The following is a 66861-nucleotide window of genomic DNA, read 5'->3' as shown; positions in this document are numbered from 1 at the left end:
GGAAGCTTAGCTCCTCATTACTCAAAAGAGGAAGGTAGACGGTAACCCCAGGTAACGGATCAAAGAAAGCATCTGCAATTTATTATAGCTTAAAACCGTAAAAATAAGTAAGCAGCCACAGTGAGGTGTGCATTAGGGAAGTCTCTGTACTTGGAGGGATAAAGACCCGAGTTCAAATCCAGGCCCAGACACTTTTTAGCTAGGTGACAAGGGACAAATTAATTAACCTCTTAGCCTCGGTTTTCCGTCTATTAAATGAAGGCAACAATAGCAAGGCCGTTGTGAGGATCAAAAGAAATAACATTTGTGAGGCAGCTAGGTGACTCAGTGGGTGGAGAGCTAGGAGGCCTAGAGATAAGAGGATCTAGGTTGAATTGTGACATCAGATACTTCCTAGCTAAGTGACCCTGGACAAGTCACCTAACTCCAATTGTCTAGCCTGCTTCTGCCTTGGAATTGATATTTAGTATTATTCTAAGACAGAAGGTAAGAATTTAAAAAAATAATAATATTTCTAACATGTTTTGTAAGCCGTAAAGCATTATGTAAATACTAGCTGTTATCAAAACTTTTTGGTACTGGCTAAAACATTGGAAACATTTTAGGTAAGGAAGAATCATAAACAATCATACTCAACAACTCAGTGTTTGAAAAAATAGTTGAAAAAGAACTTCCTATTTTACATCAATTTTTGGGAAAGCTAGATTTTAACAACTTCTACTTGTACCCCAATAAGTTCAAACATTGTATAATATCTACCACAATAGGCTTAAAATGAATATACAACATGAATGTTGAAGGTCACACTATAAAAAAATAAAAGAGAATGAGATCAGGTACTTTTCAGTTATGACTAGCAGGACAGTTTTAAACTAAAGGATAGAGGTTATCAAAATTGATACAAGGGAGAATTTTGGTTGCATAAAATTGCCCAAAGAGGATAATCACAGGGAAGAAACAATTGGGAAAAGAATTTTGCATAAAATGTCTTTGGTAAATCTCTAAAATGTATGGGGAATTAGCACAGATTTATAATACTACCAATTCCATGGTGACTTTTCCACTTAAATCTCCTTCACGCACAAGTGAAGTGTATTGATGTGTACTCTCATAGATGAGAGTGCACAAAGACAATCGTCATTCTTGGCTTCCGAGAGACTACTACTACTTCTCCTTTCACTTGAAGTATATTTTTCTGGGTTGTTATTTTGTTTGTTTTTTTGGTGGTGGGTGGGAAACTTTGGGACAATGAGGCTGAGGTGCCGAATAAGAGAGAGAGAACACAGTAAAGTTAACACAGAGTTTGGGGGGAACTAGAGTTCGTTCTGTAAAGTCAAATTTGCATAATGCAAATTTATGTAAAACAAGAACTATACTTCATTCGAGATGTATCACCCTTCTAGGGCTATTCTCTTGATTTGCACTTGCACTCAAAAGTTGGGATTCCTAGAGTTCCTGTTGATTATTTTTTCAGGGTCCTTGAAGGTAGCCCTCAGAGGATGTACTTTTAATACTGTTGCTCCTGAGCTCCCACCAGTGTGCTTCTTACTAACAATAAAACTTAATTAGTTTTTAGTTAGTATATTTCTAAGATGGTAGAGCAAAAATAGGAGTTACAAAAGCATTCTCCTCCAAAGTCTGAGGCGTACTCTCCCACATAGCCACACAAGGTCCACGGGGAGAGTGGGCACATCTCAAAGGAAAAAAGTAGGGAGGCACACATGGAGAGAAAACATGTCAAAGGAGAGATCACAACTCCTGGATACTGGAAGCCCTTTTCTCTCTTCTTAGAGTTTTCGTGAAGTTCCACTTAGGTGCTGCTCTCTGCTAAACTCCGAGGGCCAGACATTTTTGTAGAGTCCATCTATAGCCCTTTTCTCCACTCTGACAGATTATACTCCCTAGAGCTGCTAGTGGCTCAAAAGATATGGTAAATAGGGGAGGGGGAGAGAGAGAAATTCTGTCCACCTTCACCCAAGGTTTTATGTAATTGAAATTGCCTGCACACTTGGAAGAAACAGGGGCAGAGAAGTGAGGACAGCACAAAAGCCAGTCGGTACATGTGGCTGGACATGGACACAGACAGGAGATAAACACATAGTGTCCAGAAGACAGACACAATGCTTAAGGACTTATTCATTTCCATTGATTTAATTGAGGTACTTGGGCATTCTGAGATTACATTAATTGGGTAGGGATGGAACCTTTACAAGGAAATAAGGCAGATCCCAAAAATGGAATTCAAAGAAGCTCTTCTGATTTCCCCCTCCCAGCACTGCTTCCCTTAACCCCTTTCCACAAACTTCCCTGGGGTACTCAGATTCCATTTAGGTGCTGGGCAATTAAAGGGGGTCCAAGGTCCTTAGAGGGCATCTTCTGCATGTTTGTGTATGAGTTCAGAAAATCATAATATATTTTGAGAGTTGGAGGAGAATTCAGAGGTCACTTATTCCAACTTCTAGCCTCAGAGATGAATCATCTCTATAACATCCCTGACAGGTGACAATTCATTTACCTCTGCTTGAACACTTCCAGTCATCAGGGACCTCATTACCTCAGCCCATTCTATTCTTGTATAGCTATGATTGTTAAGAAGTTCTTCAAGTTATCTAAATAAAATGTGCTTCCTTATGACATTCAACAATTGGTCCTTGTTTCTGGAATGAGCATAATTCTCCTTCTACATTAAGGAATGAATTAATCAAACAGAATGAGCATAATTCTTCTTCTACATTAAAGAATGAATTAATCAGCAAGCATTTAATAAGCACCTGCTATACTTTAGATACTGAGGGACTGCAAGTGACTAAGAATACAAAGACAAAAGGGAAATAATTTCTACCCTAGAGAAACTGATATTCTCTTTTTTTTTTAGGGCAATGGGGGCTAAGTGACTTACCCAGGGTCACACAGCTGGGAAGCGTCTGGGGTCAGATTTGAACCTAGGACCTCCCATCTCTAGGTCTGGCTCTCAATCCACTGAGCTACCCAGCTGCCTCCAGAAACTTATACTCTAATGGGATACAACATATATAAGTACTGTTCTAAACATATTCAAAACAGATTCAAGGTAACCTTCTGGAGGAGAAGCTACCAATAAGTAGGGAGACCAGGAAGGGATGTATGGGAAAGGTATGACTAGAGCTGAATCTCTAAAGAAACAAGGGATTTCAAGATTCAGATTTGAGGAGGAAGTACATCTCAGGCATGGGGGCCAGCCTGCCAAAAGCACAGAGACAGGAAGGAAACAAACATTTATTAAATGCCATCTATGTGCCAAGCACTGTGCTAAGTGATTTATAAATATTGATCCTCACAACAATTCTGACAGACTGATTTTATTATTATTCCCATTTTACAGTTGAGGAGGCTGAAGCCTAGAGCTCAAGTGACTTGCCCAGCTAGGTAAATGTCTGAGATTGGATTTGGAATTCCGTCCTCCTGACTCCAGACCCAGCACTCTATCCATTGGGCCACCCAGCTGCCTCTAGGTGAGGAGTATGCGTCAAGACCAGGAGCAAAAAGGCCAGATTGGTTGAACTGTAGAGTGGAGAGACAAAAGTCATGTGCAATAAGACTGGAAAGGTAGAATGGAACCAGGTTGTGAAAAGCTGTCAGTGAGCTCTCTTATTTGGAAGACCAGCTCTTAGCACGGTGTCCTGCATATAACGGAACAAGTGCTCCATAAATGCTTTTTGCCCCTATAACAAACAGAGGAGTTTGTACTTGGTCCCAAAGGGAAGCGGGAACCAATGGAATTTATTGACTAGCCAGGTGACAAGGTGGGACCCACGCTTGAGGGAAAATCACTTTGGCAGTTGTGTGTAGATTGGACTGGAAAGGAAAGAGACTTGACAGGGACGGGAGACCAATGAAAAGGTGGTTGAAATAGCCCGGCTGAGAGGTGTTGAGGGCTGGCTGAAGACAGTGACCCCATGAGGGGAAAAAAGGATGTCATAGAGATGACAAGATCTGTCAGCTGACTCCATAGAAGGGGTAAAGGAAAGGGAGGAGTTGAGAACGATACCAAGCTGCTCAGCCTACGTGACAGTGACAGAAAGGATGGTGGTGCCCTTGACAGAAGTAGAGAATGATTGTCTTTTGGGCATGGACAAGGGAAGTGGGTATAAGGGATCAATGTGTGAAAAAAATCAGAGTCAGTGACGGTACAGGGATCAAGGGGAAGAGTTAGCATTAGGTATCAATTGAGGGGTCAAAGTCTGGGTTCAGTATTGGGGTCACATGGAAAGTAAGTGTTAGGGATTAGTGTTTAAGATTTATGTGAGTCAGGAGTAGGTAAGTGGCTCAATGGTTAGAGTGCCAGATCTGGAATCAGAAGTCCTGGGTTTAAATCTGGCCTCAGATACTTCCTAGATGTGTGACCCCGGGCAGGTCACTTAGCCCCAATTGTCCTTCTGCCTTGGAACTGTGTATCCATGTGCATCAATATACATATTTATTATTAAATGAATTTATTATTAAATAATTAAAATTAAATGTAACTAATCCATTTTAAAAATTTAAAAAGATTTTTGGGAGTCCGCACAGGGGATCAATGTTAATGCTAGAGGTCAGTGCTTGGTACAGAGGGTGTCAAGGTGAGGGAATAGAGGATTCAGTATTGGGGGTTAGAGAAAAAATATGGTCCAAAGGATAGGGAATCAGGGTTTGGGTCAGGAATTAGTGAGTAGATGGAGAAATATATCAGGGAATCAATGGAGGGAATGAAATAAAAATAATTTATTAAGCACTGTATTAAAACACTAAGTCACTAAGTGCCATGCTAAGCACTTTGCTGATAACAATTAAAAAAAAAAAGCGAAACAGTCCCTATTCTCACTAGCCCATGTGCTATTGGAGGAGATAACCCTTAAAAAAAGATTTCAGCTTTAAGTCAGATGGAAAGGTTCCATGATCCATAGGATACAGGAGAAAAGAGGTGGCAATGCATCTTCTTTAATATTATTGCGATTTAAAAAATAATATTCACTGATCATATACCAGGGACTTAGGTGTCAAGAGCTTTCTTGTCTGGGACTTCAGTAGCAATAGCCACTTAGGAGTCAGGGCTTCAGCATCCAGAAAATCCGTTAACAGGTTCAGACCTGCAGGGGTTGTTTCCCAGAATGATGGCTTCAGGAGCTAGCAGCAGGCCTAGTGTCGGGGTCTGAGGCTATAGAGCTTACATGCCCATCAGTGACAGGATGTTGACATGGACCCTTTCTCCACAGTGATTGCTCCCCTTACTGATAGCTATAGGACCCCGCTGGACGTAGGGCCAATGGTCAAGGCTATAGGTTTCAGGGAACTTGGCTGTCTTCATCAGGTATGAGAGGAGGTGATGATTAAAATGGTGGCAGTGATTTGACTTCCTTAGCATCTACTTCCTCCCATTTCTCCCTCAGGTTTTTCTTCTGATCCTACTAAGTTGGCTTATCTGCTAAAAACTGGAGGCAGTTGGTGAAAGGCAGTGGAGTCCTTCCCCATAGGACTTGATTCTCTGCCTGATGTCTGAGGGTGCTGGCCTGGAAGCAGGACCATTGGTACAGCAGATGCATATATATTCCCAGGACTCTTAGAAATAGCTGTCAAAGGCAATTGGTTATCAGTTGGTGGGGGTGAGAATAGTGGGACCCTTTTCCACAGTGACTGTTCCCCTTAGTGCTTAGCACTAAGCTATAGAGCTAAGGGACCTTGGATGTCCTGTAGACTAACCACCTCATTTTACAGAGAAGGAAACTCATCTGGGGAGTCAAAGTGTCTTGCCTGAGCTCATGAAGCTAGTGAGCGACAGGGATAGGATTATAATTCAGGCCCTTTGGTTCCAAGGTCAGCACATTTTCACTGTACTTGGCTACCTCTCAGGGGTGCCTTTCAGCATGGGTGGGAATGACAATTCCTGACCTTGGAGAGTGTCTGTGATAGACAAAGTCATCTGCCAATCCAAGGAGAGAGATTTTCTAAGCCAAGAGAGGAGACAAATGTAAACCTTTTATATTTGAGAGGCTCAGGAAGTCTTTGTGAGAGAAGTGCCAGAATATCAGACGTTGGCATGAGGGAAAGGGAGGTTTGGTTGGGTAAATGTTTTGAAGATGGTGAAATGAGCAGCAAGATGGCAGAGTGGGCACAACATTGGCTTTGGAGTCAGAAAGATCTAAGTTCAAATGCTACTTCAGAGATTTCTTAGCTGTGTGACCTTGAACATGTCATTTGATCTCTGTCTCCGTTTTCTCAACTGTAAAATGGGTATAACAATAACACCCAGCTCACAGCATTGTTATGAGGATCAAATGGTAGTATTTGCAGTGTTTGGCACACAGCAGGTGCTATATAAATGCTACTGTTGTTACTGTTTTTAAACACTCCTGATAAGTAGTCATCAGATACCCTGGAAACTTCCCCTCCACACCAACTTTTATGTGGTGAAGTCTGTGAGAGGAGCAGGGAGGACAGGAAAGAAGAGGAGGGAAGCAGAGAGGAGAAAGGGAAACTGAGTGGGAGCAGAGCTAGAGCTAAGAGTTCTGCATCTGGTGAGGTTGAGGAAGGCTGACCTAAAAGGAAGGAAGTACTGCTGTACTATGAAGTTTCTAAACTGCTTATATGAGGGAGGAATTGCCCCCAGGATTAAATTGATCCTGCTGCCATTGCAAGTGCTGCGGGGCAGAGGAGAAGGAGCAAGTCCCCCCTCCCCATTCCAAATTTCCTACCCTGGAGAAAACCAGGTTACAGCTCTTAGTAGAAGGACCTGCTGTACTCTGACAATGGAACTTCGTTGCCTCTTCTTACTGTGGATCCTTGGAGAGGCCACTAAAGGTAGAAGACAGAGGAGTCCCTGAAGAGGGAGCATAAGCTTAGCTGGGAGATGTCTGACCTCCTTGGATGGTGTAAGGGGTCCATCTTCTCCCATGCTGAAACTAAGGAAGGATAGACTCACAATGTAGATCATTAGAACAGAAGGGATGGGTGAGGGCATGCCTTTAGAGAGCATTTAGTGTAATACCTGAATTTTTACAGATGAAGAAACTGAAGCTCACCGAAATTGCCTGACTCCTGCATAAATTTGACACAGAGCTAAGTGATGTGCACAACACCAAAGAGAAGTAAGGGTCATAGAGGTTGGGAGAAAAAAGATCCAATCATAGAGCCAAACCCCCTCACTTTATAGCTAAGGAAATAGGCCGGGGTGGGGATTTTTCCAAAGTCACACAGGTGGAAGCCAGGATTGACACAATTCTTCTGACTCCAAGGCTTGTACTTGTGCCATTCCATACTAAGGTGTCTCCTGATGGTGGTGGTGGTAGAGGTGCTTGTTTCTCCCCCCATGCTTTCAACATTTCCACTGGATGCTTGCTTTCTTCCCAGAATCCAGTAGTCCTAGTTTCCAACTCCAGTTATTATGGGAGCAGACTGAGAATGGATGGTTTCAATGAGAGGTTCTGGAAGACCAATATCATCTGGTGGCAACACCTTTTTTTCCTGGTTTCTACACAAGAAGTCTAAATGTCTCCTACCCCTTAGTTCCTATGTCAGGATGTTTGTTAAGGAGAATGTTCTTGGTGTTTCTAAGATGGAGAGAAAATAAAGGGAGCTGGAATGGCAAAAACAAAAAACAAAAAACACCACACCTCTTTTTTTGGAATTTACCAATCTCTGGAAATTGTTTCATTGGATTTAGTGGGAACAAAGCCAAAGTCCCAATTGAAGGGAGGGAGGAGAGAGGCGATGGAACTCTTGGAAGGTGATTTAGAACTGATACTCCACCTATAAAGCCATGAATAAAATATCCTAGAATTATCTATGACATCATAAAACATCTTCTATGATGATAATACTGTAGTGGAGGGAAAATGTTGTGGCTGTATCTGTGTTTAGCAGGGGAATGGGCTGCAGGAGCAGGTAGGAAGTCTGGGAAATTGAGAGCTGGCTTCAGACTGTGACTGAAGGTGCTATCTGAGGAATTCAGGGGATTAGGGAAAGAGATAAAGGCCCTTATTTTTAGCCCAGAAGGTATTAATGGCTCTCCTTAAGTGTTTGGACAATAATGTGAGCTACTGTGAGAAAAAGTCACCTCTAATTCCACTGGAGACCCTGCCCCTTCATTCCAGATGAATTGTCCCAAAGAAATGTGCCTTAATCTGAGGATGATCTAATGATCTATAGAACCTTTGAGGTGATCCTTGCAGTAACTTGGAGACCCTTTTGTGTATCCAAGACTTTACAATTCCAATATAAGCCCCTTTTTAATCAGAAACAAAGAGGCTAGGTTTGTTAGACATGCCCCATTCTAGAAATATTGGCCAACCCTCAGCATTCAGTGACTTGGTCAGTTCTTTTAGTGTTTACTGGATTAACACTTGCTGGGGAAAAGTCTTAACTTCCAAGATTGGGATGCATTTTTAGCTTTTTTTTTTTCCCTGGATTCCAGCCATTTATCACCAGGATTCCACCACGGACATGGTCCCAAAAGAGCTTTCGTTTCTTGAAGATCCCAACTTCTTTGATTACCCAGATTCAGCCCAGGACAAAATCCTGGCTATCTCCCGCTTAATTGGAGAGAAACCTGTTTACTTCACTTCCAATTCAGGTGGGGTATTTGAGAAGCCCTGATTTTCTGAACCTCAGGAGAGAAATTCAGGACTGAGAACAAGAAGTTATTCTCTCAAAACTATTATGTGAGAAACCTAGCTACAAGGAGTCATTCCACTTCTCCAAAGCTCCTTCCTCATATTACTACTTGCCTCCAAGGACTGTTGTGGGGGAAAGAACCCTGGGGATATAAAGTGCTATATAAACATGAGCTGGGAATCCCCATCCTTGGTCCCCAGTTTTCCTAAATGTCAGAGGATTAAAGGAAAAATGTAACATGGTTCCTAAAGCTGACATTTGTATCACACTTTAAGGTTTGCCAAGCACTTTATATACTAATCTCATTTGATTACCTCAATAACCCTTTGAAAATAGATACTATATCCCCATTCTACATGAGGAAATTGATTTGCCTGGCTCTGTGAGGCAGGATGTCAACCTGGGTCTTTTTGGCTCCAAGTCTAGTGATAAAATATCTAAATCTTCCTCTTCTCTCCCAAATAGGCTTCAAATCCAGGTTTTTGCACCACATATTGTTTGGTTCTTTCATCCTCCTCCTTATCACCATCCTCTACCAGTTCTGCACCCACATGTAAGGCCTTGCCACCCCTTCCAGGGCCCTCAAACCCCCCCCCCCCACACCATCAACCTCCTGCTGCTGTCTACTTTTAAGGGATTTCTGTTTATGGCTGGGGGAGGGAGCAAGGGAGGGAGGGAGGGAGGGAGAGTCACTCTTAACTTATTCATTTTTCTGCTCTGCAGGAGTTGCCAAAAAGAGTCCTAAGAAGCTGGACCAGCTCACAGCTCCTTGACAAATTCGTCCTCTCTACAGACTACGAAATTAAAAGGACTTATTCGCTACAATGACCATTCTACGAAAATCATGTTCTCTTTCTTGCCAGTTCCTTCTCTCTTCAATAACTTAAGTATCCTCCCTCCCCTCTCCCCCAAATAATTGAGCTGAGGCCCTAGTGGCATTCACGCTGATCTCATCTTTATTAGCGGTCTTTATATAGCGCCTCCCAGGGTTCCCCCTGCTCCTGGATCTGGAGGAAGCCTCAAGAGGTCTGTAGCACCAGGGACAGGTGGGAGAGGGCAAGAAGGCCAAGTTCAAATAACCTGAAGGAATGAGCACAAGAGCCCCTCCTCCAACTTCCCCCAAGTGGGGCACTCAGTGCTGCAGAGGCTAAGCCAGGCGCTAGTGTGTGGCATGTAAATGTCTGCCACCCCATCAGAAACTAATACAAACCTGGGGAAATAAAGAAAATCCCTAAGGGTCTGGAAAGATGCTGGGCTGCCTGTGTTGGAGAGGAGCTAGCTCTAAGGGGTAGCCAACCAATCCCCTGGTGAGTCATAAAGAGGTTAAGGGGTACCTCTCCCACCCAGAGGGATGCATGAGGTTAGGAGCCGCCTTCCCCTACACTATAGCGTTTGGGGAAGGGAAATGGGCATGTCCTTGGCAAAAAGGAGAGGGTCTTCCCTTACTTTTACTCCTTGATCCTCTATGATTGCTGTTAGTCTCACCCCTGATCCATCTTACCCTAAATTGATGTAGGATAGGGTACCCTCTTCTTTCATTTCCCTCTCTAGGCCCCCTGCAGATTACAGTTGGAAAAAAGCATATCCCTGGGGTTATATTAGCAGGAGGGTGCCTCCTAATTTCCATTTTCCTAGTCCCTACACAAAGGAGAGCATTAGCTGTTCTAAAACCACTTTCTCTCAGCCCCAGGGACCATGGGGACAAGAGATGTAGCTGTTCCCTACAAGCCTGGTCCCTGTTCCATCCTTTTATCATATTGCAGGGAGAAGTTTGTCCCCTAATTTCTCCATTCCCATCCTCCAGGCCTAGGACCACTGGAGAGATCCCTGGTCCCCATCCCTACCCGTCAGTCCCAGAGCCCAATTCCTGGAGGGAATGGGGGCCCCCACCCACCCTATCCCCTCAGTCCCGGGGCCCATCATGCAGCCCTGGGGGCTGCCGTGGGGCTGGAGGGGCAGGGCCCCGAGGCCTGAAGAGGCGGCATGCTCCCCGGCAGATGAGGAAGAACCAGTAGAGCTGTGGAGCGAGCAGCAGGGCGGCCCCCAGGTTGACATGGATGGGGATGTTGAGGGGCACTGAGAGCAGGGACAGGCCTGCATGCTGCCCGTAGGCCCAGTACAGGTAGGGGAAGAGCAGCACTCGACAGCACAGGAAGCTCAGCAGCATCAGGGTCCCATTGACTTTGTGCAGCAAGGTGTGCTGCTGCTTGTACTAGTGGGGAAAAGAGAAAAGGATGAGGGAGGCCTTGGCCAAGGCGACAGCAAGAACCATCCTGAGTCGGTCCCCACACCTCTCCACCTTCTCTCTATCCACTGCTGGGTCACGGGGTGCATGGAAGCAAGGTAAGAGAGGCAGAAGGAAGCTCAGATAGAAGGTCCCAAAGACCATAGTCAGGAGAACAGCTCTTTTCCCTGCCTCCATGAGGATCCTTCATTAGCCCACATGGACTCCCAGCCCAAGGTGATTCTAGTACCTTGGACACTTCCTTGAATATGTCCTTCAAGGAAAAGCTCTCCTACTTCCCCTCACCATCCTCCCTCTCTTCTGCCTTCTACGATTTCCTCACCTGGATGAGGATCTTGCCCAGGCAAACAAAGGGTGTGCTGACTTCAGCCATCAACATGCAGCCCAGAAAAAAGTCCCCCTTGCCTTGGCGCCATACCTGAGAAGAAAGAAAAGAGGTGAAGGATTGGAACCCCAGTGGTCTCATTTGATGCTTCTTTCTTCCCTTTGTTTCTCTCTAGCCCTTCAGCATAACCCCACCCTTGGTGGCCCCAGCCACCCCAGTGTGCAAAAGAAATGCTGGCTACAATAATATAAGAACATAAGCTCCTTAAGGCCAAAGACTTTTGTTTTTGACTCTGAATACTCAGCATCTAGCACAGTGCCCAGCACGCTGGGAGTGTGAGGAGGTCTTAATCAATGTAGGAAATTTCTACCAGTACAGAGAATTGTCTGGTGATAGTGAGAGGTGGTTATTTGGACAGATCATATAGCCAACATATTTCAGAGACGGGGCCCTTTAAAAAAAAACAAAAAACAACTCTTATCTTCCATCTTAGAGTCAGTACTGTGTAGGCAGAAGAATGGTAAGGGCTAGGGGATGGGAATTGAATGACTTGCCTATGGTCACACAGCTAGGAGTATCTGGGGTCAGACTTGAACCCAGGATCTCCTATCTCTAGGCTTGGCTCTCAATGCACCGAGACACCTAGCTGCACCCTTTTTAATCGAGGTCCCCCTGAGTTCAATGCCAGCTTTCCGTCCAATATTCCTGTCACCTAGCACACATTGGTAGTTTCTTAATAAATACTTGTTGGATAAATGCATGGATGAATAATAACTCTCTCTGGTCCCATTCCATTCTTACCACTCTCAACTCGGGCCTTGGTTCCCCCCACTTCTCCATCTCTCTGACTTTCAGTATACCACACAAAATCTATCATGGTGTTGAGATCAGACCCTCCTCCTTCAACCCTTCTTCCAACTCCCCCAGAACTCACCACTGATAGTGGAAAGCAGACCAGCACCATGACTGCATGGTGCAGCACCATGAGGAATTCCTTATGCAGGTAGCCGCGGGCCACAGCCCAAGTGTTTCCTGGGGGACCAGCCCCCCCCTCATCTCTTCCATGACCTTTGACCTGGTGCTTGTGCCAGTGACACAGGAACATGGCATAGATGTCGTAGATGAAGTAGGGCACAGCAAACTGAGTATAGGCTGAAGATAACCAGTGTCTGTAGGGCAGAGAGACGGAAAATGAGTTATGAGAGCAAACATAGCAACAGAATGAGAGGGCAAGAAAGATCAAGATAAAAGGGCCACTAGAAACCATGAGATAAAGATAGAATACTAAAATGAGGGTCAGCAAGGCCTCCAGGATGAGAGGGCCAAATATGAAGTGAGCAAGATAAGAGACGTTAGGGAGAGTCAGAACCAAAAGTGTCAAAGAAAATAGTGTGGTGTCACATAGGTCTGAATTAGGAGTCAGAAGACCTGAGTTCTGTCATAGTCTAGCAGTATGACATTAGGCAGGTGACTTCCCTTCTCTTGGCCTCAATTCCTTTGCAAGAAAGAAATCAAACTAAGTGGCCTCGAAGGTTCCTCCTGGCATTTGTCTGATGTTCTTTGATTTTTATGACATCATAGGAGGAGTAGATTTGATAATGCTGAGTGTGTGTCAGTAGAGGGCAACTGTAGTAATTCTAAAGTCCTACCTGAACCCTGAGGAGTGAATGCCAAGAGCACAACAAAAATTCTATATATTCTGGCACTGAACAACTATACAAATCATTGGAAAAAAATGTGTAATGTTGCAACTCTTATTTTTAATCAATGCCTTGTACCATAACAGAACTGCAGCCCTGTGTCAGCAGGGATGGGACAGAGCAATGGAATCCAGGGTAAGATGCAGACAGTGGTTGAGAGATCAAGACACCTTCTGGTAGTATTTACATGAGATCAGGTCCAAGACAATATGTGGGAAATAACAGAAGAGAACTGAATATGGAGTGAGAGAAACAGCCACAAAGACCAAGAGAACCAGACCATGGAAGGAAGCATGGGGACCGAGTGCTAGTCCAATGAGGGAAGCCAGAATGCTGACTTTGAAGAAACAAGTTTGGGGTGGGAGGGAGGAGGAGGGAGACAATCTGTGAACCAAGAATTAAAAACTTGGGGAGCCAAAGGCCCTTCAGGGTCAGCCTGACAGAAGGGAAAAGAAATGGAAAGAACCCGAGTAGAAACAAAGAGTGAAGAAGATAGAGGAGTAAGGGACAGAAAGATAAAGGCACAATAGTAGGTGGAAAGTGATGAAACTGGCTCGTGGAAAGAAGGGAAAGAAGATGAGAGTCTGAGGTAGCACTAGAATACCAAAGTTTAGAGGAAGGTGGGATTTTAGGAGGAGATCCAAAAAGTGGCAAGAAAAGTTACCAGACTAGAATGAGTTAATCTTACTTCCCTAAAGCTCTCAGTAATTAGGTACCTAGAAGCAGGAACAGCTGTTACCCCTGGATTAGTTTGTTCCCTCCCACTCACCTGAGGATTAAAGGGTGAGGGAAGAGAAGGAATAAAACCGAGGGAATGAAGGAACTGTAAGAGTGATCTAGCTATAAAAGAGTGTTGGGGAGAATTGTACATATATCCAAATCATCCTGAAAACAAGGGAACAAGACAATTGTAAAAGGGGATGAGAAAGGAGAAGGAGATGGGGCAGAGATGGAGCAAAGCCAAGTCATAAATAAAAGAACTCTGAGAAATGGAGTTGGGGACAAGATAGGAGTCTAACAGATCATTATCAGTTGGAAAATGTGCTTTGGGGGCTGTAGGGTCCTTGGGGGAAAGTGAGACAAAGAACCCAAGACTTTTGAGGAACTGACTTGAATCATAGCACAACTCTAGGGGAGGCTACCTCAGCCTCCAGGTTACTGTGCACTAACTCATCAGCACCCTGGACAGTGCTGCACGCCGCTCTCTTTTCAAGCCCTCCTCCCGCCCCACCCCCTTCCCTTGCCCAGGGCTTTTGGCAGACACCCCGCACTGCAGCGGCTGCCAGTGCCAAACTGCGGCCTCTTTCCACTCTCTCCCCACAACCACCTTGACCCTTGAGGTCTAGTATATTGCCATGTTTGCTCTTTTCCCTCCCAAAGGGTTCTGGCTGGGGCTGGACCCCCTAAATTATGGGATGGGCTCTAGATCTGAGCTGGGGCAGGGGGGTTGACTGCTTAGTTCCAAGGCAGGGGAATGTGGTGTGAGGGAAGGGGGGAAAGTGGAAAGCTCAGGGTCATTCAGGTCCTGGAAGGCTCATGAAATCTGGGGAGCACTCTGAGATCTGAGAACCTCTTCGAATAAGCTCTTGGCTCCCCAATTCCTTCTCTTCTCCTATGCCTGACCTTTAAGAACAGGACAAGGCTAAATTTATCCCTGGGTGTTGAGTTGCAGCAGTTGCAGTTAACTTGCTCAGGCCCAGATTGAGGATTGGAGGAAAATGGGACTATCTTCCATGGATTTGGGAGAATCCCACTTTACTCCACTAGTACATGGGGAAAGGTCATCTCATGGCACTTACTGGTCATCAATGATATGTTTGCAGGAAGTGGAGACGATGTAACCAGCTGTGGAGGCCATGATAGCTTGGACTGAGGATACTAGCCTAGGGAAAAGAAGGAGAGGTTTGGGATGAAAGAAAAGGTTAGGATGTTACCATTCCTCCTTTTTATCCATGTACTTGGGGCTCCTTCTCAAAGTATCTTTTAGACATTATCCCCCAAGTTTTCCTTAACATCTGATCCCATCCATCTAGCCATCTAATAATTTCTATCTTACCTCCTTCCCCAAGCTCTCTAACTCAACACCTTCACTTCTGAACCTGTCTGATCCTATTCTTCTTCTCTTTCATCTTAGAAGCTTTCCCTTCATCCTAGAGAGGACATTAGACACATCTTTTGGAAGGGAGATAATTCTGAGAATGATAAGCCCTCCTCTGGGAAGACAGCAACTAGGAAGAGGAGGCACTTAGGGCCTTTTACACTGGTTTGTCCTCACAGTTTGACAACGTACGCCATTTCATCCAAAGTTTTGTCCCATACTCCCTCTACCTCCTTCTATTCTTTTATTCCCTATTCTCTCTTTCCCATAACTTTTCCAGCTCCCTTTTAGGTATCTCTAAAGTTCTATCCTTTTACTTCCCTATCCCCCCCACCCCTCCAGCTCTCTACTTTGTTTCCCTAGTCTCTTGAAAATGTTTAGTCACATGCTGGCCCCATCCTTACTGGTGGGAGAGGGAAATGAGGGAGAGGAAGGGGGACAGGATGTTAGGAGACCAGATGGCTAGGGTTGGATGAGGTCTTCTGGTGTAATAAAGGAAGCAATAGAGAGAGGAAAGGAAAAAAGGAGAGAGAAAGAAATCACTGCAGGGGGTATCTAACTCCTTGAGGGGTCCAGTGGATCCAAAGAAGAGATATAGATGACCTGAGATGTTTCTTTACAACTGTGTAGCTTCCCCATTCCATTATCACATTCCCATCCCCATAAGACCCAAGAGATGGGGAGAAAAGGCTGGAGGGAGAGGAAAGGAAGAGGGGAAGCCGTTTACCTGGCTGAGACAATGACCGCGTCGGCCTCCTCCCAGCGCAGCTGGGGCAGCCTCTGGAGCGTGTTCTTGGAAAGGAGGAAGAGTCCCGGGAACACAACCCCCCCAGCCACCATCGGGGACAGCATCATGGCTTAGGGATTTGGGCAAGGGAAGAATGAGTAGAGTAATAAGGACAGGGGAAGATAAGGCCTGTGAGGAGTTAGAGATGGAGACAGAAAGAAAGAAAAAGAAAGCAAGCAAGAAAGAAAGAGGGTTTGGTTAGGAACAGAAGTAGAAGTGAAGGGAGGGAATAAATAAGAAAAGAAAATATAGATAGGAGGGTCACAAAGAGGATAGAATGAGGACAGAAGATAGAAAGGGAGAGACAGGAGGGTGAAAAGAATGAAGTGGAAGTGGGGGTAAAAGGGAGAAATGGATAGGAACTTGAGATGAAAATAAGAGAGATAATGAGAGGGAGGAGAAGGAAAAATAGAGGGATGGAAAGAGATGGAGATGGAGAGGGGAGGGGAGGGGATACTATGAGAGGAGAGAGAGAGGGATAGAGATAGGGGACAGAGAAAGGGTGAGGACGCAGATGGGAAAGGGACAGAGCCAGGTGGGGGGGGGAGGGTTACGCAAAGAGATAGGGAGGGCCTGAGAAAGGGGGTGGGGGTTTGTTGTTCCAACCCTAAGGGGGAGGAGGGAAAGCCGGGGAGTGGAGGGGAGGCTGGGGAGGGGCAGATGGACAACGGGTCAGCAGTCAGTGCTGCTCTCCCGCCTCCGCCTCCTCCTCACACTGCCACAGTCATCGCTGTCTCTCTGACAGACACGGAGATGGCACATGGCATTATATAGACCAGGCCACCCAACCCCCTGCCCCCTTGGTGGGGTTCAGGGAGGGGGGAAAAGGATGGGGAATCACCAGCTTGGGTGGGCGGGGGAGGGGTGGGGAAACGACAGCACCGACCAGACACCAAGAAACCGGACCTGCAGCAGCGTCTCCCCATGCAGCTCTGAGCCTCAGCCGCTGCGACAGAGATGGGGGGGAGCAGAGAAAGGGGGATGGGGGGGGAGGCCCTTAAAGAGACAGTGGCTGCGGCAGAGGGGGCTTGTGGGGACACAGACCTGATTGAGTCATAGGAAGACCAGGAAGACTGCTCTCCTAAAGAAAGGTAGTCCTATGATCTCGAAAATCCCTAGGAGGTAGCCCCTAGCCCCTCCACCTCTAGGCTTGACCCCATTTCTCCGTCAGTCCTCAGAAGATGCCTGAAATCGCCTCCTTCCCTACCTGAAATAATGTCCCTAGCTGACTTTACTCTAGGGGAACCAGGGCTAGGAGTCTGAACACTGCAGACTGGAATTCCCTTTAGTGGAGGGAGAAGGAATTGGCCTCTCTCTCAGAGGTGGCACTCTCTTCTTCTCTGGAGAATTTGTCCTTGGAGAATAAGGTGAAGGAAACTGAGGTGAAAGAAAGGATCTGGGTGGGCAAAAAACTGATGAAGCATTGCTCGAAAACAGATAAACTCTGCTTCTCTGAAATTCCCAAAGTGTAGGGAAGTCTATCTCCTCCTAACTCTCTCTCTGTTGCCCTAATGCCAACTTGTCGGCTCTCTCTCTTTTTTCTTAACCCTTTCTTTAACTCCAGAACAATAGGGCAAGGGCTAGGCAAAAGGAGTTAAACGAAAAGCCCAGAAGTATCTGAGATTATATTTGAACCCAAGACCTCCCATCTCCAGGCCAGACTGTCTACTGTGCCACCTAGCTGCCCCTAGCTCTTCAGTTCTATACCTTAGCAACTAGTTGATAGTGAAAGTAATAATAAAATAGTGGCTGGAAACAGCTCTGGGGAATAAATAGTACAGTTAGCATTTTCTTTGTCTTTTTTTCAATGATGGAACCGAGATTCAGAGTATGCCATTATTAGAGACCAAGCCAGAATCTCGGTCTCTTGATCCCAAGGCCACTGCTATTCTCACTATAACTCTGCCTCCTCCTCAGTTGCCCCTCATATCTAACCCTATCCACTCTGCCTTCATGTCTCTTGCTCTCCCTCTGGCTCCTTCCTAGCTCCCCTATCCCATCCCCGCTACTCCGATTCATAACACAATTCTACCCCAGGCCTTAGCATAGCACCTTGATGTGTTCATGCTTTTCTCCAAGACCCTCCAGAGTTCCGATCATTGCTCCATTACTCCTCTCTTCTGCCCTCATCTCCCTTGCCTCAATGAGACAAATGACTCTAAATTCAAGATCTTGTGCTGCCCTCCAGTGGTCAGTTGCTGGGACAGCTCCCTGAATATTCTCAGGCCCAAAGCAAGAAGGATGATGGTTGACTGGGCCTGAATTTTAAATATCCTCACACCCTCTCAGAACACAGTTGTTCTTTCTACCTGGATCATGGTGGTGTGACAGGAAGTGAGCATAGTATAGAATGGTCCTTAATCCTTAAGCTTCCAAACTCTAGAAGAGAGATACATACCCATACCCCTGGTCATGGCAGGAGTTAGAAGTGAACGGTTTTTGTATTGCTTATTTTGAGGAGGGGGGATTGCAGAAATTGTTAGGATTAGAACTGAGATCTCAGATATTTTATACATTAAGTTTCAGCTTAAAAGGAAACTCCTTCCCCCCCCCCCCAAACTAGGGACTCCATAGTATCAAAGGGTCAATCATATGAAGACTTGGAGCAGGAAAAATCTTAAGAGATTTGTCCAACCTGCTATTACAAGGAGATGGAAATTGATGCCAGGAGAGTTTAGTGCCTTTATCCTGAACAGATCTTGGCAGGACTTTTGTGGTCAAAAATAAATTTGTAGTATTTTTCCCAACCCACTTTCCATACTTCACAAAAGAGAGGGACCAGATAGAAAAGCTAGGAAAATTCTGCAGGTGAAATTCTTCCTTAGGTATCTATTTTCCACCAAGCCCTTCAATTCTTCCCTCACCCTAACCATCTTACTTGGATGCTACTAAGACAGCCTCCTTTTTCTCCATTTGCAGACCGGAAAGCTTCTGCAGGCTCCAGCAAAGGATGGCAAAAGACATTGGGAAGAAAAAGCAGCCTACTACAAAAAGTAGGGACATACCTGCCTGGTGGAGGGAGCAGAAAGGGCAATGAGCAGTGGGACAATTTCTGGAATGCCCAGTAACTCCTATTTATCTACCACCTTCTCAATAGCTACAGCCCGTGTCCACACCCTGATGATAGCATCTGTTACCAATAAAACTCCAGTGATAATGGTCCCCCAAATCACCAATTCAAACATGACCCTTTAAAGAGTTCCCCCTCCACCCACTCTAGCTGCTGCTTTCTCAGTGTACACGGCTCCCAGTCGCCCCAGAGAACCTCCACATCTTTCCATCCAGTTGGTTCCCCTTTGCTTTGATAACCTCTAAACCCCAATCGTTTACAGCCTGTTTACTCTGAGGCACTCCCCCCCCACACTTTTAAAAATTACTCCATCCCCTACTATCATCTGTCTCCGGTAACCACCTCCCTTCTCCTTTGCATGGACTCTCAGAGAGGACCCCAGAGAGCCTTACCTCAGAGGGACAAGAAGGAAGAATGGGAAAAGTTAGTGATTTTCTTCTCAACTCCAGAATCTGCAGAGGAAGTGGGATAGCTAATCCTCCTTCAGAAGAGACTCTCTCTCAAAACAAAATAAATCGAAAAACCTTAAAACACTTTTTTCTTTAAGAAAAAGTGGGGGGGAACATCTAACGTGAAAATTTTAACAATTAAAAAACTCCATCCCTCCCCTCCCCTCCCCCCCAAAAAATCTCTGTTATGTGGAGGGGAGGGGAGGGAGGAAGCCCGGGGGTGGGCGAGTGGGTTTGTAGATTGCCATTCTCTTTCTCCTGGATAAACCCTTCTAAGCAGCTGTTGAGAGCCTAAGGGATCCGGCCCGCCTAAAGGGTCCCGGGCTGTGGTTTTCGTTCCTGGGCGTCAACTTGCGCCAACATGCGAGGCTCGGGGCCACCGGCATCGGTTGGAAAGGGCAGGAAGAGACCGGCGCGTGTGGACCTGGTCTGCCAGTCCACTGTGGCGAGGAGACAATGGGGGAGGGTGGAGGGTGTGGCTGTTTGCTCTGCCCTCGGTTCTGCCTCCTTCAGCTCCAAGTTGCAGCCTCGGCTCTTTGGGATTCGAACTAGTTTGCCTTTGTCCCTACTTTTCCTTAGCAGTGATTGGCGAAGAGGATACTGGATATATGGAGGGAGAAAAGATTTTGGTGGCATGGGTCCCTCCATCAGTGCAATTGACCACGTCTCCAAATTTTCTCATCCACAGGGATTCTCCACCATGTTTTTACGGAAATCCTCCATTGGAAATCCATTCACAATGCCCCCAGTTTTCTCCGCTTCTTTTAGTATCTCATGTGGGCCAATATACCACTTGGGATGCCCAGCTACTTTTTCTCATTCTCTGCGCATGACAGGTTGTCATAATAACTGGGATAATTCACACCATTTCTCCCCATAAGTCATCAATGGTAATATACTGCAGTTTCTTTACACCCACCATGCCTCCTTCTATTGTCCTTTGGACTACTTATAATTTTGATTCTTCAGAAATCGTGGTGTTCCATAATGTGAAACGTTAGAGTACTATTGGGAAAATTAAAGAGATGGACTGTGATGACATAAAGTAGTTTGAGGTCATTGAAAGCATAGAGTAATTTCTTAAATTCGATACTAAGCCATCTTCTCTAGACTTTGGCTTAAAATATAGGAACAATGGGCTCTTAGCCAGGGGTGGAAGACAATGAACAAAGGCTGCTTAAAGGGAATTTGCCTACAACCTTGAAATCTAATCACAACTTTCTAAACTGAAAAGGGAAGGATAAGGGAGCAGGCTGTGTATGTGTACATACATACACATAAAAATAAAAATTTACCAGGATAGTTATCTTAGAGCAGGACTTCTTAACCTGGGAGTGAATTAATCTTTATATTTATTGATCTACATATAGATAGATAGATAGATAGATAGATAGATAGATAGATAGATAGATAGATAGATAGATTATATCATTTCAGTATAATTGATTCCCCTTGTAATCATATTTAAAAACATCATTCTGGGGGCAACTAGGTGGCTCAGTGGATAGAGATCCAGGCCTGGAGTCAAGAGGATTCTTGGATTCAAATCCAGCCTCAGATATTTCCAACTGTGTGACCCTTGGCAAGTCACTTACCCCTAATTGCTTAGCTTTTATCAATCTTCTGTCTTCAAACTTATATATAGTAGTATGAGTTCTAAGTCAGATGCTAAGGATTTTGGTGGGGGGAAACCCATTATTCAGAGAAGGGACCCACAGGTTTCACAAATGAACTGCCAGAGGACTCTATGACACTAAATAGGTCAAGAACCACTGCCAAAGAAACTAATTTTAAGGTAGAAATAATAATAGAATTAGAGAAGACTAGAAATTCATACACCTACAGTCCCCCAAAAATCTGAGAAGGGAGTTGGCAATAAAGTAAATGGTCTTGGGGCAGCTGGGTAGCTCAGTGGATTGACAGCCAGGCCTAGAGATGGGAGGTCTTAGGTTCAAATCTGGCCTCAGACACTTCCCAGCTGTGTGACCCTGGGCAAGTCACTTGACCCCCATTGCCTAGCCCTTACTACTCTTCTGCCTTGGAACCAATACACAGTATTGATTCCAAGACAGAAGGTAAGGATTTTAATAAAAAATAAATGATCTCATATATACATAAATATAGGATCACACACAAATAAGGATAATAAGCAAGGTCAAGTAGATATCCTAGACATCTTTCTTTTCTGTCCATATTCTCTATTGATTACACCATCGACTTGGGGGTTTAATTGCCATCTCTGTACTCATGGCTCTCAAATCTATATATCTATCCCTAATCTCTCTTCTGAGAATTTCTGAGACAGGAGGAAAGACAAGGATAGTCCAAAATGTATCCTAAATTTTGAGAGAGCCAATTTCAGAGTATAGAGAAAGAATAGGAAGCATCCCACTGGTAAAACTCCATAAGATTTTTTAAAATTAACTTCAAAATACATACACCAAAAAAATTCCTCGAAGATGAAAAAGGGAGAAGGGTCTAAAGAGATCAAAGTGGATGAAAAGCAAAGGTATCTTTTTAAAATTACCTTCTGTCAATACTTAGTATCAAATATAATGCAAAAGAGCAGGTGCTCCTGACTCCAAGCCAGGCGCTCTATCCATTGTACTACCTAGCTTCCCCCCAAGTTAGATTAAAAAAACATATTAAGAAGATAGAAACAAAGATAGATAAGGGAAGATGAAAACAAAGTCCTGGCATAGTCCTTTAAGGACATTGTCAAAGATACTGAAGTTCAGAATAAGTTTGAAGGTGACACAACAAAGAGAATTTTTTTTTAATTGGAGGAAAGAGAAGGGTCAAAATTTGCTCCTAGGGAATGAGTGCAAGAATAACAATACAAAGAGAAGACAAAACAGCTTGAATCTTATTTCATTTCTTTCCTTTGCTAAGGAGAATCATCTTTGGACTGGAACAAAAGAAAAATGACTAAAATAAAGCTGAAATCCAGTAGGAAGATAGTAAGAAAACACTTAATTGTTCTTCATGAGTTCAGAACTCAAACCAGATGAACCATATACTCAAGTACCAAAAGCACTGACAAAAATGATTACTGATTGTCAGAGATTTTTAAATGATTATGAAATGGCTTGAAAGAAGAGATATGAGAAGACAGCCCCATCCCAACACTTTGCAGAGGTAGGAGATCCACAAATTTTGAACACTGAATATATTTTCAGACTTTTTCAATGTGGCGATGAGTTATGCTTCATCAAAAAAGAATATTTTTCATTTTCTTTTTCTTTAAAAATATTATGTATTATAGTTTACCTGTCAGATATGGAGATCTAGTATGGAAATAGGAAGAATTTATGATCAAACAAGAGACAGAGAACATTACAAGTTATACAATTAATAATTTTGACTATATTAAATTTAAAATGTTTTGTACAAACAAAATCAATGTAATCAAGATGAGAATGGAAACAACAAACTGAGGGGAAAGTTTTAGTAACAAGTTTCTCTGATAAAGGTCTCATTTCTCAAATATATAGAGAATATAAGTCAAATTTATGAGAATATAAGTCAAAGAAATCAAAATTATCAATAAGCACATGAAAAAATGTTCTAAAGCTCTCATAATTAGAGAAATGCAATCACCTCACACCTAGCAGACCAAGATGACAGCAAAGGAAAATAATAAATGTTGAAGGGGATGTGGCAAAGTGGGGACATTAATTCATTGCTGGTGGAGTTGTGAATTGATCCAACCATTCTGGAAGGCAATTTGGAACTATGCCCAAAGGGTGATAAAAGAATGCATGCCCTTTGATCTAGTAATACCACTGCTAGGTTTGCACCCCAAAGAGATAATAGGGAAAAAAGACTTGCACAAGAATATTCATAGCTGCACTCTTTGTGGTAGCAAAAAAACCCCTGGAAAATGAGAGGGTGTCCATCAATTGGGGAATGGCTGAACAAATTGTGGTATATGTTGGTGATGGAATACTATTGTGCTCAAAGGAATAATAAAGTGGAGGAATTCCATGTGAACTGGAAAGACCTCCAGGAAGTGATGCAGAGTGAAAGGAGCAGAACCAGGAGAACCTTATACACAGAGACTGATACATTATGACACAATTGAATGTAATGGACTTCTCTACTAGCAGCAATGCAATGACCAGGACAATTCTGAGGGACTTATGAGAAAGATGTTATCCATATCCAGAGGAAGAACTGTGGGAACAGAAACACAGAAGAAAAACATATGATTGATTACATGGTTCATTGGGGATATGATTAGGGATGTTGACTTTAAATGATCACTCTATTGCAAATTTTAATAATATGGAAATAGGTCTTGATTAATGATTAAAACCCAGTGGAATTGCTCATTGACTGTAGGAGGTGGGGAGGGTGGAGAGGAGGGAAAGAACATGAATCATGTAACCATGGAAAAAGATTCTAAATTAAATAAATAAATAAAAATGTTTAAAAGAATACAAACCATTCTCCAATTGACAAATGGTCAAAGGATATGAACAAGCAGTTTTCAGATGAAGAAATTAAAGTTATCAATAATAATGGAAAAATGTTCTAAATCCCTCTTGATTAGAGAAATGTATATTAAAACAACTCTGAGGTACCACCTCACACCTTTCAGATTGGCCAATATGACTGTATAGGAAAGTGATAAATGTGGGAGGAGAGGTGGCAGAATTGGAACACTAATGCTTTGTTGGTAAAGTTTCGAACTGATCCAACCATTCTGGAGGGCAATTTGTAACTATACCCAAAGAGCTATAAAGCTGTGCATACCCTTTGATCCTCTAATACCACTACTGGGTCTATATCTGGAAGAGATTTTTTATGAGTAGGGAAGGAAGGAGGACCTACTTGTACAAAAATATTTATAGCAGCCCTTTTTGGGATGACAAAGAATTGGAAACTAAATGGATGTCCATCAATTGGGAAATGGCTGAACAAATTGTAATATATGATAGTGAAAGGATGCTAATGTGCTTCAAGAAACAATGAGCAGGATGCTTTCAGAAAAAGCTGGACAGATCTACATGAACTGATACAGAGTAAAATAAACAAAACTGGGAGAACATTGTTTACAGGTAACAGGAATATTGTACAAGGATCAGCTGTGAAAGACTTAGTTACTCTCTACAATACAATGATTCAGGACAATTCTGAGGGACTTATGACAAAGAAAGCTATCTATCTCCAGAGAAAGAACTTTTGGAGGCAGAAGGCAGATCAAAGCAAACAGTTTTTCAGTTTACCTTATTTGGGGTTTTATTTTGGAATTTTGGTTTTATATGATTATTCTCTTACAACAATGAACAATGGAAATGGGTTTTTCATGATAATACATGTATAACCCAGATCAAATTACTTACCATCTCCAGGAAGGGGGAGGGAAGGGAGAGGCGAAGACAATTTGAATCTTATAACTTCAGAAAACTTATGTGGAAAATTATTACATGTCATTGGTAAAATAAAACATCTGTTAAGAGAATATGTATATATTCTTTATTATATAGAAGAGTTTCTCAGAAGGGGAGGGAGGAACTGAGAGAGAGACTGAGGAAAATTATGGTGGTATCTTAAAAAGGCAACTAAGACCTTATTTTTAAAAGATCACAAAGCTCTTGTCTCTCTTTGTATAGGTAAAACATCACTTACTGGATTTGATTGATGCATTGTTAGTTTTACTGATCTTTTTCTTCTCTTTTTTTTTGTTATAATGAATTGGTTCTTGAAGAAAGGAGGAGGAAGAGGAAGAGAGGAAGAGGAGAAGGAGGAGAGAGAGATTGAAAGAAGGTGAAGTAAAAACAAAATATATTAATATAACTTTTTAAAAATGATCATGATAAATAAGTATAATGGGTATTGTAACCTCCTGAAGTTACATATTAAAATTCTCATGGGTGGACACCTAAGAAGGAGATTGGAAACTGAGGGAAAATGGATAGAGAAGAGAAAGAGAGAGACAAAGGAATAAAGACTCAGAGACAAGGAGTTAACAAATCTGGGCTACATCTTGTCATACCCCTCTGATGGTATTGAGAGAGGGTACTACACATGCCTTCAAACTTTTATTGAAGAGTTTAGGAATGTGGAATGGGAGGTAGCCAATGAACGTGTGACATGGCATAGGCTTTAACACTGGCTCAATTGACAATCACATAATCAAAGAGGAGGAGGTTAAACAAACATGTGACTTGGCAAGGAATGTGGTCCAACAAGGTATGACCTAGGACCCTCTGGCAAATATTGTCCTGCCCAGGAATTCCTCTGTCCTTTGGATTGAAGATTTGGAAATACAATAACCAATAAGCAACATGACCATGAGTCTGGTATATGAACACATAAGATACAATATCAATACACCAATCATGCTTTCAAGATGCTAACATACCTGGTATGCTACAGGTATCATGTTGCTTATCTTTTCAATGGATGAGAATCTAAACTCAAAAAAATTTTTAAAGGTAAAAATGAATGAATAAATAAAAAAGAAAAAGAATGATCATTGGAAAACAGGATAGGTATTGCAGAACTGACAAATCTGAATTTCCAAAAAGAGGCAAGAGCATCAAGTCTGTGAACTATAGGCCAGTGAACTTGACCTTGATACCTGGCAAGATTCTACAGTATTATTAAAGTGTCGGTTAGTGAATATCTAGAAAAGGGAGCAATGATTTCTGATTCTTGATAAAGCTTGGCTTAATCCAGAACAAGCTGTGCCATCTAACTTTATTTCCTTTTCTGACAGAATTCCTAGATGGATAACCCAAGGGAATGTTTTAATATAATTCATCTTGATTTGAACAAAGCACATGATTAAGTCTCTCATGCTATTTCTGTAGACAAGGTGGAAGGATGTTGGACTTAGATGACAATATAGTTAGGTAGATACAGAATTAGTTAAATAGCTACTCTACAAAAAGTAGACATTAATGGTTTACTGTCAACTTGGAAGGTCTCTAGAAATGTGTGCCCAGGGATCTGTACTTGGGCTTTTGCTATTTCACAATTATAGTAAATTTGATAAAGTAATTATAACATTTGCAGATAACATAGAGAAAGAAGGGATGGATAACATACTAAATAACCTTGTCAGGATCAAAAAGATCTCAGGAGGCTAGAATATTGGACCCACTCTAAGGTGAAATTCAACTAGGAGAAACAAAGTTTTATACTTGGGTTCAAAAAACCATCTTAAGAAGTCAAAGCTCAGGGAAGCAAGGCCAAAAAGTCTAAAGGTGTTGGGACTACAATCTTAGGTTGACTTCATAGTGTGATATGACTGTCAAAAAAAGCTAAAGTGACATTAGACAACATTAAAAGAGACCAAATATCCAGGGAAGTCCTAATTCCATTTAGAACATCTGATATGTGTTTGGTTTGGGGTGCCACATTTAAGGAAAGTAATTAGTAAACTGGAGTGCACAATAGTGGGTTAACAGGAAAAGGATCTTAGTATCATGTTTTATGAGACTACATTAAAGAGGCTACTGGTTTTTATCCTAGAAAAATGAAAAATGGAGAAAGTGAAATAGGAATTAATAATTTCTTCTTCTCTGGAACTTTTCAATAAAGGTTGGATGACCACTTGTTAGGATATTTTAGAGGGAAATTTTGTCAAGGTAAATATTTGGATTAGAGGAAGTTCCATATGACTTCCAAACCTTATATTTTGTGATTTCTCCATATTATTATTCAACTGTGGATCCAGCCCAGTATCCAATTTCAGTATTTGAAGCAACTTGGATAGAGCACTGGGCCTAGAATCCAGAAGACCTGAGTTCAAAACCTGCCTCAGACACTTTTAGTTGTATGCCCCTGGGTAACTCACTTCACCTCTGTCTTCCTTAGTTTCCTCAGTTGTAAAATAAGGATATAAAAAAAGTATCTACCTCCCTGGGTTGTTGTGAGGCTTAAATGATATAATAATTGTAAAGTGCCTAGCAAATAGCAGACATTTAATAAATCTTTATTTCCTTCCTTTTTGTTTGAGATATGCATTGATGTGCTAATACATTGGACATCCCTTCCAGTCACATGCTATAATATAGTCAATAAGTGTTTATTTATTTTAATTTTTCCAAAGTGAATGGTTAGGCCAATTTCATCTAAGTTGTTCTTGTTTCATTATGGAGACTTTGAATTTTTCTGGGGCTCAATGCAGTTCATCATGTAGTTAATGTGTAATTAGAAAATTTTGTACCCTTGAACTATATCTCCCAGCATCCCTTTCCTCTTTTCCCCCACGTTTGTGTTTGTTACATGTGTATATAGTTCTGTAACTCTTCCCTAGCTCTCTCTTTTCCCCATGTGCAGGGCTGGGTGAGTTCTCTCTTTTGCTCTAGCCTTTTATTTTCCTTTTTGCTTCCAGTTATTATTAATAAATCTTATTAAATATAATACTTGGAGTATTTTGGATATTAATTTTTAATCTTACATTGGGGTGGGGATGGGGGGCTCCTCATAATGTAATGAAGAGTCCTCTTGGTTTTTCCAAGCCCAGCTGACAAAATCCCAGACTGTCAAAAGTGGTTAACAGAGACAATAAGGTTGTAAATTAAAGGTAAAGAAGTGTTTATGCTTTGTCACCCTTCTATGATATTTAAAGCAACTCCTCTGTCAAACTTGATTGAATTAGAGGAGACAATATTTTTCTAAGGCTACTACAGCTGTGTGCCCAAAATAATATTTTGTCCACCACCAGCTTGTTTTTCTCCCTGATAAAGAAACCCCTAAAATAATATTTTGTCCTGACTCCTCTTCTGCAAATTGGCCAGCTTCAAGGAGGCTAGCCAGTATCTAGAACCTCACTCTCAGAAGGGCACTTTGGCGCTCATCTTCCCATTGTCCCCACTGCCATACCACTGTTACATTAGAATTATACTCTAACACTAACATGTTAATACTATGTGTCTAAGTTGCAAATTGGGTGTCCTGCCTCCCCACCACTCTCTCTTCCCTATTTGTCAACAAAACTTTGTAATTAACTGATTCCCATTGCTTTATATTTTATTCTCAGCATTTGAGCTCATTAATGGATTATCTCTAGAGGGCTGGCTCACTCCTTAGACATAAGCTGGGTAACTGAACAAGAACTTAACTTGTTAATAGCTTCACCTTCAAACTTGGTGCTTTAAGCCCAGTGGTAGAAAGCAAGCATCAACAGGTGAACCCTATATACTCCCAGAAAGGACTCCATTATGCAAGAATTCCAAAATGATAGAACATTCATATACCATAATTTGTTCAGTCATTCCCCAGTTGATGGTGATCTATTTTGTTTTTAGTTTTTTGTTACAACAAAAAGTGCTATTATAAATATTCTTGTACATATGCATCCTTTCCTTCTGTCCTTGACCTCCTTATAGTACATCTCTATTAATATTTTCTCTAGGTCAAAGGGTATGCATAGTTTAGTGACTTTTGGAGTATAACCCCAAACTGTTTTCCAGAAGAGTTGAACAAATCCACAGTTCTACCAACAGTGCACCTTTATGCCAGTTCTGCAATAACTACTCTTTATTCATTTTGTTATCTAAAAGAACTGAACCTGAGTCCCCTTTCTCCCACCTTTGCAAAGAAAGATATTAGATTTACTATTTGGTCTCCTTTGGAGTGAAACTTGATCATTCTCATTTCCAACCATTCAGATTCAATTGTTTTGTGGTTATTCTTTTTCATTTCCATTGTTGTAAAAAATGTATATTATAGAGATTGTTTTCCAGGTCTCAATTACTTCATTTTGCATCAGTTTATATGAATCTTCTCATGCTTCTTTGTATTCATTTTTTCTTATAGAACAACAATATTCCATTGTGCTCAGATACTACAGTATTAGCTATTCTGAAACTGATGGATGTCACTTTGTTTACTGTACTTTTGTGTATTGGTGGTGGGGTTGGGTGGTCAGCCAAGCTGTTTAGCCACTGCTATTTATCCTTTTTTTTTCTTCTCTGCTATTTATCTTTGCTCTACTACTAGTTCATTGCCTAGATGTGGTCCCTGGTGTAAACATTTTTATTTTGCTCTACGAAGTTTGTAGCATATCAGGCATCTTAGCATCTTGGAAGTGTGACTGATGTATTGATATTGTATCCTGTGTATTCATTTACCAGACCCATGGTCAGATCACTTAATGTTCATTGTAAGGAAAGGGACAATCCAAAGGACTAGCACAAAGGACAAACAAATTCCTGGGCTGGGCGTTGACAGCCAGTGTCCTGGCTTGGACTACATTAATTTACAAAGCACTGGTTGGATTAATCTCCTCCTCTTTGATTCAGTCCTTGTCAATGCTACCAATGTAAAAACCTATATCATGTCACATATTCATTAACCACCTCCCACTTGACATTCCTAAGGTCCCAATAAAGGCTGGGGAACATGTGGGAGCCTTCTCTTCTCTTACACCTCTTGCTCTCACAGCCCTTGCTCTTGCTCTTGCTCTTGCATCTCTTAATCTTGCTATGGCCTATAATGGCCTCCTCATGTCTGATTGACTTACACAGCACAGCTGCCCCACACATCTCCCATTAATCTCTTAACCACCTGGTCCATGGGGGATGTCCCGGAGTCCTCTGCTCCATGCAGGTGCTCTTGTTTCTCATACTTATAATTTCTCCAGTTGCTTTCTCTTTCTAGAGAGGTAATTAAGGAGCTCACAACTGCCCAGGTGTTTTAACTTCTGGTCTCAGTCTTTATTCCTGCCTCTCTTCCTCTGACTCCCTGATTAGCTATTCTGGGTATGGATTCCAAGGCAGAGGAATGACTAGACAATTGGGGTTAAGTGACTTCCCCAAGGTCACATAGCTAGGAAGTGTCTGAGATCAAACTTGAACCCAGAACCTCCCATCTCTAGGCCTGGCTCACTCTCCACTGAGCCACCCAGCTGCTCCTCTTCTCATAATTTTTAATCCCTTTCTATCCTTTCACCTATTTCTGCTCAGGAATAAAAAGTGCCATAAATATGGGGTTTTGTATCACCCACTTAGCCCTTCTGATGTGTGATATAAATGTGGTGCTGTGCATAAATAAACGTCTCCCTAGAAGTAGCTTATTTCCAAGGGAAGGGTCTTATTCCCCATTAACACTTGGGAAAGTCTGATGCTACTAAGCCAGCAATAGCCATTAAGGCTGTATATTATTAAGTACTTTGGGAATATATGACATATATACATGTGTGTTTTATATATATATAAGTGTGTGTATTATAACCTGTGCTAGTCAAAATATGATTCTGTAATTCAGTGTTTGAGATCTGGGTTTACAAAGACAAAGTTCACTTGGGGGAACTTCTCACATAAAGCTTGGTTTATTTGGTCAATCATGTGAAATGGATAAAACACTAGATTTGGGGTCAGGAATTCAAATCCAAGTCTCAGACACTTAGTAGTTGTATGAAACTTGGCAAGTCACTCAATCTCTCAAAGCCTCAGTTGCCTCATCTGTAAATATGGGGAAAATAATAATAATAAGGATAGCATTGTTGTTAGGATTAGAGGAGCTACCGTGTACAATACCTTAGAAACCTTCAAATGCTATATACATGTTGGCTATTATCATTCTCTCATCTGGGGTTTCTTTTAGGGACATCAGAATAGAGCTTGGGTCCAAGTTTCCATAGGAAAAGGTAAAAGATTCTCAGTTCTTACCCCAACACATTCAGGCTAACAGGTATATTGAATAGAGGGCAAACTTTATTTGATCCAGAAGAAAACAGAACATACAAATGACTTAAACCTAAGCCCAGAAAGAGATGAAACTCTTCTTGGTTTCTGATGGGTCTCCACCTTTCCTGGGGACTTCTACCGTTCCTCGAGGGCTGTACACCACCCTGAAAACAAAAAAAGAATAATATTGTATTTGTTGTGAGTTTTTAAGAGTGTGCTCTTCTCCTTGGATGTGCCGTCCAAATAACTCACGGTACCAGTATGGGACAAGGTCCAGATTTGCTCTTCTGCTTCATGGCTCTGTCCCCTACTGCTCCTCAGCTCTTACTGTCCCTTCCCCTGATCCATGAACTTAGCATTTTCCAGGAATTCTTCCTTTATGTCTAGAAGCCTTAGTCCCACAATTACTCTGCTTGCTCTTTTTGTGGTGGCAGAAAATTGGAAACTGAGGGGATACCCATCAATTCAGGAATGGTTGAACAAGCTGTGGTATACTATTATAATGAAATACTGCTGTGCTATACAAAATGATGTGAGGGATAATTTAAGAAAGACCTGGAAAGACCTACATAAACTGATGCAAACTGAAGTGAGTAGAACCAGGAGAACATTGTATATAGAGTAACAACAATATATGATAAACATTAGTGAATGACTTAGCTATTCCTAGCAATACAGTGATACAAGAAAAATCTTAAGGATTTATGATGAAAAATACCATCCACTTTCAGAGAAAGAAGTGATAAGAGTCTGAATGCAGACGGAGACATACGATATTCCACTTTATTTCTTTGCTTTTCTTTCATTTATTCAAGTTCTCTTTCACAAAAGGACTAATATGGACAGATATTTTACACTATTACACATGTAAAATCTCTATCAGATTGCTTGCCTCTTTAGAGAAGGGGGAAGGGAGGGGAGGGAGAACCAGTGGGAATTTGGCTCAAACTTAAAGAAAATGAAGGTTAAAACACTGTTGTTTTTTCCATGTAGCTGAGTTTAAAAAAAAAAAAAATTAGTAAATAATTTAAAAATATTGTGATAAAGGGGCAGTTGGATGGCTCAGTAGATTGAGAACCAGACCTAGAGACGGGAGGTCCTGGGTTCAAATCTGACCTCAGACACTTCCTAGCTGTGTGACCCTGGGCAAGTCACTTAACCCCCATTGCCTAGCCCTTACTGCTCTTTGTGTGGCCATATCAGGAGCTCACAGGGTTAATAATTGCTCAAACCTTCAATGGAAAAATAATCAGTGGGGTTTCTACTAAAATTAACTAGGCATTGCTCAACAGACTATCTAGGAAGCACCCACAGCTCCAAACAGTGACCATTCCTTCCGGGGTTTCTGATTATCCTTATAACCTACTTTGGAATTTACTTTTCAAAAGATAGTAGAAGAATTTGCCAGGCTTCCAATATTCCAGATAACTTCTCAATCAAGAATCTTCTTTCTTTCATCTTTTCTATTTTCTTAGCAAATATTACAGAGACATAAAAAATGTGACCTTTGACTGTAAAAGAAATTTGTTATTAACCAAGTTATAGCAGACCTGATAACTCTGATGTAACCCACTGCATTGTTTGTTCTGTTTGTCTATGATATCAATCAGATAATCGATGAGTTTTGATGTGCTAATAAGAGCACTAGCCAAAAGCCCCTCAGGAGTGGAGGCAAGTAAGATTCTCTCTAAACCTAATACTGTGTTGGAGTCTTTTTTTCTTTTTTCTTCTTTCTCCTTTCTTAAATTCCACATTTCTTGCTTGAAGCTCCTCCATAGTTTAGAACCCTTCTCTGACCCTTTATGTTACATGGGCTGTAATGCTATTCCCCAACTGATGACCATCCCCTCAATTTCAATTCTTTGCCACCACAAAAAGACCTGCTATAAATATTTTTGTACAAGTAAATCCATTCCCCTTTTTTAATTATCTTTTTGGAATACAGACCTAGTAGCAGTAATACGGGATCAAAGGGTATGCACAGTTTTATAGCCCTTTTAGGCATAGTTCCAAATTGCCCTCCAGAATGGTGGGGTCAGTTCACAATTCTGCCAGCCACATCCCCTCCAACATTTCTCACTTTGCTTTACTGTGATACTGGCCAATATAATGGGTGTGAAGTGGTACCTCAGAGTTGTTTTCATTTGCATTTCTCTAATCAAGAGGGATTTAGAACATTTTTTCATATGATTATTGATAGCTTTGATTTTATCTGAAAATGGCTTATTTGCTGTGTTAACTTTTGCCAAGTCTGTCCTGGGTATACCTTTTATGTCAGTGTTGTCAAATACAAGTAGAAAAACAAGGACCACTAAACTGTACATAAAGATCTTTGCATGCCACATGTTGAATTACGAACATGATTAATATCTGTGTTTTCTCATATTTTTAGTTATTTAGTTAAATATTTATCAATTACATTAAAAAAAAAACAACCCTTACCTTTTGTCTTAGAATCAATGCCAAGACAGAAGAGCAGTAAGGGCTGGGGAATTGGGGTTAAATGACTTGCCCAAGGTCACATAGCTAGGAAGTATCTGAGATCACATTTGAACCCAGGATCTCCTGTCTTCAGTCCTGGCTATCTATCCACTAAGCCACATAGCTGCCCCTCTGATTACATTTTAATCTGTTTAGGCTACACTTGGGATGTTGTAGGCTCCCCGTGGCTGGCATATTTGATACTTCTCTATAGAACTCAATAACCTTGGGGCAGCTAGGTAGCAAGGTAGATGAAACAATGAGCCTGGAGGCCCAGGGTTCAAATATGACCTCAGATACTTCCTAATTGTGAGACCCTGGGCAAGTCACATAACTCTAGTTGCCTAGCTCTTCCTGCTCTTCTGCCTTTGAATCAATACTAAGATAGAGGGTAAGATTTAAAAAATAGAAAGAAAGTAAAGCTCAATAACCTTTAATTCCCTTATACTATATAACTCATTGAAGGGTCCTCTTACCCATATATTAATTTTCTAAAGGCATTTTTTCTTCATTGTAGCATACCAGGCATCTTAGCATCTTGGAAGTATGATTGATGTATTGATATTGTATCCTGTATATTCATTTACCAGACCCATGGTCAGATCACTTAATGTTCATTGTAAGGAAAGGGACAATCCAAAGGACTAGCACAAAGGACAAGCAAATTCCTGGGCTGGGCATTGACAGCCACAGTGTCCTGGCTCGGAGGACATTCATTTACAAAGCCCTGGCTGGATTAATCTCCTCTTTGATTCAGTCCTTGTCAATGCTACCAATGTAAAAACCTATATCATGTCATATATTCATTAACCACCTCCCACTTGACATTCCTAAGGTCCCCAATAAAGGCTGGGGAACATGTGGGAGCCTTCTCTTCTCTTATACCTCTTGCTCTTCCACTTCTTAATCTTGCTCTGGCCTATGATGGCCTCCTCATGTCTGACTGACTTACGCAGCACAGCTGCCCCACACATCTCCCATTAATCTCTTGGCCGTGTGGCCCATGGGGGATGTCCCAGAGTTCTCAGCTCCACTCATGTTCTCTTGTTTCTCATAATTTCTCCACTCCATTAGCTTCCACTAGAGGGTATCTACAGAGGAGCTCCCAATTGCCCAGGTGTTTTAACTTCTGGTCTTTGAGTCTTTATTCCTGTGTCTCTTGCCCTGACTGCCTTATTTATTTTATATCCATATTCCTCTAGCCTCCATTCTCCTTCTCAGGACACAGCCACAGATAAATTATATAGGAACATTATATAGGAATGGTTGGTGGATCCTATATTCAAAGTAACCCAGAAGAAGGAACTATCTTATTTCTCTCAATCCTCTTCTCTACATCAGTTTATTTGTGAAGAGATTAGACAAGAGGATTTCTAAAATCCTTTCTAACTCTAAATGTAGGATTCCTTTCTAGAAAATCCCAAGAGAAAAAGCATATACTGGAAAGGGAAAAGATCATTAAACTAGAGCTAGAGGGACCTCCCCTCTTAAAATTACTTGGTATAAGGGCAACTAGGTGGTTCAGTGGCTAGAAAGTCAGGAGATCCTGGATTTAAATGTGACCTCAGACCCTTTCTAGCCATGTGATTCTGGGCCAGTCATTTAATCCCCATTGCCTAGCCCTTATAGTTCTTCTGTAGCAATTCTAAGACAGAAGGTAAAGGTTATTAAAAAAAAAGTGTACTCTGCATAACTTTTTATGTATTCATCTGAATATACATTGTGCCCCTCAAAAGAATATAATATTTGTAAGCAACATTTATTTGATACTTTGTAGATATTATCTCCTTTGATCCTTACAAGAATCTTGTGACATAGATGCTATTATCATCCTCTTTTTTACAGATGAACTCCTATCCATGGCTATACAGCAATAAGTATCTCATTCAAGTCCAGCCTATCCTCAATTCAACTTCACTTTTCCCCCTAAAGTTTAATCTTTTATTTTTTTCTAATTACATGTAAAGACAATTGTTAACCTTTTTTTGTTCCAAATTATTTGAGTTCCAAATTCCCTCCCTCTTCTCCCCCCTCAGTGAAGTCAAGCAATTTGATAAAGCTTATTCATGTACAGTCTTGCAAAACATTCTTCCATAGTAGTTATATTGTAAAAGAAAACACAAATTAAAAAGAAAGTCAAAAAACAGTAAGCTTCTATTTGCATTCAGATTTCATCAGTTCTTTTTCTGGAGTTGGAGATCACTTTTCTTTAATGGTCCTTCAGAAATATGTTTTGAGTGATAATATGTATACAACCCAGATTGAATTGCTTGTCAGCTCCAGGAGTGGGCAGGGAAGAAGGGAGGAAGACAACATAAATCATATAATTTTGGAAAACCTGTGTGGAAGTTTGTTATTAAAATAAAATAAAGATAAAACTTAAAAAAAATAAAGGCCTTTCACAATCTTGCCCAATGATTTTCTGCCAGGGTAGAGAGTTGCCTTTATTTCCCCAGTGCCTAGCACAGTATCTACTGTGAATTTTAAAAGTCTCCATCTTGGTATAGCACCCAAAAATTGTGCACACCCACACTACACGGGCATGTGCTAGTCAATGACAAATCAGAAATAACTAACTGCCCACCTGGGCTGTCCTAAGCCAAGCTAGAGCCAACCATTGGCACTTGTGAGACACAGGAAGTGAGGTAGGGAACAGCCTCTGGAATTTGCTCACTTCCTGTGGGCTGTGGAGAGAGCTAGACGCCAGTTGGTGTTAGGAGCTTGGACAGGGAGGACGCCCACAGACAGCTTTCCTTCAGATCGGTCACGTGAGTTAAGGACTGATTCTTTCCACCTTGGCCCTTTGGGCCTAAAACTCCCTCTGCCTTGGTCAGAGGTTGAGTAGCCCCTTTCCCTTTTCTCTTCTCTCCTTCTCTCCCTCTCCTTTTCCCTACTCCCATTGTGATTAAACCTCCATAAACTCCATTCTGACTTGAGTGTTTCATTTTAGGAATTTCATAAGTAAATTCCTTGGCGGCCATTGTTCAATATTACATCAATCTTAAAAAGGTGAAATTTTAACCATTACAGTTGGCGACCACGAAGGGACAAAGAACTATATCAATCTTCTGATCTTCCTTTCTGATCTCCTTACTAATCACCTGGGAGAGGTCCCACCCTGGCTACCCCCTCCGGCTCTTGGCCCTGCTTTAGTGCTTCGAAGGTTTCTAGATCCTCAATAAATTTCCTGAATTTTCTTGCCATTTCACCCCACTTATTACTCACTCTGTCAGTCCTTTTACCAAATACCTTGGCTTAAAGACACAGCTGCCAGAACAGGTGAGTATAAAACACCTTTTCTCTCTTCCCTTTTCTCCTTAAGTTAAATTGTGGTCAACAGGGTTTTTTTTTCTTTTCTCCCCTTTGTCTCTCATTTCCATCTCCTTTTATGTTAAGGAGGTGGCTCAGTGGATTGAGAGGCAGGCCAGGCTTACCTAATCAACTGATTAGCAATGAGGAACCTCAGGAGAAGGAGCTCTTAGGAGCTCCTAGCCCACAAAAAAAAAAAAACAAAAGCAAAAAAAAAAGCTGAATACAGCTAGGGAGCTAACTTAAAACCCATTTTCCTGTTTCCTGGCCTTTCTAGTCTTAAAAATTTAAGTGAGCTTTGCTCAAGGAAGATAGCACATGGTCCTAGCAGTTTTAGCCTGAGGGCTAAAAAAGATTGCTGGGACCCTCCCATATATACACTTTATAAAAGAAGGAGTTTTAGCTCTACCTTTTGTTTACGGTCTATTCACTCCTAATCAGCCTTTTCATAGCTTCTACCTTCCTGCATAAGGCTTTTGTAACCCCTCCCAGAAGCTTAATAAGGAGAATTTACAACAGAATAGGCCCTTTGCCTGTATAGGGTTGTAGACTAGGGAGCCACCTACTGTAAAAAAAAAAGTTACAGGCAACTTAGTAATTGACTCAAAGAAGAAAAATGTGGCTACAGCCAATGTCTGATTTGCTTCGAAATTGGCTTATAAGTTCAATAACCAAGTCCTTTGGATTTTTAGTAGGTGTTCCTGTAGGATGGTTTTTTTCAGCAACCATAAACCTCTTGGTGACCCTTACATTCATCTTCCTTGGGACTGTAATTGTTGTACTTGCAATAATATACCTAACCTCTAAGAGAGAACACTCCCTGGTTCCTTCTATTACTAAACAAATTAAGGAACTACACACTTTTATTGATCAGCAAATTAAGGAACAAAATACTGTTACTCAACGAATTAAGGAACAAAATATTGTTACTGATCAGCGAATTAAGGAACTACACACTTTTATTGATCAGCAACATAAAGAACAAAATACTGTTACTGATCAAAGAATTAGGGACCAAAATACTTTTATTGAACAAATTACAAAAAAAAAATACTTTTATTTATCAACAATTGGTGGAACAGGATGAAGTTAGGGAGAAAAAATGGGGAGAGATAAAAACTTCCCTGGATGAAGTTAGGGAGAAAAAAATGGGTAGAGATAAAAACTTCCCTGGATGAAATTAGGGAGGAAAAATGGGTAGAGATAAAAACTTCCCTGGATGAAATTATGGAGGAAAAATGGGGAGAGATAAAAACCTTCCTGCAAAACATTGAAAAGGAGTTAAAAACATCCTACAATAGGAGTGATTTAACTCTCCATCCCCCATCATTATCAGGTTCCCTGACCCACCCTTCCCAAAACGATTTGGCTCAAATAGCAGCCCCTTCACACCAACCAGCTCCTCCCCATCCTGACCACCCAGCCCCTCCCCCTGCCATTCTTGCCCCTCCCACCCTGATTCCTCCTTCTATTCATGCATCTTATCCTGCCTTCTCAGCCCTTCCCTCTGCCTTCCCCCTCACTCATGCTCTAATCTCCAACCCCCATGCTCCAACAGCCAATAATCCTAACCTTTCCCCTTCTCTTACCTACCCCATTGAAAATGGAGCAAGTAGCCTAGAAACAGTAACACCAGATAATTTAGACAGAAGTTTATTTCCATTGAGGGAAGTACCCACCTTTAATAAAGAAGGGAACTTGGTGTCTGTAAGACACTATACACCTTTTAAACCTGATGATTTAGAAAAATTCAAGCACAATGTTCAATCATTTGAGGCAGAACCAATGTTGGTTATAGAAAAATTAGAAAATATATTCAGAAACTTTGACCCTTCTTGGTTGGATGTGGAGAATTTGTTAGATACATTTCTGACAAAGAGAGAGAAAAATAATGTCATCTCTCTAGCTAATAAGAAAAGTGGTAGAGGAGCTCACCACTGGCCAACTGTAGATCCACACTGGAACCCCAATATTATACAGGATCACACAAAACTAGTCCTGGCCAGAGAAGCATTATTAAAAGCCATGAGAGACTGCTCTGACAGCCCTGATGCATGGGAAAAATTTGAACAATCCCGACAGGAAATTGATGAGACCCCCTCCCACTTTATGGACAGACTTATTGACGTAGGAAGTACATATATGGACCTTGATTTGTCCAGAGAAAAAGACATTAAACATATATGCAGACAATTCATTAGGAATTGTTGTTCAGCAGTAAAAGACTACTTTGAAACTAGCTGTCCCAACTGGGAGTCTATGGACCTCGACGAACTGAGGAAAGTAGCAGCATATGCCTATAAGAATCATACAAAAAAACCTGAGACACACAATACATCAGTGACAGACTTAAAAAAAGAAATTGAAATTTTAAAGGAACAATTGAAAAGTAAGGGAGAGACCATGGCCCCTTTGCAGGAATCCACAGATAGATCATTAACAAACCCCTTAATATGTCCCTTCTGTGGGAAGAGAGGCCATGCAATGATAGTCTGTAGGAGCTGACTACGGGAAACAAGAAATAATAACACCTTTAGGAATAATAACTATAGGAATCACAATGCCAATCAAAATGACAGTGCTCAAAATACAGAAAATGATACTACCCCAAAAAATGCCCAACAACAATATATAAGAAATGGAGCTCGACCACGCTACACTCAGGGTGAACACCCCCAACAGCGTGGAGGGTCCCAAAAAACTGCCCAAGCATCTTTATGAAGGTGTGAAAGGGGGATGAGGGCCTTGGAATCAAAGAATGAAACCTTTGATTTTCCAGACCCTGATATAGTAATGCCAATAATCCCTATATATTCCCCCCCAAACAGTAAGGAACCTTATGTCACTTTAAAGGTAGGAAATTCATACTATGACTGTCTTCTAGACACCGGAGCATCTAGGTCAGTTCTAGTAAGCAAACCAGATGAGAAATGTGATTCTATTGGCTCCTTAAATGTAGTAGGTGTTTCAGGAAAACCGTTAAAGGTCCCAAAATTTTCTCCTCGCATGGTACGCGTGGGACCCCTAACTGTTGAACATTCTTTTCTTTTAATGCCTGGATCCCCCACAAATTTGCTGGGGAGAGATTTACTATGCAAATTACAAGCCACAATAATGTGCGCCCCAGATGGCTCCCTCTCTTTAGAAGTGCCCGAGGAAACCTTAAATTTACTCCCTGTATTTCTCTCAGAGAGCCAGGAGGCAAAGGAGCCTCCCACCTTTGAAATACCTACAGATATACCAGAGTCTCTTTGGGCCACATCTTCTACTGATGTAGGCTTACTTAAATCAGCTGCTCCCATGCAAATAAAAACTAAATCCAGCCCACCTCCTTGCATTCCTCAGTATCCTCTCTCCAAGGAGGCAATGGAGGGCATTACCCCAATAATAAATTCTTTAATTGACCAAGGAATAATTTTCCCTTGTAAATCTGAATACAACATGCCCATCCTCCCTGTTAAAAAACCAAAAAGGGGGCCCGATGGCAAACACCTCTATAGATTCGTACAGGATTTGAGGGCTGTGAACAATCACGTTATAAAGAGACACTCCATAGTTCCCAATATCAATACTATTATTTCTTCTATTCCTAGCACAGCTATATACTTTACAGTAGTAGACTTGTGCTCAGCCTTCTTTTCTATACCCATACATGAGAACTCGAAGCATATTTTTGCTTTCACCTGGAATGGCATACAATATTCCTAGAGTCATCTGCCCCAGGGTTATGTAGAAAGTCCGACCTTATTTGCACAAATTTTGGGACAAGATACAGATAATATAAAATTTAAAAACAGCAAATTAATAAAATATGTAGATGACCTACTCTTGGCTTCCGTGGATGCAGAAGCATGTCAGGAAGATAGTAAACACCTTCTTTTGGAATTGCACAAAAGAGGTCATAAGATCTCAAAGGATAAAGTTCAGTGGTGTCTCCCCAAAGTAGAATATTTGGGGTTCATTCTGACAGCTGGTGCCCGCTCTATTTCTCCCAAGCGAATTGAGAATATTCAAAAATTGAGTGCTCCTACCACTAAAAAACAGTTAAGAGCAATTCTGGGAGCAACAGGGTTTTGCAGACAATGGATTCCTTGCTATGGGGAAATTACTAAACCTCTTATAGCACTAACAAGGGATGCATTCCCTGAACCCCTCAAATTAGAGCCTGAACACCTGTCAGCTCTATCAGAGCTAAAAAAGGCTATCCTATCTGCCCCTGCTCTAGGCATCCCAAATTATAACAAGCCATTTACTTTGTATGTACATGAGAGAAGAGGAGTAGCCTCAGGCATTTTAACTCAGACTCTGGGGCCTTCTCAGCGTCCAGTTGCTTATTATTCAGCCCAGCTGGACCCAATAGCTTCAGGAGCACCACCATGCCTTAGAGGAGTGGCTGCTACTGCTTTACTAGTGACAAAAACCGTTGATCTAGTATTAGGATGCCCATTGACAATTATGTGTCCACACGAGGTAGAAGCATTATTGCTAAGACAGAGAACACAGGCATTTTCTGATCAGCGAATTACAAGGTATGAAATAACCTTGCTAAATAATGAAAATATTACTCTGAAATGTTGTACAACCCTTAATCCTGCCACCTTGCTTCCAGACTTACCAACTTCAGGAGAACCATTACACAGTTGTGAAACACTAGTGTCCATGGCAGAAAAGCCTCGAGATGATCTCTTGGACACTCCCTTAAAGAACTCAGACCTGATCTTATTTACTGATGGTTCTTCTTTCATGAGGGATGGCATTGTCTACACTGGAGCTGCTGTAGTCACAGAATTTGCCACTGAGTGGTCAGCTTCATTGCCCTCTAACATTAGCGCTCAAGGGGCAGAGCTCATAGCTCTAAAACAAGCTTGTATAATTGCCAAGGATAAAAAGGCAACAATTTATACGGATTCTAGATATGCTTTCGGCATTTGTCACTCAGTTGGGATGCTATGGCTCCAGAGAGGATTTTTAACCTCAGCTGGAAAATCCATAGCTAATGCTGAAATTATTAATGAAGTACTTTCTGCTCTTCAGCTGCCTGAAGCCCTAGCTGTAGTTCATTGCTCAGCCTATACAGGTGGCACCGACCCTGTCTCTAGGGGAAATGACCGAGTAGATGCTGCTGCAAAGCTAGCAGCCATAGAAGGGCCCGAATTACTTCTAACATTAACAACTACTGATGACTCAAATTTATCACTTTCCTATAATGAGAAGGAAGTGGAAAAATGGAAACAGAAATTCAAAGCAAAACAGATCAATGGAGTCTGGGTGTCATCTGAAGGAAAACCCCTGCTCCCTAGAAGTTTCTATCACCAAATTTACCAATCTGTTCATAATAATGGCCACTTTGGTACCCAGGGCATCGTGGACTCTGTTAAGAGAGTATGGATAGCCCCTGGTATAACTACCATAGCCTCTAAAGTGTGTTCATCCTGCTCTACCTGCCAGGCATATAACCAACATGCCTTTCGTGGTAAAGCCTTTGGTGGACGCCCTCTGGCTTACACACCTTTTGAGCACCTGCAGATAGATTTTATAATGATGCCAAAGGCTGGACAATGTAAATTTTGTTTGGTCATAGTAGACCAACTGACCAGATGGCCGGAAGCATTTCCTACAGCCCGAGCCACAGCAGCTTTTGTTGCTAAGGTGCTTTTAAAAGAAATTATTCCTCGCTTTGGCCTACCAGCACGTATTGATTCCGATAGGGGGAGTCATTTTACTGATTCTGTTCTAAACCAGATATATTCTTGCTTGGGGATAACTCCCAAATTCCATGTTCCATATCATCCCCAGAGTTCAGGCCAAGTTGAGAGGATGAACAAAGAACTTAAAACTATGATTGGAAAATTATGCACTGAGACCCATTTAAAATGGCCTGAAATTCTCCCTTTGGCCCTATTTTATCTTAGAAGCAGGCCTAGAGGAGACCTACACGTCTCACCATTTGAGATGCTTTTTGGACATCCGCCTATACAGGCTAAGCCTTTCTCCCCGGCTTATACATCGCTATTAGGGGGAGATATTACTATTGCTTCCTATATACAGGAATTACAGCAAAACTGCGTGAGCTACATGAATCCGGAGCTGCAGTACAAGCCGGACCATTAGACTTCTCACTTCACGACCTGAACCCAGGAGACAATGTGTATATAAAGAACTTCCAGCGTACAGGAGCAACCCAGCCTTCCTGGGAAGGACCATTCCAAATATTGTTAACTACTCCAACATCTATAAAGGTTGGAGAAAAGGACTCTTGGATTCACTGCTCACATGTAAAGAGAGCATCTTCTGTTGAGATTGATTGACTGTATCCTATACATGCATTGGAGATAACTACCCATTGACAAGCGGAACTGTTTTATTCTGCTTTTGACACATTGAATTCCTGAAATTTAATTTTTTTCTTTTTTCCTTTTTTCTCTTTTCCTTATTTTATTATTATTATTTTTTACATTATTTTTTCCCTTTTTCTCATTTCTATGTACTTAAGGTACATATGATCAATATTAATTTTATTCTACAATATTAGTTTAAATATATATACTTGCTGTTATTATTAATATGCACCCAAACAGCTTTAGACTATGGGAACCTGCCATTTATTGATAATTGTTGTGGGACTATGATTAATGTTTGTGTCTGATTCTAGGAACGGGATCAAAAAAAAGGAGCACAGAGATAACCTGGATAATGCCAAAAGAGCTCACAGGTCTAAAAATCAAAGACCAATCCAGGTAGGATTAATGCATTTCTAAGCCAATACTAAGGACTTGAACCTAGTGTGAGACTCGGGGTTGTGACACTTGACAGATGTTAAGATGTAGGCCTTCCTTGTATCCACACTCTTTGTGAAAATACCTACAGACAAGTACCAAAGGTTGGCTACCATCCTGGTTCCCTCCATCCCTGAGAACGAAGGTAAAATCAGACGAGAGAATGACACTTCCCTAGATATAAAATAAAAATCTGGTCCTCTTTTTTCTCTCCTATAGTATGGCAACTTCCTGTAGCCTTGGCTGCAAATGGGGAAGTAAAATATGCTGCATTCTGTCCTACAGACTTGTGGGATTGGAAATTACTTAACTGGACCCTAATACAGGGGCCTGTAAAAAAAATTTTTTTTTATTCTTGCTTTCTCAAATTTTGTATACATAGATTTTTTTTTATTTTTTGATACTGATTTTGAATTCTTATTTAATATAAATATATGCATATATAAAGGGTCTATATTTTTCCCTTAATTTTTTCCCTTTTTCTTCTTTTGATTTTTTTAAATTTTATTTTCATTTTGTTTTGTTTTTCTTTTGGATTAACTCACACCCCCCCACAACTAAAACTTGAATCCTCAGCTGGACTCAGTGTTTTTTCAACACTTTCTTCAGGGGGGATTGTATTTCATCAAATCCAAGATTTAAATTTTGTTCGAGATAAATCTTCAGAGAAGAAGCTTGCTAACTAACTGAATCCAGAGAATGAACTGTTTGCAGAAAGATATCTAAACCTTTTCACTACAGGAAGATCCAGAATGAACCTTGGGGTGTGGTTGATTGAACATTTTTTGAATGTACACTCTTATGCCAAAGGGGACTGCCCCCTAATTGGTTTTTGTCAATGCGCCCAGCAAAACATTGGTTTGCTGTCTTTCTCTCTCCTCTATTTCCCCATATTTACAACTATTATAATTTTCCTCTTAGTGGGTAAAAAAATTTTGTATACACTTACAGTTAGAAATTTTTGGGGTGCAGTATGCTTATGTTTAGTGATCAATTGGGGAGACTAGTCCCCCAATCATCATCAGGGGGGATTGTGAATTTTAAAAGTCTCCATCTTGGTATAGCACCCAAAAATTGTGCACACCCACACTACACGGGCATGTGCTAGTCAATGACAAATCAGAAATAACTAACTGCCCACCTGGGCTGTCCTAAGCCAAGCTAGAGCCAACCATTGGCACTTGTGAGACACAGGAAGTGAGGTAGGGAACAGCCTCTGGAATTTGCTCACTTCCTGTGGAGAGAGCTAGACGCCAGTTGGTGTTAGGAGCTTGGACAGGGAGGACGCCCACAGACAGCTTTCCTTCAGATCGGTCACGTGAGTTAAGGACTGATTCTTTCCACCTTGGCCCTTTGGGCCTAAAACTCCCTCTGCCTTGGTCAGAGGTTGAGTAGCCCCTTTCCCTTTTCTCTTCTCTCCTTCTCTCCCTCTCCTTTTCCCTACTCCCATTGTGATTAAACCTCCATAAACTCCATTCTGACTTGAGTGTTTCATTTTAGGAATTTCATAAGTAAATTCCTTGGCGGCCATTGTTCAATATTACATCAATCTTAAAAAGGTGAAATTTTAACCATTACACTACCTAGCACACAATAGGTACTAAAAAGTGTTTGTTAAGTTGACTCAAATGAATAAACCAAGAAGTTATCAAGATCACACCAGTAGTGATCACAGAGGGAAGATGTTAAACAGGGTGCTCTAACTCCCATTAGTATTTAAGTAGCAAAGCCCTAGGGCTACTTATGTCCTCTTCTTGCAATTTTACAGACACATAGAAGTACTCTTCTTGTATGGCAAACTCTGTTTCCTTCCTAAGCTAACTACCTGACAATTTGACCTCCCTTTTAATTATTGAGGAGGTGTTGTTAAGCCTCTACTCTACCCAAATGAAGGGCTAGGTGCTGATAGCTGATAGAGAAAACCCCTGAGAGAGGAGTGGGAGTTGAGGAGGTAAGGGGGTACAATCAGACACAGACTCCTCGACTCCCATCTTACCTCTTTCCTTAGACTTGACTTGAGATAAATCTGTTCCTACTTCTATGTGTCATTAAAACAAAAGTTCTTCCTGTCTCCAGTCTCCCTACCACCACACCCTCTACCAACTAGTAATTTTATCTCTCTCCTGTTAGATAATTTTTTATCTACCTTCTATGCGACTGACAGTACTCTGAGGTGCTGACTCAAACACTCAAATTATTATGTGCTCAGATAAAAATTTCCCACCCATTCAATATTATTGAAAGAAAGAAAAGAACCCTTTTATGGGCTTTGAGAATCTGGAATAAGGAGGCATCAGCATTTTGCTGTTCTCTCTCTACCCCATCCCCCTTCTTCTCTCTCTCCTCTTGCAATAAGAAGACCTGGAAAGTGGCCCTGGGTAGGTACTGGGCACTACAGGCTGTCCCCTCCTGCATAATAGATAAACCCGGTGGCAAGAACAGAACATGATCAGGAGAGTCTGTCTGTCTGGAAGCTGTCTGACACGTCCCAGTGCAGCTGCCAAAACTGATGTCTCCCTTGGCAGGAGCAGCTGAAAGGGAGGGAGCTGCTGTTACCTCAAAGCAAATGGAGTGATGAAGTAGCTAGCAATGCCCTGGAGATCAGTATTCCTTCTAGGGTATTGGGGGAGAGAGAAGGGTTCAATCTGCTACTGTTCTTGAATCAGAAGTTCTGTCATCAAAGAAAGAGACACTCTAGGATTGGAAACCCTCAGAGGTCTTGTTCCCTCTGCCTGAGCGAGAAGTCATAGAGAGAGCTAGAAAGATAAAAATGCATTTGAAACACTTTACTGGAGAAAATGAGAAAACACACCTGGAGCAGAGAGAAATCACTTATTACCAAAGATATAGAGACTGTGAATGTCCCCAATTATAAGTAGCAATTTTGGCACCATACTCAGTCTTAAAAAACAAACAAACAAAACTCCCAAATTTAAAAGACAAATTCATTTTTTTCATTCATTCAAATTTTCTATAAGTATTTGTCAAAATCCTGTAAACTGAGATCAAGAACCTAGGGTATTTTGAGGCTAAAGCTGAGATTACTGCCTGGGTCTGATGGGAGGAGAAGAGCTGAATCAAGCTAAAGAGTTCACCTAGAAGAAGAAGCAGGTTGATAGTTTTGAAGTTATTATTCTGCTAAATAGGTGCTATTCTGGTTGGGTGATTGGTAGATTACAACTTGAAGTCTGAAAGACTTGGGTTCAAATCTTCATTAAAGCTTTTCCAATCCCAGGTTTCTCATCTGTAAAATGAGGATATTAATAGTACCTATCCCACGAGATTGTTATGAAGACCAAATGAGATAATTTATATTGTGTTTTGCAAATCTTAGTGTGCTATATGTGTTAATTGCTACTTCTACTATTACCGTTGTTTCTACTATGGAAAGAGTATAAGTCCCACCAGGACCCTTTAAATTTCAATGATCTTCTGAAGCTAAGCTTCCTTCACTGCCTCATAGGGCTCTATGGATGTCTAAAGATGATCCATCTGAAGGAGTCAAAGGAAGAGTCACTGTGGTGCCTGCAAATTTGAAGCTGAGAACAGTAGATATTTGAGATTTAGAAGGAAAGTGGAAAGTAGATGGCAGCACTGTCCTTCAGAGGAAGAGGAAAGCAATGAATAAAACTGAAATTTCTAAGGATCACACACCATAGGATCCATAATTGAATGGACAGTAGAGATCACTTATTTTGAGGCCCAGAAAAGGGGAAGTGGCTTGCAAAAAATGATAAATAACTGAGCAGAGAGCTGAACCTAGGCTTCCAGAACTAGTTCCATACCACAGCATCCCAGGCCCACCCCCAACGACCCTGAGAAGGACCAATGGGTCTTCTCTATTTGGCCTCAGTTTTTCCATCAATACAATGGGCAACTGAACTAGATTAAAAACCCTAAATTCTATGTTTCCCTACCCAACACGAAAATGCAAGCTCAAAGAGAAGAAAGGATGTCTTATCAGAGACAGACCATTCTGAAGAAGAACGTCTTTTGGTCTCAGATGCGCTTGCCGTCAGCAGAGGGAAGAGAAGGAAAAAAATCCAGGAGAGGCCCGAAAAGTGTGCTCCTGGGCAAAAAAGGGAAAAGCAGAGGAATTATGGGCTTCATCGGCCGCCGTAATCCCGGAGCGTTGGTTGCTATGGTAACTTTGGAAAGCGGCGGGAGGAGGCTACTTTGTCTTGGGGCTGGCGCGCGCTCGGGACTCTCTCGGCTCCGGCGGGGCACCGCGAGACCTAATACATATTCACTCGCCTTCTCTGCATAGGTAATGAGGGAGGAGTGTGGGGCGCGGGCTCGGGCGGGGAGGAGGGGAAACCTCAGGAGGCTACGGCTGCCCGCGGCCGTTGGGAAGTGGTGCCTGAGGCTGGGTGGGTGGGTGTGTTGGGGGCCCACGGTTGGGAGGTGGCCGCGGGCGTCGTTTGATCGAGGGGAAATCCAGGGAGGTCCGAGCTGCCCCTCAGCCTGGGCAGAGTCCACGGGCACGAGATGTCGTCTTGGGGACCTAGGGCGAACTGATCCCTTTGTTAACCTGGGCCTGTTTCTTCGTCCCAGTGTAGTGGAGCCCCGGAAGGGCCTGGGGTGGGGTGCGGGGGGCGGGGGAACGATCTGGGTCTGAGTCATAATTATCGGATCCGGTATGTTTTATGTTCGGAGAGCCATCAGCAGCGGGACTAGGTAACAGTGCCGCAGAGTCTGAGGAGTAGAGCTAGAATTCCAGCTATCTCTCTTTGTAAGTTTTCTATCCAGGTCTCTCTCACTTTTACCCCATATTTCTTTCCTGGGTTAGTCAAAACACTCACTCTCACTCTCACTCTGCTCCGCGCGCCCCCCCCCCCCCTTTCCCCCTTGGCAACTGTAGAAAGAAATAAAGGTTTGGATCTGCTAATCTCTTAGGTTTCTCCTTTCAGTTACAAAGTATCATCTTCTGAGGGGGTTAGGAATTCCGCCTACTAATTGATGTTTTTGGAGTAGGAGGGGTCTAGATTTGAATATCAGAGTAAGCTGTTTACTACTTAGGTGGACACTGGCCCGGCTTTTGACCTCTCTAGTACTCAGTTTGCTCTTCTTGTAAAATGCAAAATGAATGGATTGGACTTGAAGATCCCTTTCAGCATGACATCTGATATTTTATGTATATTTTAAAAAACCCATCCAACTAGCTAGCCTATTGTTCTAAGACTCTCCTGCCCTCCCTTGCAGATTCTGGACCATCACAAAAGAGCCTGCCCCATGGATGTAAGTCACTGACCCCACTCTTGTTCTTTAACCATACCCATTTTATTCTCCCCAATTTTAGCCCTTTGCTCTGCAAATCTGGCTTTCTCTCTTCCCTTCCCAACTCTATCCACATTCCTCTCCTTTGGGTGCCTTGAAGCACCCATCCTCTCCCCCTTTCCTCCCTATATATAGCTCACAGAGGCTTCCTATAGTTCCCTGAACCCAGCCCAGGCTCCTGTGGTGAGTGCCTCCTTGCCTATTCCTGCTATCGTCTTCATCACTGTGGTTGTCTACTTGCTGCTGCTTGGCCTGGTGCTGCTGGCCAGACGTTATTTGGTGGTGAGGAGGAACCCAGGGAAGGGAGGGGAAGTGGGAGTGGGCCATACTAGTTCAGGGAAGAAGAAAAGAAAGTCTCAGGTACCCTAGATCCCCAGCTGTTTTTTTTTTTACCCAAAATGCTCCATTCTTTTTCTACTCTGGTTCTCATCCCTCTAGAATCCAGTTGTTCTCTTAAAATCTTGCTTCCCTCTCAAAATTCTAGCTTCTTGTTTCTCAAATCCTACCCCTTCCAAGAAGCTAGGAATTCTTCCCAACTCTCTTTGGTATGTGTGTTGCCCAATTAGCACAAGAGGGAAAGGGGCAATGAGGAGATCTAGGAGTCTGAACTCTCTCTGACTCTTAGGAGCAGGATTGCTGTCTGTCCGACTGCAGAGGGTCCTGCAGGAAGGAAGATGCCCCTGGTCCCTTTGAGTGTTGCCAGGGCTATGCTGAAGCCTGTGACTTCCCTCTGCCCAGTCCAGCCCGATGCCTGGATGCCTGCTGCCCCCAGCCCATGGAAGCTGTGAGTGATTCCCTTTGATTCAAATACTTTGCTTATCTTATTTCAACTCTGCCCCCCCCCCCATCAAATCCTTATCCAGCCCAACACACCTATACTTGCTAAGCCCAACTTCTGTCAAAAAGACATGTTTTTATTATCTTTACTAGTATCTCTTAAAGAAGACCAACAGGTTGTCACAAATTATGTTCTGCAGCATATCTCTTTATAGTAATACAGTTTACTGAAAAGTTAGAGAATATAAAATCCCACTTGTTTATTTACTAAGACAAATTTTATTTAAAAGAGCAAACTGCTATCTTCAAGGGTTTCCTGAAATTGTTTCCCATGCATGTGTCAAAATCATTTAAGACTTTGAAAGAAGTAACAGCAGAAATAACTTTGTTAGACCTTCTGATTAATAACATAAAATGATACATAAAACAGAGATTTGTATACACACCACAAGTGTTTGCTGCTTTCAAGGATGTCTAGTTCATACAGAAAAGAAATCCTTTATAGAGAATAACAATTCATTTGTTCATATGTGCAGGTGACATTGTCTTGATTACATCAAGTCTTTGAACACTGCAAAGTCTCCCAAGTTTGATAGTATATATATACATTTATATGTATAAATCACTTAGAAGAGTTCAGTCTAACCTTCCTCACAGGAGAAAACAATAACTATTGTCCAGACTGTAACATTCCATGGACAACCCAGAGAGGTGTTCCATTAGTATCTACATTTCTTGGACAATCTTTAAATGGATAGTGAGAAGTGAGGTGGGCTTAGACTTGAACAAGAGGAGGAGGGCAGCCTTTGAGAAATTGGGCATTTCTTTTAATGATATCAGTTTACTCCCTGAAACAAAGGTCCAATAAAAAACAAACAAACACCAGTATTCTTTTGTGATATATGACTTCACCTCAGGTAATTGATCTCCAAAGAATTAACATTGTATCATCCAAAGGGCAATGGGGAGGTACCTGGTTGGCTATAACATAATTACTAATTAAGAAAAGTAGCATAAGGGATGTCCTCTATGAAATGAAAGGAAGGCTAGCTGATTTTTTTGTAAAGAAATTGAGGATAGCCTGCTTTCTCTGTTGGTATCTATCTAATGTCAAGAGACATGAAGAAAGACCTCAGCCTGATGAATAGAGGACAGACAGGAAGATTTAAGAACAGATTTACACAAAGATGAAAGAGCATGGATGGTGGCAATCTGTAAGAGGGCACACCTACATTGAGAATATTACAGGTCTATTGAAGATGTATTGAAATATTCCTAAGGAAAGATAAGCCTCCAAGTGGAACATAAAAGAAGTCACATTTCTATTTGTTGTTTGAAAGCTGTTTCATGGGTAGATAGCTTTTTCTTTTTCATCTAGAAGATTTGTATAGTATTTATTTAGGATTTATATGGATTCCCTTCTGCCAAAACTATTTTAGGCAACTTACACAAAGTTGATTTATATAGTATAGCACCTGTCTTCTACTCAAGGCTTGTACTCATTCTAAATTCTATATACTATGGAAGCAAAGAGAGAACATGATAGTACTCTCATGTGAATATTAACCAGCCAGATTCAGTCTCTAGTTTACCTCTCCAGAAATAACAAAAACCAAGTTTTAATCAAACTCACCACTTTTTAAGTTTTCTATTCTGATCCCTCTTCATCTTAGTGTTATCTCTCTGAAATATTTCTGATCATTATGATATATATATACACACGTATGTGTATGTATGTATGTACATATATAATATCCTCTGTACTCTGTGTGTTACATGTATACACACACACTGATCTCTCCTGGAATATAATACCTAACCCTGAAACTTCTGATCTGCAAAGGCCATTTTCCTATTTCTGGACTGGGCAAGTCTTGATCAGGCCCTTTAACTGTGACTGTTACTTAGCCCAGTTTCTGACCTGCCTTAAACATTTGACCTTTCAAAACCATATCCATCCAGGAAAATTCAGGGGTGGTGGGTGCCTCACTTGGGTGGCCTAGATCCAACACAGTCCTAGAGGGAAAGACAGACAAGGAAGTAGGTGGAATATTTCCCACATTCTGCTGTTTCAGAGACAAACTGTTCCTACTTCTTTGGAGATGGTCTCTCTAATATCTGTTTCCCTTAGCTAGGAGTTGAGTTCTTTGGCTACTTTCCCAACCTTCTTTGAGCTTTTGAGAGAGGATAAATTAGTTGCCTTTATAGAAAAGCAAAAATCACCAGCCAGTTGCCTTTATTTCTACATGGTAACCCATTTTATTTTTTCAAATCACATGTAAAAAATTTTGTTTTATAAAGTGTTCAATTTCAAATTCTCTCTCCTTTCTCTTATCCATGTTGAGAAGGCAAGTAATTTGATATAGATTATACATGAGAATCTATTTTTAAAACTATAGGCATGAAATGAACACATTGCTATTTTGGTCTTTTTATATATATATATATATATATATATATATATATATATATATATATATATATATATATATATCAACCCTCTTCTCCCTACCATCCTTTAAAAGCTCCATAGCAAAAATGAAAGAGCATTGTACTTCGAATCAAAATATCTGAGCCCAGTCTTCTTAACCCTCCCTACATTTGTCTCCAATTCAACAAATGTTTACTGCCTAAGTGATAGATGCTTTATAAGGCACCATGCCAGGGGCTGAGAAAACAAAGACAAAAAAGAGTCCATGACCTTAAGAAATTTATACTCTTCTTAGGAGAAATGATGAATAAAGAGAAAAAGTAATACATGATGGGTTTGAGGAAGAGAGAAAATACTACCACCTAGGAGAACCAACAATGATTTTCCAAAGAATATGGTTTATGACATGAGCCTTAAAGGAAGAAGCAAAAGTGAGGAGGACAAGTATTCTAGCTAAGATAGGGAGCCTGGACCCAGGCACAAACTTGGCAGAAGGGACACAAAGTTGGGGGAACAGTAAGGAAGCTGACCAGGTAGAGAGTTAGAGAATAATGGGTAGTAGTCTGGAAAAGTAGGGGGAGGTGGCAGGTTGTAAAGGTCATGAAGTGCCACCTGAGGTGTTTCCACTTTACTCTAAAGGGTATAGGGAGTCACTAAAGGTCCTTGAGTAGGGCAGTGATATTGTCTTGCTTATTATGCTTTAAAGTAGCAGGTTATTACTGTAGTCCTAGTGACAAATGATCGAAGCCCTAAACTGAGACTGTGGCCATATGAGGAATGGAAGGGGACAGCTGGGAGAGGTGGAGGTAGAATTAACAAGAATTGGCAACTGACAGGATATAGAGGCTGAAGGAGAGGGAAGTCCAGCATGACATCCAAGTTGTAAACCTAGATTATTGGAAGGGTGATTGTTTTCTCAAAAAACATGGTGAAGCATGGGTGGGGGGAGGTTGGTTTAGTGGGGAAATAATGAATGCTGTTTTAGAGGTACTCAGGTTGGGAGACGTAAAGTACAAAGAACTAGAGATGTCCAACGAGCAGATGATGATGCTAGGCTGAAGCTTAGGGTAAAACTAGGTCTGGGAGACTTCCCCATAGGTATGGTTGTTATGTTGCCTTAGAGAAAAGACATTTTACTGGAGTTTAGAAGGTAGAAGCCCAAATTGGAACCAATTGAGAGGTAAGTAGGAAAAAGAGGTAGAGGGGCCTGCTTATAGATTGCTTTTTCTAGAAGCAAGGGCAAGGCATTTTTCCTCTCTGAACTTTAGTTTCTTTATCTGTACAATGCAAATAATATTGCTTATACTCTTAATTTTACAGGGTTGTTATGAAGAGGGCTTTAAAAAAAAAAACCCTATTACCTTCTGTCTTGAAATCAATACTACTGTGTATTAGTTCCAAGGCAGAAGATTGGTCAGAGCTAGGCAATGGGGGTTAAATGACTTGCTCGGGTCACACAGCTAGGAAATGTCTGAGGTCAGATTTGAACCCACTGAAACACCCAGCTACCTCCCCTGAAGAAGGCATTTTGAAAAGTGCTTATATAAATGGGAATTTCATACTTTGCTTCCTAGGAACATTGCTCTTCCCTCTGAACTTTCACCACCCTTTATCCTTTTTTCTTTCTCCTTTCACCATGGACACCCTATTTCATCCTTCTCTTCCTTCAGGGTTGGGCCCCCCAGTGCCCCAGATGCTGTCCATTGTGTGACTGTGCCTGTGCCTGCCAGCTTCCTGAGTGCCAAAGCCTCAATTGCCTTTGCTTTGAAATCAAGCTCAGATGAAGGTCATTTGCTCAAAATTCTGGGACATTGCCTTCTGGAGGACCTGCCTACTCCAGGAACCCAGAAGCATTCCCTAGAAACTGGACCACCACCCCAGGGGAACTCAAAATGGATTGCCACCTGTCCCCAAGGACTGGCTCATCCTTTTGTCTTCATTGGACCTAAGCAGAGAAGAATCTGGCTCTCCTAGGAAAATGCAGAGAACAATTACCCTAGAAGCATTCAGCACCTTGGAGGAAATCCAGGACAGGCTAGTTTTCTTGTGGAGTAACTTCTTGCTTTCTGTCTCACCTCTACCCCCACTAATAGACAGGAGGGAAGGATATGGTTCAAGCTAGGGTTGATAGCATTCATTTCTCCTCAGAAAGGGTTGAATTCAAGGCAGAGTTTGGCCCAGGGTCAGTTGTTGGGATTTCAGGGTGACTTTAATTGTTCAGTCATGTCAGACCATACTGTCCATGGGATACTGGAGTGACTTGCTATATCTTTCTCCAGTGGATCAAGGCAAACAGAGGTTAAATAGCTTGTCTAGGTTCTACACATACTTGGGGTTTCCTGACATTAGGCCCAGCACTCTATCTTCTGAGCCATCTAGCTGCTTCAGGGTAACCTAATAGATAGGGGCTTATACCCCTCCACTTGCCCACTCCCCATTTTTTCAGGAGATGGGTGTGTACCTTTGTACCCAGCCCTGAAATAGGTACCTATGTTTGACACTTTTAAGGACCAGAGATTTTTTCTCTTAGGAGAAGCCTAAGGTTGGGAAAAGGGAGAGGGAGTTAACACCAATTAGTTTCCAACCTCCTATTCTTGAGATTTCAACCCCGTATCTCTTTTGGCAGGCAGAGCAGCAAGACTGATTTCCACAGAAAAGGATGGCACCTCAGAAACTGCTGGTGAGTGGGAATTGGTTACATATGCCTCTCTTCTCTGTCTGCCTGTTTTAGCCCTCTGTCAACTGGCTCCACTACCTCTTTTCCTAGCAGAAGCCTTTCCCTTAGTCACTCCCCCTCCTCTAATTTCTTTCCTCCCAGGTGGCAAGCCCCATCCTGGCTTGAATGTCAGGGGCTTCAGGTTTCCCCTAAATATAGTTCTCTGCCAGAATAGCTGGGGTGGGGAAAGGGCAGGGGTCACAAGAGAAGGTCGGGAAAATTCCAAGAGGAGGGGTGCTAGTACTATATAACCCCAACCAAGCTCTGCCTGACCACTCACTGCCTAGGCCCGATTCTAATCCTCCAGACTCCTTTCAGGCGAGTATCATATGGAGTAGCCAAGCAGATAAAAAAAGGGCTGGGGGATGGGCAGGAGAAAATAACAAAAGAGGGAGTAAAAAGTGAGAGCTAGTGAATAGAAAGTGGTTAATAAGAAAAGTAAGGGAAATGTGTAAAGTGGGAAAGTCATAAAATATCTGTCAGGGAAATCTAGATTCTGAAGCAAAGGGGACATATTTGGAAACTAGATGGGCCCAGATGGTGCAGTATTTGGGAATGGAATGTGGGTGTTATCTAAAGGACAAAATGACCTTCCTCTTCCCCTTCCCGCCGGCCTGGGACCTGCCTTGTGGTTTACCTAATGCTTTGGGGCTGGGGCCACCGAATCTCAGGCTATGGCCTCAAGTTTCCGCATTCTAGCCAGTTGAGGCTTGTTGTTGCTGGCCACTGCAAGACAGGGCGTGGTCACCTGGTTTGCGGGAGGATTGTAAAGCTTGTAAAGTACTAGGGGGGGGGGGGGGCTGTGCGTCGAGGGGGCTTGAGCTGACCTTTAAGGAAGACTGGAGCTTGGGAGGAGATCCAAGTTGTTTGGAAGGGTTATTATTGTAGATAGCAATACGATTGCAGAGGGGAGGAAACTGGAATGGGGCGTAGTGGTGGGGACAGGTCAGGGCACTTCTCCAGGAAGTTTCCGTCTTACAGAACGGATCCAGGAGGGGAAAATCCCAAGGAAATAATGCTTGGTTAAATCACCCCTATTCCTCCTCCCCCCTACAGCCACCTTGCTTCTCGTTTTCCTGGAGTCTCCCCATCACCTTTCCATAATCATCTTTTTCTGTCTATTGCTTATACACCCTTCCCCCCATCTTCCAACCCCACACAAAAATAGGGGCTGAGTCACGCGGTCCTAAACTGGGGTGGGAGCAGCTGCTTTGGGGGGGGGTTGTCCGACTGGAGGGATGTGGTTCCAGTCACGTCCGAAGGTGGGGCCGGAGTCTGAGCAGACAATTCTCCCCCTCCCTTTTTTTGAGCCGCAGGGAGTACTCCTGCCTATGGTCAAAGGCTTTCCCCCGGTTTTAGCATTCTCGCTTGCTGATTGGGTGAAAATACCTTTCTCCGCCCCCTCCACTCCATCCCAGCCCCCCCCCCCCCCCCCCCCCGAGGTGGCGCGGTCTCTTTAAATGGTCAGACCCCGCCTTTGCTCCGCCCCCTCCTGAGCTCAATAGGCAACGTTCGCATTCGGAAAGCGCAGAAGTTCGGCTCCCGACCATAAGTGGTCTTCTTCCTGCCGGTAAACTCACCATCAAGGCCGGCAGTTCACCTCTGAGGCCAGGTGAGCGTGGCTACTGGGGCTGGGAGAGCTCGGGCTCGGAGGCAAGGAGGAGTGCCCTACGGGACCCCGTGGCCGTGCCTGCGCGGGCCTTCGGACGAGGTGGTGCTGGGAACGGGCAGGTCGCTGGTCTCCTCACCCCGCTTCCCGTCTGAACCCCAACCTGCAGTCCTGCGTTCTGCGCAATGCGACAGCCGAGGAGGAAGGCTGAGTCATGCGGGAAAAGGCGCGCCCGAGAGCAGCTCTCCGCAGGGGTGGGGGGGTAGTGGGGGAGGGGGGTTCTAGAGCCCAGCCCGAGCTACTGGTGGGAGGAGGGCGGCCACCCCTCTCCATGGCAGGGGTGGGATACGAAGGGGGACACAATCATGGACATGGATCTGTCTCCCTGGTATACCCGGGCAATAACTCCCTTCGGAAAATGTAGGAGGTGGGGTGAAGGGAAACCCGACTGAAGGGAAATTCCCTTCGTGGTTTGCTATCCGCACCCATTAGTGCCTTCCTTATGATCCTATAGTTTTTCTTATCGGAGTGACCTTGAACCAACTCAGCCTGCAGCTGTGGTTGGAATAAGGGAAGGGCGGATTCTAGAGGGAAATGGCCTGGGATCCTCCTCCCGGGAGTGTCTATCTTGCTGCTTTCCCACTTCTTAACTCCTGTAGGAGTCAGCTGACTGGGAATGATGGAAGGGAGAAATGTCTTCCGAAAAGAAAGCTTCTAAAATGGAGGGCTCAATTCTTGCCCTTCACAGGGGTCATGGGCCTAATGCTTATCGCCATCTGCGCATTATGTGTAGGTTTTCCCTAAGCAGTTAGGGGAGAGCAGCCTGACCTTGGAATGTCCTTGAAGGATTGGTACTGAGGAAATGGGGTATAAAGGAAGAAAACAGGCCAGGAGTTTAGGAAAACTGTTCTAGACCTGGAAATTGGAATTTGTCTGCTTGATGGCGACTAATCTCTGCTGTCAGAAATACCTTCTGTTTCATCTGAGGTTCTAGACTTTTTTTTTACCAGTCTTGATTATTTACAAGATAGTTGATTAGGGAAGATATTTAACTGATCCCTTTTAAGTATGTAAGCAAGGTGACCTTCCAGCTGACTAAGAATGTGTTAGAGGGACCCAGGCTATTTTCCTGACCTTTTCTTTGTTTTCTGGACTAATCGGTTTTTGTTATGTTCTCTAGCAACCACACCCTGGTCTTGGGTCTCCACCCTAGATTTAGGAAAGGTAGAGAAGTTTAAAAATGGGGAAGTCCAAATAGAAATACATGGACTAGGGGAAAGAAAAATTCGGTGGCAAGAATGATCTGACCTTGAATTACACAAACAAGCTTATGCCATCACTACAGAAAGGTCTAGCTTATACTTTTTTATCTTCACCTAGGAAACTACCAGTTCAGCTAAAGAAAAAACATGCCTTGCCAATTCCCAGCATTGTCACCAGAGCAAAAGAAAGAGCTCTCTGAAATAGCTCGAAGAATTGTTGCTCCAGGCAAGGGAATCCTGGCCGCAGATGAGTCCACAGGTACAAAGGAATGATTGAAAGGGGCAGAAGGGGGGGGTAACAGCCTAGATCTCAAGGTGACACCCCTCTTCAATCCCCCTTTCAGGCAGCATTGCAAAGCGGCTGCAGTCCATTGGAACTGAGAACACAGAAGAAAATCGCCGCCTTTATAGGCAGTTACTTCTGACAGCAGATGATCGAGTGAACAGCTGCATTGGAGGTGTCATCCTTTTCCATGAGACGCTCTACCAGAAAGCTGATGATGGTCGTCCCTTTCCCAAAGTCATAAAGGCCAAGGGTGGTGTTGTGGGCATCAAGGTAAGGAGATTTGGGGGAGGATTTAACATTCAAATAAAATTCTTAAAAGTGCCAGTGACTGAAGTCTGAGAATAAGTGAAGTAAAATCTCAGGAAGAAAAACAGGAGGGAAAAAATAGATGGGTCCAAGTGCAGTGAAGGTAGGGTAAAAGGTATGAAAGAAGCACTATAAACTTCATATTCCCTCTTCTCATCCTTCCCCTAATAGGTGGACAAAGGTGTAGTGCCCCTGGCAGGGACCAATGGGGAGACTACTACCCAAGGTAAGAAGTGTCAGCTTGAAAAAGGCTAGTCATCTCACCTATATTGAATGAGGGGTTCTATGCTTTGACACCCCCCCACCATCCAAACCCTAGTGCTCATGTTTATTGCTAAGAACTGTAGATGGGTGGGTAAGAGGGAGAGTAGGGGGCTGCATCTTGAACTACTGTCTTCCCTACCAGGTCTGGATGGGCTAGCTGAGCGCTGTGCCCAGTATAAGAAGGATGGGGCTGACTTTGCCAAGTGGCGTTGTGTTCTGAAGATTGGGGAAAATACACCTTCTCCACTTGCCATCATGGAGAATGCCAACGTGCTGGCCCGATATGCCAGCATTTGCCAGCAGGTAGGTACACCCTTTGCTATAGCCTTTTGTATTACCTTCCACTTTTTTTTTTAATTAAAAAAATTTTTTATTTAGAATATTTTTCCATGGTTACACGATTCATGATTTCACCCCTCCCAAAGCTGATAAACAGTTCCACTGGGTTATACATATATAATTGTTCAAAACCTATTTCCATGTTAACTGATATCTGCAGTAGAGCGATCACTGTGATAAATCACATATTTTTCTAATGCCTTTCCATTTCCACAGTTCTTTTTCAAGATTCTAAATCAATACACTCACAAATTCCTCTGGATTGTCCTGGGACATTGCATTGCTTAGTAGAAAAGTATTACATTTGATTGTGTCACAATGTATCAGTCTCTGTGTACAATGTTCTGCTTCTGCTCCCCTTCCACTTCTAAAGAATGTTAGCAAGATACTGAAAAAAATCTTCAAATTTGTTTACTTCCTCTATTGCAGCTAGTACTCAGTTCTCCAGTTTGAGTCCCAAGAAGGCAGATACCCTGAAATATAGAGAACTATGAGGCAGCGGTGAGAGAGAATGGTGGAACTTAGCAGATTTGGAGTCTTTTAGCTCTTACACTAGCCATATGAGCCTGGACAAGTTATTGGTGCTTCCTAAGCTGGTCCTCCCTGTAAAATAATATTTTTAGTGTCATGAGTGACATTCCTGAAACCTAAGTGTTTTGAAATTAGGGGAATTCAAAGTTTACCCTTGTCATCATAGTAGTCATCATATCTCTTAATTGTTAATAGCAACAGTGAGAAGCAGGTTGGAGATGTCCTTACAGCTTTGTTCTTTGCTTAATAGAATGGCATTGTCCCCATTGTGGAGCCAGAGATCCTCCCTGATGGAGAACATGATCTGAAGTGTTGCCAGTATGTCACTGAGAAGGTCAGAGAACTGAGGAATTACTGGAGGGTAACTGGGAGGGAAGTAGATCAGGAACTGAAGTGCCTAGTGATTTTCGAGTTACCTAATTTTTTTTTGTTACCTTTCCATTTCTCTAGGTTCTGGCTGCTGTCTACAAAGCTTTGAGTGACCACCATATCTATCTGGAGGGGACCTTGCTGAAGCCTAACATGGTCACTCCTGGCCATGCTTGTACCCAGAAATATTCGCATGAGGAGATTGCAATGGCAACTGTAACCGCCCTTCGCCGGACTGTGCCTCCTGCAGTCACTGGTGAGAGAAAACCCCTTTCTCCCTCAGCTTTACTTATGACTTTTTTCACATTGGGCTACTTGTGGTCTTTTCATATCTAGTTTCAATAAATATTTGTTGCCAAAACTTCCTTTATATGCCATTTGATCCTCCCCTCTTTTCTCCCTTCCATAGGTATCACCTTCCTGTCTGGGGGTCAGAGTGAGGAGGATGCTTCCATCAATCTCAATGCCATCAACACCTGTCCCTTGCACAAGCCATGGGCCCTGACCTTTTCTTATGGCCGAGCCCTGCAGGCATCTGCCCTCAAGACCTGGGGTGGAAAGAAGGAAAATGTCCAGGCTGCCCAGGAAGAATATGTTAAACGGGCCTTGGTAAGACAGCTAAACGAAGGAACCAGGATGAGGGACCTTGTCAGGCAGGATTCTGGGGGTCAGGATTGGGGAACAGAAAAAGTAGTCTTCAGTCCATTCTGCTGGTGGAAGGTTTGTTCTTGCTGGGTCTTTAGTGTTATTGTGGGTAGGGTCCAAAACCACCTTTTTTTTTTTCTTTCACTAGGCTAACAGCCAGGCTGCTCAAGGCAAGTATACTCCATCTGGAAAGTCAGGAGCTGCAGCCAGCGAGTCCCTCTTTGTCTCTAACCATGCCTACTAAGTCAAGGCCTTCCATCTGGGTATGCCCTAACACTCCAGGCCATCCCTCACAGTCCAGGAAGAGGCTGAGATCCCAGAGCTTTGTGCTGACCTCTCCCATCACTCCTAACTTGTGTGGTGTTGTTGCTCTGTGGTGAATCTAGTGACCCCTCCTCGGCCCACTTTTTCCAATAAACAACTATTTAACAAGGAGTCTGATGCCTGTGATGGGGGCTGGGGTAACTTAATGGTTTCCTTTTGATGGGTTCTTTGGGGTTTTTTGTAGGTGTGTGTTGCCTTATCTGAGCAAGGGAAACCAATGTCTGCTCTGAACAAAAGCAAAAAAAGTCTTTCATTTTGGTTCGCCTCCTTGAAGATGGGGTGGGAAAAGAGGGTTGTAAATAGGAAGTGGCTGTTTTTTTCTAGTTTGAAATACAAACTAAATTAGGTGTCTACTCCTTTCCATTCCTCTAATTGTCATAGTAGAATTCTTGTTAATTTTCTCTGAGCATAGTTCCTGCTCCCAAACCTCTGAGCCACCCTTTTCCTCCTACATAAGTACAAAATGTAATGTAAGCAGAAATGGCCTTGCCTACTTACTATCTATCCTGGATAATAAGGCTTTTGCAGAACAATAGACTTCTCTGGAAGAGACTATGGAGAACACTGGAGTTTGTCACTTGGGAGTTTGGATCTTGGGATTTGCCATCTGTTCTGGCTTTTAGCACTATGATACGATATTGAAAAGCACTGATCTATAGGAAGCCCCTCAATCCCTGGATGTTAATATATATTTTGATTTAGAATTTCTTAAATGCTGTATAGCTTCTCTTCCCCATTGCAAATTTGCCCCACATTTTAAAAGTCGATCTTGTCCTTATAAAAACATCTACCTCTTGTGATTTTTTTTTTGGTAACAAATCCATTGTCATTCAGTCTAGAATCCAAAAAGAGCTCAATGGTTAACTTTTTTTTAGTTTATTTTTACCAAATACAAGTGCATATTTATTTGTAGGTAAACATTTGTTATGTTTTTATTAGATTTGACAGAATTTTCAGAATCGCCAACATCTACAATTTATCAACACATTTGGAATATTGGTTTAAAAAGATCAACTGAGTAAGCAAGTGGTTAGACTAGAAATTGAAACCAATTGAACTATTAAGTATTTAATTCAGAAAGGAGAGATTCCAAAGAGCAGAAATAGGGATAGTGGAAGTTTTGGGTGCAGATTTTGATAATTTTAGTAAAAAACTATAGTTATTAAAAAGTAGGGAATGGGGAAGTCAAGATTAATTGAGTCCAAATCTGGCCTCACTAGCCATGTTGGTTTGGGGCAAATCACTTAAATCTGTTTGCCTTTAAAAAAAAAGGAAATGGACTATCTCCTGAAGGTAGTGGGTTCCTTGAGCATTTGAAAATCTGGTGAAGGCTGACATTTGTCATGAATTTTATACAGGGAATTTCCTGTTAAGGCAGGAGTTGGACTAGATGACAAAAACACAGTAGTTTAATTCTGCATAGGGTCCAGGGAGGGAAGGTGTTTGGCCAAGTTCCAGGAAGAGGTAGTAAGCAGAGTTCAGGCCTCTTAAAATCTCAAACTAGGATTTTTTCCATACAAGGCCCTGTGCCAGCACTGTTGTAAAGATGAACAAAAGATTTACAGCTAAGTGGGGAAGATAAGTAAAAGACTTTTTAGCCGCGGGAGGGGGTGAGGGGTGAGGAGGAGGGATCCAGGAGATAGGAGTTGGGACTACTAGGTGTTTTTGCTGACCCATAAGTTTTATAACCCCAGGCAAATCATTTAAAGCTTTCTGAACCTTGGTTTTCAAACCTGTAGAATGGAAATCTCAATTGTACAACTTGCCTCAGTTTCTCATGGGAAGGAGAAAAATATGGTAAAATATTAAATGCTGTTACATTAGTTTGTTCATTAGCAAATGCCATAAAGGTGTAGATAGTGCCTGGCTTAGAATCAGACACTCATCTTTTTTAGTTCAAATCTGGTTTTGGACACTTACTAGTTGTATGACCCTTGGTGAGTCACTTAACTTTTTGCCTCAGTTACTAATCCGTTAAAGAAAATGAGCTGGAGAAGAAAATTACAAACCAGTTATCCTTGTCAAGAAAACTCCACATAGGGTCATGGAGTTGGATACAACTGAAAAACGAATGAACAATAAGGAAAAATACTATTGGTTTCAGGGAAGACCACATGGGATCAGACTGAAAAAATGAGAACCATTTTGATGGGAGAAAAAGGAAAAATGGAAAGTAAAGCTGAAAGGATAAAGAATGACTAGGGCAGATCGGTGAAAAGCTGGAGGCAAGAAAGCAAAGAGGTTGGAGCTCTAGACCACCCTAAGGTCTAAGAAGTGCTATTTTCCCGCCCACATCCCTAAATCAGCTAGACTGGACCGGATTCACAGAGAAGAGAAGCGGCCACGTTTAGAGCTCCGGCTTTCAATCCAAGGTCTGCCACTAATTAGCTGTGACTCTGGACATATCATTTCCGCTTTCTGAGGCACCCCCTTTTCTCAGCCGTCTAACACGCATCGTACAACTGCACTGTTACCTAAAACAATAATAATAAAATCTGCTTTTCCCCAGGGAGAGATCCTTGGTAGCACTTTCGGGGAGGGGCGAAAAGTTCAGGACTCTGGGCGGGCCTTAAATTACTACTTGTACCCAAAGTCCCTCCTCACACTCGCACTTCTGGGATTACTTCCGCCCTCAAAGACAACATCCGGTTCCTTTGCCCGACTTTTTTTCCCGCCCTCTTTTTTCTGAAGACGGGAGGGGTGGGGCGTCGAACCTCTGACGCTACTTCCGCTGCGCGACGGAAGTGGTCTCCTTTGGCTTCCGCGGCGGGGCCGGAAGTAGCGGCAGCGGCGGCGGCCGGGAGCGGACGGGAGCTCGAAGGTGGATCCCAGAGCCCGCGGCTCGAGAGTGGGGTCGAGGAGCCGCCGCGTCGGTAATAGCCTCAGGAGCCTTCCCTCCCCCATGGGCCACCGTCCCCCGCTCTTCCAGCTACCCCATGGGCCCCTCTGTGCTGGGGTTTCCCCCCCACCCCCAGCCTCCAGGAGATTCCTGGCGGCGGGCCGGGCCCAGGGCCCAGGGCCCACGGGCGGTGGGAGGTAGGGAGGTAAAATCTGGGGAGCCTTGGGCTTGGGGAGCCCGTGGCTGGTGCGGAGTGGCGCGAGCCACATTGTGTGTCTGACCCGCTGACCGTCTCTTCTCCCCACCCTTGTTTCCAGGAGACACCCGTGCGGGCGGGCGGAGTAGGGAGGGGCTCGGACCCCCTGGGTGCGTCTCCCCCCCCCGCCCCCCGCACCGGGGGGCCGCGTGAGGCGGGGGGACCATGGCAGAGATCAGTGACCTGGACCGGCAGATCGAGCAGCTGCGCCGCTGCGAGCTCATCAAAGAGAGCGAGGTCAAGGCTCTGTGCGCCAAGGCCAGGTGAGCCCCCAGGACTCTCGCGAGGCAGACAACAGCCCCCGTGCTAAGTCCGAGGGTGTCCATTGTGGGAATAAAGCTTAATGCTTACGGAGGGGTAGCCAGGTTGCCCCTAGCAACTGTATAATGGTAAAAATCATTAGGGAGATCCTTTTGAGGGCACAGCCCTGGGAGGAATAAATAAAACAGCCCCACCCCTCAGAAAGGGAGCCCCTCATCTCCTGGGATAAGCAATACAAACAAAACAGACCTGTCCACTACCTAGTGAAGTGTGGTTAGTGTTGGGTTTTGTATTGGGATGGAAGTTGCTCTAGGAGGTCAAAGAGAAGATCAGAGAGGTAATCACATCAGTCAGGGCTTCTTGGAACAAGTGAGACTTGGGCTGGGCTTTAATATCAGGTTGAAACTGATAAGGATAGGATTTGAGACGGAAGAGAGGGTAATGTGAGCAATAACATAGTACCATGGTAGGAATAAACTTCAGATGGACAAGGAACAGTGAGAGGGCCTCTTATGGGCAACCTTGAAAGTCAGATAGTAGGCTTGATATCATAGAACACAATTGAAGGTTTTTGAGCAGAAGAGTAACAGTGAAAGCTTTGTTGAATAATTAGGGCAAGATGGGCTGACAGTAGAAGGAACATTGAAGTGTCTGAGGGAGGTGGAGTTACTGGAAAAAAGTTAGAGTTATCGTTGGTCAGGATTAAAGGAGAAATCCATTTAAGTCTATGTGTCCTGTGTCTGTCCATCCTCTCCCCTTCCCCCCCCCCCCCCCCCCAGTAAGACAAGTTTGGTTAGATCAGGTCCAGTGTCTTGTAGAATTTAATTCTCTGTTTTGCTCGGGTACCTGTGATACCTAGCAGCCAAATTGGAAAGTACTGTCTTGATATTCCAGTGGATGAAAAGCTTATAAAAAGATAGAACAGTGCTGGTATCATTGGCCCTAGTGGTCCTCAAGAATTTACAGAGTACAAGCCCAACTACTTTTACTCATTTGAAACTCAGTTGACATTTAGTCTTATCTTTGATATAGCACCAGATGAGACAGTGTTTGGCCCCATTGTACCCATGAGAATAATAGTTCGGTCCTTGACCTTGAGAGAAGCTACCCTTATACTTCTGCCCTGACTTCTTCCCTATTTCTCCAAAACCCAGACTAACTTTCCTTCTCAGGTTTCTTCTTGCTCTTTTCTTATGTTTTTTTATTAGTGGTCTCTAGAAACCAAGAGCAACTTTTTCTTTTATTTACCAAAGAATTCTATGAGAAATGCTTTTTCCTATACCCACTCTTATGAAAAGGAAAAAAACAAAAAGCAAGGCATTTCCTGCCATAAAGGAACATACAACTTGAGAGGGACAGTTGTGTAGTTACATATTTATATAGAGAATGAAAGGTTGACTATACTACTCAGAGGTACTATAAGATTTCAGAGGATGGACAGGCTTGGGCCAGAGTTATATGGGAAGATGTCATGGAGAAATAATGGCATTAGAAGTAGCCTTTGCAGGAGGAGTAGATTGGTAGATTTTTTTTTTAATTTTATTTAATTAGATGATTTAGAATAATTTTCCATGGTTACAAGACTCGTGTTAGATTGGTAGATTCTAAGTAGATTGGTAGGGAACAAAAATGTTTGGGGGAATTGAGCAAGTCCCTGTTTGACCAATGTATTGTATAGAGTAGTGTCCTGAGAGGTGATGGGGGAGCAGGCTTGGTATAGAAAGCACAGTGATTAGGCTTTGAAATCAGAAGACCTATGCTCAAGTCTCATCTCTATCACAAACTTTGTGACTTCTGGCAAGTCTCTTTATCCCTCATCGACTCCATTTTCCTCATCTATGTAAAGAGGAGTTGAATTTACATGATCTCTGTGATTCAAGACTAACATTCTGTGAAGCCCGAGTGTTGGGGTCCTTGAATGCCAAGCTAAGGAATTTGGATACTTGCCTTTTAGGCAGTGATGACCCACAGGTGTACAGGTGCCCTTACCTTCTCTTCTTATATCCCCATCTTTCTTCAAGACTCATATGCTATCTTCTACACAAGGGCTTTCCTGATTCTCCTCCCCTTCTTCAGTTACATTACTCTGTCTTTTGATTACAATGTATTATTTTGTATGCTTTGTATTTCTGTGTATATATATGTGTGTTGTCACTCCCCTGTAGAATGTAAGCTCTTTGAGGGCAAGTACTGTTTTGTTTTCATTTTTGTATCCCCACCAACTAGCACAATATCTTGAACTAATGAGTGTTAATAAGTGTTGAATTGAATTGAATTGAGCCATTATAGGTTTTTGAACAAGGAACTAGTGACACCCTCAGAACTGTGCTTTATGGGAATATTGCTGTCATGCAACAACATAGATTATAGGGGACAGAGAGCATGAGAGTCTTCTGATCCACTCCGCTCATGAGTTTTATTGGGGTGCCAGTCCCTTTCTGCTTCTTACATCGATCCCTGAAGTCTTTCCAGGCCAACTCTGTAGGCTTCCGATAAAGCAAGGTCAGACCTGGCTGTGAATAGAGGTTGGGGTTGTTGCTCTGCGGCCTGTTCTCGATATGACAACCATCTCCTTGTGTCTTCAGAGAGATCTTGGTGGAGGAGAGCAATGTACAGAGGGTGGACTCCCCCGTCACGGTGAGTTAAGCCCTATCCCCCTTACCCCTGTGCTCAAGTCCAAGCAGGTTATATATACATATATTTCTGTCCCATTATACTTGACCTTGCACATATACACTCCAACATATAGTTTGGGCTTTTTTCATACATACGCACACATATGTTGTAGGAAAGTGCTAGCCTCCAAGTCAGAGGGTATGGGTTTGAATTCTGGCTCTTTGCTACTCATTCTGTGAA

At 42.6% G+C, this 66861-nt stretch overlaps 5 protein-coding genes across 11 annotated transcripts in view; 4 read left to right on the top strand and 1 right to left on the bottom strand.

The window, feature by feature from the left end:
- Positions 1-7684: 7684 nt before the first annotated feature.
- On the top strand, positions 7685-9467 carry C7H16orf92 (chromosome 7 C16orf92 homolog). 2 transcript variants are annotated; one of them, XM_007499436.3, is made up of 4 exons: positions 7800-7896; positions 8426-8584; positions 9091-9178; positions 9349-9467. In XM_007499436.3, the coding sequence occupies exons 1-4, from the start codon at positions 7848-7850 to the stop codon at positions 9368-9370; spliced, it is 318 nt and encodes a 105-aa protein (XP_007499498.1). In that variant the 5' UTR covers positions 7800-7847; the 3' UTR covers positions 9371-9467. The 2 variants fall into 2 exon arrangements, with proteins under 2 accessions (XP_056661527.1, XP_007499498.1); XM_056805549.1 differs by lacking the exon at positions 9091-9178 and having other exon boundaries at positions 7685-7896.
- Positions 9468-9558: 91 nt separating this feature from the next.
- TLCD3B (TLC domain containing 3B) lies at positions 9559-19716 on the bottom strand. 3 transcript variants are annotated; one of them, XM_001368475.5, is made up of 6 exons: positions 19243-19713; positions 18659-18789; positions 14695-14778; positions 12130-12364; positions 11193-11288; positions 9559-10837 (listed from the first exon to the last, which is right to left on the bottom strand). In XM_001368475.5, the coding sequence occupies exons 2-6, from the start codon at positions 18781-18783 to the stop codon at positions 10529-10531; spliced, it is 849 nt and encodes a 282-aa protein (XP_001368512.2). In that variant the 5' UTR covers positions 18784-18789; positions 19243-19713; the 3' UTR covers positions 9559-10528. The 3 variants fall into 3 exon arrangements, with proteins under 3 accessions (XP_001368512.2, XP_007499499.1, XP_056661524.1); XM_007499437.3 differs by lacking the exon at positions 18659-18789 and having other exon boundaries at positions 19243-19716; XM_056805546.1 differs by lacking the exons at positions 18659-18789; positions 19243-19713 and adding an exon at positions 15721-16989.
- A 27948-nt stretch (positions 19717-47664) lies between these two features.
- LOC107649638 (sperm mitochondrial-associated cysteine-rich protein) lies at positions 47665-55115 on the top strand. Of its 2 annotated transcripts, none has more exons than XM_016424196.2 (6): positions 47665-47780; positions 48716-48751; positions 48926-49072; positions 49416-49574; positions 53669-54032; positions 54625-55115. In XM_016424196.2, exons 2-5 carry the CDS (start codon positions 48746-48748, stop codon positions 53780-53782), a joined length of 426 nt encoding a protein of 141 aa, XP_016279682.1. In that variant the 5' UTR covers positions 47665-47780; positions 48716-48745; the 3' UTR covers positions 53783-54032; positions 54625-55115. The 2 variants fall into 2 exon arrangements, with proteins under 2 accessions (XP_016279682.1, XP_016279681.1); XM_016424195.2 differs by lacking the exon at positions 47665-47780 and adding an exon at positions 47845-48245.
- Positions 54894-60760, top strand: ALDOA (aldolase, fructose-bisphosphate A). Of its 3 annotated transcripts, none has more exons than XM_007499439.2 (9): positions 54894-55032; positions 57704-57844; positions 57930-58141; positions 58349-58403; positions 58584-58744; positions 59562-59645; positions 59762-59936; positions 60090-60289; positions 60474-60760. In XM_007499439.2, the coding sequence occupies exons 2-9, from the start codon at positions 57733-57735 to the stop codon at positions 60567-60569; spliced, it is 1095 nt and encodes a 364-aa protein (XP_007499501.1). In that variant the 5' UTR covers positions 54894-55032; positions 57704-57732; the 3' UTR covers positions 60570-60760. The 3 variants fall into 3 exon arrangements, with proteins under 3 accessions (XP_007499501.1, XP_007499500.1, XP_056661517.1); XM_007499438.2 differs by lacking the exon at positions 54894-55032 and adding an exon at positions 55968-56326; XM_056805539.1 differs by lacking the exon at positions 54894-55032 and adding an exon at positions 56214-56425.
- A 2610-nt stretch (positions 60761-63370) lies between these two features.
- PPP4C (protein phosphatase 4 catalytic subunit) overlaps positions 63371-66861 on the top strand; it is a 7819-nt gene continuing 4328 nt past the window's right edge. Inside the window, exons 1-3 of the mRNA XM_001364177.5 lie at positions 63371-63522; positions 63806-64007; positions 66591-66642. Coding sequence (XP_001364214.1) covers positions 63910-64007; positions 66591-66642 — 150 coding nt within the window. The 5' untranslated portion in view covers positions 63371-63522; positions 63806-63909. The remainder of the gene's footprint in view (positions 63523-63805; positions 64008-66590; positions 66643-66861) is intronic.

This window comes from Monodelphis domestica, chromosome 7, assembly GCF_027887165.1.
Source record: "Monodelphis domestica isolate mMonDom1 chromosome 7, mMonDom1.pri, whole genome shotgun sequence".
Taxonomy (NCBI): Eukaryota; Metazoa; Chordata; class Mammalia; order Didelphimorphia; family Didelphidae; genus Monodelphis; species Monodelphis domestica.
Note: the sequence above shows the minus strand (reverse complement) of the source record. Positions and strands in the feature narration are given on the sequence as shown.

Excerpts from the sequence above, each read along its gene's own strand:
- ALDOA (XM_007499439.2), top strand. The coding sequence starts at position 57,733 with ATGCCTTGCCAATTCCCAGCATTGTCACCAGAGCAAAAGAAAGAGCTC. Across the intron at positions 58,745-59,561 it reads ATGCCAGCATTTGCCAGCAG|AATGGCATTGTCCCCATTGT; the intron begins GTAGGTACACCC and ends TTTGCTTAATAG. Across the intron at positions 59,937-60,089 it reads TGTGCCTCCTGCAGTCACTG|GTATCACCTTCCTGTCTGGG; the intron begins GTGAGAGAAAAC and ends TCCCTTCCATAG.
- TLCD3B (XM_056805546.1), bottom strand. The coding sequence starts at position 15,848 with ATGATGCTGTCCCCGATGGTGGCTGGGGGGGTTGTGTTCCCGGGACTC. Across the intron at positions 14,779-15,720 it reads GCGGTCATTGTCTCAGCCAG|GCTAGTATCCTCAGTCCAAG; the intron begins GTAAACGGCTTC and ends TCTTTTCCCTAG. Across the intron at positions 12,365-14,694 it reads AAACATATCATTGATGACCA|ACACTGGTTATCTTCAGCCT; the intron begins GTAAGTGCCATG and ends TCTGCCCTACAG.
- LOC107649638 (XM_016424196.2), top strand. Across the intron at positions 49,073-49,415 it reads TGGCCAGACGTTATTTGGTG|GAGCAGGATTGCTGTCTGTC; the intron begins GTGAGGAGGAAC and ends TCTGACTCTTAG. Across the intron at positions 49,575-53,668 it reads GCCCCCAGCCCATGGAAGCT|GGTTGGGCCCCCCAGTGCCC; the intron begins GTGAGTGATTCC and ends CTCTTCCTTCAG.
- C7H16orf92 (XM_007499436.3), top strand. The coding sequence starts at position 7,848 with ATGTTGTGGCTGTATCTGTGTTTAGCAGGGGAATGGGCTGCAGGAGCA. Across the intron at positions 7,897-8,425 it reads GGAATGGGCTGCAGGAGCAG|CCATTTATCACCAGGATTCC; the intron begins GTAGGAAGTCTG and ends CCTGGATTCCAG. Across the intron at positions 9,179-9,348 it reads TACCAGTTCTGCACCCACAT|GAGTTGCCAAAAAGAGTCCT; the intron begins GTAAGGCCTTGC and ends TCTGCTCTGCAG.